The sequence below is a fragment of the Dendropsophus ebraccatus genome, chromosome 4, assembly GCF_027789765.1.
Source record: "Dendropsophus ebraccatus isolate aDenEbr1 chromosome 4, aDenEbr1.pat, whole genome shotgun sequence".
Classification (NCBI taxonomy): domain Eukaryota; kingdom Metazoa; phylum Chordata; class Amphibia; order Anura; family Hylidae; genus Dendropsophus; species Dendropsophus ebraccatus.
Window position 1 is genome coordinate 115,990,062 of NC_091457.1, and position 72,089 is coordinate 116,062,150.

Genomic DNA, 72,089 nt, shown 5'->3' on the forward strand with positions numbered 1-72,089 from the left:
TGAACTGTTATTATCTACACACCGTCACATACTGTCACTGCTGTGTCACTGTAATGCTATAGAGATCACTTTTGCTGTGATGCTATAGATATCACTTTCCAGCAGTCTCCACCTTTTTATTAGAGATACCACAGAAAGTCTCAGCTTAGTTTTAGGCTAAAGGCAGTATTCTATGGAACGATTACGGATAATTGTCCCGTGGAATAGAAGGCAACGATCAGCCGACAACCTTCATGTCAGCTGATGGTTGCATTGTTTGTCTTTCAAACATGTTGAAAAACATACGACTGTGATTGCAGCGATCTGCTGCCATTGCTCCGTGGAATAGAAGCGGCGGCAGCAGACCGCCACTATCCTCTATGGGCTGCCCGGACCATCTAGCGATACCCGGGCAGCCCCCCTGCAGCTCCCTGTGGCCCCTCCCGCACTCACCTGCTCGATGCAGTCGCGTGTAATAGCAGCGAGTGGGGAACGAGGAGCAATAGCTGATAGCGCTCGTTTGCTTCTAACTGTCGGCCCGTGGAATAGGGGCTTTAGTATGAAAACTGCAAGATTTCAAGATTATTTCAAAATATAGTAAAATGGAAAATTAGGAAAAACTCACCCAAAAATCTTAAAAATATGTTTAACATAAAAACATAAATAGGTAATTTTCTAATCCGACAATCACTTTAAAGGGTTTGTCTAGTACTTAAAAACATTGCTGCTTTCTTCCAAGAAGATCTGTCTCTGAATTAAAGTAAACTGGGCTGAGCTACAGTATGACCTATAGGTATGGGGCTGTTTTTTTCTATCTGCACATTATCTATAATGTTATAAATCACTCAGAAGAACAGAATTTTCTTCTAACTATTTTATTCAAAGAACTGAAATTCTGTATTTTTTTCTTATCTTTTTATAGAAAGTTTACCCTTCACAATCCAAAAAGATTTTACATAGAAACACTGTGCACAGCCTATATCTTACATGTTACAACATGGTAAAAAATAAGATATAGAAATATGGGAAAATTTTGGCCTCATTTGTCAAAACTGTCAGATCAATCAAAGCTCAATTTGTATTTTTCCAGAGAAACTGCACAAATGTAAGCTGAGCTCTGATTGGTCAAATTTGTCAGACATAAATGAAGCACGCCATCTTCAGGACTGCCTATACAAATGGCTGTTTTCACAGTTAGGATGTGGTCTTCATAAAAAATTATTTAAAAGGTTTTAAGAACTGTAACCTTATATACAGTCGTTGTCGTTATAATACATGATCTTATTTAAAACGTATAAAATCATAACATGAAAATGATTTAATTTGTACATAATTTATCCATTCTTAGCATCTACAAGCTTTGCTTCATACATACAACAATATATACAATTGTAGATCTTATATACCAATATCATCTATAGTAACCGATCAAAATCCACAAGTCATACTTCTAGACCAGGTCAGAAAATGAAAGGTGATCTTTGATTGGTTACTATCAGCAAGATGCTTTCTGGGTATTCTTGAAAATAGCTGAAGTCAAACAACTGCTATTGTTTTAAATTAAAGGGGCTTGCTAGGTTATTTCTACTTGTCCCCTATTCACAGCATAGGGGACAAGTATGAGATTGTGGGGGTCCAACCTCTGGGCCCTGACTACTTTGTTTTGAATGAAGCCAGGGGTCGGCACTTGAGCTGCAGCTCGATTCATTCTCTAAGTAGCCACCAGAGACATCCGAGTACAGCACAGTGTCGGACCCCCCACGATCTCACATTTATTCCCAATCCTGTGGACAGAGGACAAGTAAAAATAACTTGGCAAACCCCTTTAAAAGACTGCAGAATTCTGTGTTCTGTTTAAACAGAGAATAAACATCATATCACTCAAAAGCAGCACATGATAAACAAGCCAAAGAGTTTGTAAAGACATTCAAAATTTGGTGCATCTTTCTCAAGAATATTTCCACTAATGGCAAAACATTTTCTCAGCTCTTGACTACTATAACTTCCCCTGACTCCCACATTAGCATACATAATCGGCTTGGTTGAGTGGACATGTTGTTAGCATGGAGGGAGATACAGTTTTGGTGCTACATAAAGTAGAATTCCAGCGAAAATTTTTATTAAAGTTTTATATTGCCCCCCAAAAGTTATACAAATCACCAATATACACTTATTACGGGAAATGCTTATAAAGTGCTTTTTCCCTGCACTTACTACTGCATCAAGGCTTCACTTCCTGAATAAAATGGTGATGTCCCGACCCGACTCCCAGAGCTGTAACCCTCTCCAGCAGCCACAGACCGCACAGCTCTAGGAGTCAGGTCGTGACATCACCATATTCCTATGGGCTACGTGGAGGTTCTAAATCTCGTCCAGGGTGCCCCTTCTGCAGCCCCCCCCCCTGCTCCGACCCACCGGCAGCAAGCAAGGAATGAGGAGCAAGCGAGTGCTGATCTGACAGGTCGGCACTCACTTACTCCTCACCATCAGCCGTGTAATAGGGGCTTTATATTTAACATCGCACATATTAAACATCCCACCTGTCTTATTATTCTTACTGTGGGAGACATGGAGGGGCACACAGGTTACCCTCTTAGCAGAAGACTTTGGGGTGATTGCAATAAATTTGGTCTAAAGGGCCAATGTTAAAAAACTGAGGACAATGGGACCATAAAATTGCACTGTTTTAGTCTTATAGAGCCGCTACACCAGAATAGTCAGCACCACTTAGTACCATGTGTACAATGCTCAGACTCAGGCAGTCCTGATTTTAGTAAACAAGTAGTACATTTCTCCAGGGTTCCCATTTTATCCACCGGGTTAGTGTGTTCTCGACCAATATCAGCTTATATCTTCACCAAGCTTTTTACAGACTTCTATGTGGTGCAGAAGACCTTGTCTTTTTTCAGAGCTCACAAGCTTTTTCCTGAGGTATTTGGCCACTGCCTTTATCAAGCAGGGAGGAGATAGACAAGTAGTGTCTTGTAGATGGCTGACCAGTCTATAGATGTCCTTCAATAAGCGGTACCTGGAGATCTTCCTGAAGCATTTGGGGATATCCTTCTTCTCACACAGTCCTTCAAAGTACACCATTGTATAGTGCTCCAGATTTTCTTCTGGTTGAACCTCAAAGTCTTTCTCCAGACAAGACATAGCTGCCCCAAAGAGATTAGTTGAGTCTTTTAATCCAATGCTATTGATTTGATGGTTTTTCCATTGGTCATACATCGTCTTACTTCCTCTTGTCCATACAATCATAATTTTGCCTTTTCTTTGACTCACTAGATCTCTTTTTTGGTAAAACCAAGGTAACATTCCAATCTGGCTGATTGTGTTAATGTCCCATAAGTCCAAGATGACCTCACATCCCAGGATGCTGTGCAGGAAGTCAGCAAAGGCACAGATGAGGTTTTTGTATTCTGCCGAATCGGAGGAGTACACAAGTAGGATGGTCCTTCTCCAGAGTGAAGCTGTGTATGCAGAGAAACCAATGACATGATAATTAGAGAGTGGCGCTCCTTCCCATTTACAACCAGTCAAACCCCAAGATTAATCTTAGTTTATTTGGGTCAACTGTCCAGCTTTTCCTTTTAGAGGCCTGCCCTATCCACTTTTAGTTACACCCCTTATAGTGCCAACCACAGTTGGTTTTGTCTGGTTATGCTGGTTTGTTATGACAACTACTATACAGTATATAATAAATGTTAATTTCTTTTTGTTTAACAATAAGTGTTAATTCTTCTTCATGGAAAAATAGGACATCCCCTGAAAATAAGACATAGTGTCTTATATTAATTTTTGCTCTCAAAGATGCATTGTCTTATTCTCAGGGAAACAGGGTATTTGTCAAATACATTAGGAAGTGGAAAGTAATGTAATACTGCCAAACAGTAACCACATAATACCAACATATTGCCGGCATTATACTGCCATATAATACATGGTAAATACATAGAAGTGTCATAGTTTGCCAAAATATTACCATCATACAGTGTCAGACGTAATCAATTGCCTGCATACTACTACAAAATAATATTACAAAATAATACTGCAATATACTACTCAACAGATACCAAATAATGTGACTACGTTCAGCTTAGTGAAAATAATCATCGATTGATGGAAACATTTTATTTACCTGTAAATATCTTCCATATTCTCTTACAGATTACGCAGATGATCAAAATCAAAGTGAAAACCAGGAACGATGTGGCGAGAGCAAGAAGGCCTAGACGTCTGTGAGAAACTGGAGAGGAAAGAAACAGATGAAGGACATATTGTATCCATGCAGTAATGAATAGGCCAGTGCACATCCTATGTATGCAGTAGGTAATTGCTTATATAGCACTTCTGAGCGATATGTAAGAACATAGCGCCATTTGTATAGAGGTGTGGCTTAGCGATATTCGTGGGAGTGGCCTAGACAGTGAGGGAGCTTTGTATCTGCAGGATTCTGCTTGCTGGAGGTCAGCACAAGGATGTGGTATCTTTTCTTAGTGGCATGTATATGGTATGTGATGCAGTGTGTATATGATATGTGTCAAATGTACTAGTCTTATTTGTGATGTATATGCCCAATAATTGCCTGCTGGGTGTGTAGCGCTCACTGACTTTCAAAGGTTTTATTGTTTTACAAATGGTATAAAACATTTGAGTGCAATTATTTTGTGGTTATAACAGGAATGTCGCTAGATAACAGCGGTCATAAATATAAAAGGACAAAAAGGCAAAACAATCAGCACAGTTACCCTGATAATAAGGGGGGAACAAGAGGGTCTGACAGACAATACACAACAAGGGTAGGGAGTAACAAGACAAGGGAAGAGTGTTAGCTGGAAAGTATAGAAAGTCCCATGATAAAAGAGAGGTCATAAATAGTGCTTAAATAAGTTAGCAAGGCTGCCAGGTGGCATCAAATTTATCCTGGGAGTCCCAAAGAAGACTGGTGAGCTTATCATTAACCATAATCCATAAGCCATTCTGACAAATGTGAGTCTTCAGGCGCTGACCAATCAGCAGTATGAGCTGGGAGAGACATGCACTCATCTCCCACTCTGGGTCTAGGAGACCTGGAGAGCCCCATGGACTAGCATTGGGAGTCTGTCTAAGTCACGTTACACAGAGCCGGGATACAACACACTAAGAGCTTACTTCCCCTGACTGATTCTCTTGATCGGACTGTCTTTAAGCTGTTATAGAGAGGGCTCCCATCGTGAACTCTCTCTATACTGGGCAGCTCCCGTCTGCTATTAGCAGCCAGGGACTGTTGCTAATAGCCGGCATGGAGTGATCATCTGTGTCGCTATTTTACCATTTACATACTGCTGTCAAAACTGAGGGTGGCATTTAAATGCCCTTAAAATATCTTCCTTGATTGTCCAGTGGGGGGGGGGGATCAGATCCCTTCAGCAAGATTGTGTCAGCCACAAGGCCCCCTCAACCTGTACAAAATGAGCACAGAATGATGGCTCAATGCAGTACATGTACTACATTGATCCCTATAAGAAGAGTTGAGCAAAGCGGGCTTCGCTAAGGTTCGTACAAAGCTGAACCATAGGATTTTGAATCCTACTGTCTGCCCACTCGTGGAGAAGGTGGAGACAGCCTGAGGACAGCTTGAAAACATGGATACAGCCTATGAGGTATGGCTGTACCTATATTTTCAAGATGGTCCATGGGATATACAGTATGCACCTTCTCCACAGAGCAGGCAGACAGTGGGATTCAAAAGCCAAGGGTTCGTGTAAACCTTATCGAAGATCATCTTTACCTATGAGCAATTATGGTATTGCTCATAGATGTCCCCTAGGGAAAATATAATTTAAATACCCCCTCCCTTATCCTATTTTTTTCAATAAGATATTCTAAACAAAAAAATAAACATATTTGCTATCGCCGCATGTGGAACTGCCCAAACTATTATATTATCACATTCCTGATCTTGCATGGTAAACGGCAAAAGTGCAAAAGTTGCAGATTTTTTGTTACATCACATCAAAGAAAAGATTAAATAAAAAGTGATCACATCTGTACAAATGTGGCACTGATTAAAAAAAAATACAAAATACAGAAAAATGAAAACAGAAAAAAAATACAGAAAAATAAAAGCAATTTTAAGCACATTTTATAAAAAAAAAAATTATATATACATATATATATATATATATATATATATATATATTTTAGATTGTAAAATAAAAGAAAAGTTATATAAATTGGTTATTGTTGTAATCGTACTGAGGAAGATGCATAATGCATGTCCGTTTTTTTTTTTCAGTTTCACCTCCTAAATCATTTTCTTTGGATTCGCAACATATTTTAAAAATTAAACATGTCATTACCAAGTACAATTGGTGTTGTATAAAATAGGAGATCATATTGGTCTGTAGGTGAAAACATGCAAGCGTTATGGCCTTTTAAAAGGAGGAATAAACAAAAGGGCAAAAAATGAAAAACCGGAAATTGTAGACGGGGTCTTTTGTTGTCAATCTCTGCAAAGGTGTCTTCCATTACTGATACCAGACACATACTTTTTCATTAAATATAGTTTTGCAAACTTATTATTTTATGTCATTTATATAGTTATAAACCAAAGCAGTAAAATGGATACAAAAGTACAATTTCCAGAAAGGTGGGAAGCAACATTGCAAATACTTACAGTCAAACGAACAGAAGAGATACTCATGGGAAAACTGGACATCAGAACGCCATAACTGTGTGTAAAATGTAAGAGTTAGTCAGTTACAGCAGAATATCAATGCACAAAGCCAGAAATACTGTAACCATAACTATGCAATACCTTAAAGGGATAGACCACTGGATAGGTGATCACTAGAGTTTGCAAAGCAGGTATCCTGGACTGCTCCCCCATTAAAACTCCCTTCTGCAGATGTTTTGTGGCCAGGGAGGACCGGGGTCCCCCATATTAGCAAATAGTGGGTTAGGGCCACCACTGTCCTTACATGTATTACTAATACAGTGAATAGGTGATAGGTATTTATGGCTATAATATCCCTCTCTGTAATCTGCAATACATTATCTGAGCCCTGATCCCTCTAAGGATATAAAAGAAAATGAATCAGAAATCTGGATTAATCTTCCCTTTTTGAAATAACCAAAGTATTTTATGTACACTTATGGCCCAAGGTATCCAAACTAATATTTCATGTCATTTGTTCCAACCTAGGAAAGCAATAGGCTAAGGAACACATGGTGGTACTAAGTGTGCCGCCTGGTGATAATGATGCCATGCAGATACATAGAGCCACACTCCAGCACTTAAATATGTACAGGTACTGCCGGTGCTCATCACACAGTCTTTATTACGCTTTATTGCAACATTTGAGCATTATTTATGTCCTGTATTTGTCAACCATTCGTCTTAGTCTTATAACATAAGGAAGTTCCTGTTTGCTTAAATATTACTGCTAAGATATTCAACACCTAGGAAGAACAGGACAGAGGGGGGCTGGGTTCACACTATGTATATTTGAGGCTGTATTTGTGAGGCTGTATAGCAACCAAAACCAGGAGTGGATTGAAAACACAGAAAGGCTCTGTTCACATAATGTTGTAATTGAGTGGATGGCCGTCATTTAATGGCAAATTTTTGCTGTTATTTTAAAACAACGGCTGTTATATTGAAATAATGGCAGTTATTTACCGTTATATGACGGCCATCCACTCAATTTCAACATTGTGTGAACAGAGCCTTTCTGTGTTTTCAATCCACTCCTGGTTTTGGTTGCTATGAGGACCTGACTTGAGGACCAAATACTGCCTGAAGTATACAGTGTGTGAACCCAGCCTAAAAGTGCAAATTAAAGGGGAACTCCACCCATAAACAATTCTATGAGATTCTTAGCTATGGAAATCTCCTAATGCACTGGAAGGCGTTCAGAGACTATAGAGCAGTGGTTCCTAACATTTTGCATGTTGCAGGCCACTCTCATACAGGGGCGTAGCGAGGGGGGGGGCAGAGGGGGCAGCTTCTCCAGGCGCAAGGCTGAAGGGGGGCACCAGCCTCCTTCATACACAGTGCCTTTCTGTCTACAGCTTCTAAGTGACTGTTTTGTGTATGTTCATATGTGTGTATGTATCTGTATATGTGCATGTGTGTATCTGTCATGTGTCTGTATATGTGCATATGTGTGTATGTATCTGTATATGTGCATGTGTGTCTGTCATGTGTCTGTATATGTGCATATGTGTGTATGTATCTGTATATGTGCATGTGTGTCTGTCATGTGTCTGTATATGTGCATATGTGTGTATGTATCTGTATATGTGCATGTGTGTATCTGTCATGTGTCTGTATATGTGCATATGTGTGTGTAGGTATCTGTATATGTGTCTGTATATGTGCATTTGTGTATCTGTCATGTGTATGTATATGTGTCCGTATATGTTCATATGTGTGTATGTTTCTGTATATGTGCATGTGTGTATCTGCCATGTGTCTGTATATGTGCTTATGTGTCTGTATATGTGTATGTGTCTGGATATGTGCATATGTGTATGTATATGTGTATTTGTCATGTGTCTGTATAGGTGCATATGTGTGTATGTCTGTATATGTGTATCTGTCATGTGTCTGTATATGTGCATATATATGTGTATGTCTGTATATGTGTATCTGTCATGTGTCTGTATACGTTCATATGTGTCTGTATATGTGCATTTGTGTGTATGTCTGTATACTGTATGTGTATCTGTCATGTGTCTATATATGTGCATATGTGTCTGTATATGTGCATATGTGTGTATGTCTGTATATGTGTATCTGTCATGTGTCTTATTACAAGAATCAGATCTGTGCATGATACTGAGCAGGTGTTTTAAGTCCAGTGTGGCGAGAAGTTTCTGTTTGAGGTGTCTGGGAGGAGGGGGGGCGCCAAAATGAATCTTTGCCCTGGGTGCAGGAAAAGCTAGCTACGCCTCTGCTCTCATATATGACCGGTGTCAGTGAACCACATTGAATATTTACAGTAAGGAATGAAAGTATCTAAGGCCTATTGAAATCGAGTTTGACCCGGGTCTCAGATATTTAGCATTATTAGAGCACGAAAGAAAATAATTATGGATCAAAACAAAAGTGAGAATTCATACCTTGATGCAATCTCCGATGCCGGGCCGAGGGAGTGATAGCTGCAGATTTTGAGATCCACCTGGATGTTGCTGAGTAAAAAAAATATTTTGCACTGAATATGATGAATATGTATCACCTAGCATTAGATTAATAAGTAAGGTTGTGTTCCCACAACGTTTTTTCTTGACCTTTTATAATTTTTTTGAATCCAAAATGGTGTCCGTTATTTTGAGGATTGGCTGCCCGTCAGTGCAATAACAGCTGCTGGTACATTATTCTAGTACAGGTGGACTGATTGGCCTTTGGGTGTGTCTTTAATTGAAAAGTCCATTGAATTTAATAGTAAAAGTAAAAAAATGACGGTAAAAAAAAAAAAGTGTGTGAACTAAAAAATAACGTCCGCTGTTTTCTAAAGACGTCCGAAAATAATTGACATGATCATTATTTTGACTTCCACACAGATAACATTCGTCATTTTTTACATTGTGTCATTCTAAGGACTTCAATGCATTGCATTACAGTCAGTTAAATCGCGGCAATAACGGACGTCTTTTCTCTTTTTTTGACGTTGTGTGAACATAGCCTTAGGCTGCATTCACAGGTGCACAGAGTATGACAGATGAAGACCCTGACACAACGAGGGTCTGGAAGCCTAAACTGAGAGCACCAAAGTGATCTTTTATCTGTGTTCCATTTTATTTTTGCTATATGGCTCATCACCCCTCCTTAAAGGGGTAGTGCGGCGCTAAGAAATTATTCAGAGTAACACACATTACAAAGTTATACAACTTTGTAATGTATGTTATGTCTGTGAATCGCCCCCTTCCCGTGTCCCACCACCCCCGCCCGTGTACCCGGAAGTGTTGGTGCATTATACATTACCTGATCCGTGTCGCGCATGTCCGCCATCTTGTGCCAAACGTCATCTTCGGACGGACGGGCGAATCGCTGCCGCCGTCCCTGATGCCGGCCCCCCTCTGCCGCGTCATAACTGTGCTCAGCCGCGATTGGCATAACTGTGCTCAGCCAATCGCGGTTGAGCACAGTTATGACGTGGCAGAGGGGGGCCGGCATCAGGGACGGCGGCAGCGATTCGCCCGTCCGTCCGAAGATGACGTTTGGCACAAGATGGCGGACATGCGCGACACGGATCAGGTAATGTATAATGCACCAACACTTCCGGGTACACGTGCGGGGGTGGTGGGACACGGGAAGGGGGCGATTCACCGATATAACATACGTTACAAAGTTGTATAACTTTGTAATGTGTGTTATTCTGTGAATAATTTCTTAGCGCCGCACTACCCCTTTAATGATACTAGGCAAGTAGACATCCAAGTCATGTGCTGTGTAATGGTGTACTGTGTACTATGCTGGTCATTGGTCCTGTGTAGTAGGCTGGTCATTGGTCCTGTGTAGTAGGCTGGTCATTGGTCCTGTGTAGTAGGCTGGCCATAAGTCCTGTGTACTATGCTGGTCATTGATCCTGTGTAGTAGGCTGGTCATTGATCCTGTGTACTATGCTGGTCATTGATCCTGTGTAGTAGGCTGGTCATTGATCCTGTGTACTATGCTGGTCATTAATCCTGTGTACTATGCTGGTCATTGATCTTGTGTAGTAGGCTGGCCATATGTCCTGTATACTATGCTGGTCATTGATCCTGTGTAGTAGGCTGGTCATTGATCCTGTGTACTATGCTGGTCATTGATCCTGTGCAGTAGGCTGGTCATTGATCCTGTGTAGTAGGCTGGCCACAAGTCCTGTGTACTATGCTGGTCATTGATCCTGTGTAGTAGGCTGGTCATTGATCCTGTGTAGTAGGCTGGCCACAAGTCCTGTGTACTATGCTGGTCATTGATCCTGTGTAGTAGGCTGGTCATTGATCCTGTGTACTATGCTGGTCATTGATCCTGTGTAGTAGGCTGGCCATAAGTCCTGTATACTATGCTGGTCATTGATCCTGTGTACTATGCTGGTCATTGATCCTGTGTACTATACTGGTCATTGATCCTGTGTAGTAGGCTGGTCATTGATCCTGTGTACTATGCTGGTCATTGATCCTGTGTAGTAGGCTGGTCATTGATCCTGTGTACTATGCTGGTCATTGATCCTGTGTAGTAGGCTGGCCATAAGTCCTGTGTAGTAGGCTGGTCATTGATCTTGTGTAGTAGGCTGGTCATTGATCCTGTGTAGTAGGCTGGCCATAAGTCCTGTGTAGAAGGCTGGCCACAAGTCCTGTGTACTATGCTGGTCATTGATCCTGTGTAGTAGGCTGGTCATTGATCCTGTGTAGTAGGCTGGTCATTGATCCTGTGTAGTAGGCTGGCCACAAGTCCTGTGTACTATGCTGGTCATTGATCCTGTGTACTATGCTGGTCATTGATCCTGTGTACTATGCTGGTCATTGATCATGTGTAGTAGGCTGGTCATTGGTCCTGTGTACTATGCTGGTCATTGATCCTGTGTAGTAGGCTGGTCATTGATCCTGTGTACTATGCTGGTCATTGATCCTGTGTAGTAGGCTGGCCATAAGTCCTGTGTACTATGCTGGTCATTGATCCTGTGTAGTAGGCTGGCCATAAGTCCTGTGTACTATGCTGGTCATTGATCCTCTGTAGTAGGCTGGCCTTAAGTCCTGTGTACTATGCTGGTCATTGATCCTGTGTAGTAGGCTGGCCTTAAGTCCTGTGTACTATGCTGGTCATTGATCCTGTGTAGTAGGCTGGTCATTGATCCTGTGTAGTAGGCTGGCCATAAGTCCTGTGTAGTAGGCTGGTCATTGATCTTGTGTAGTAGGCTGGTCATTGATCTTGTGTAGTAGGCTGGCCACAAGTCCTGTGTAGTAGGCTGGCCATACGTCCTGTGTAGTAGGCTGGCCATAAGTCCTGTGTAGGAGGCTGGCCACAAGTCCTGTGTACTATGCTGGTCATTGATCCTGTGTAGTAGGCTGGTCATTGATCCTGTGTACTATGCTGGTCATTGATCCTGTGTACTATGCTGGTCATTGATCCTGTGTACTATGCTGGTCATTGATCCTGTGTACTATGCTGGTCATTGATCCTGTGTACTATGCTGGTCATTGGTCCTGTGTAGTAGGCTGGTCATTGATCCTGTGTAGTAGGCTGGCCATAAGTCCTGTGTACTATGCTGGTCATTGATCCTGTGTACTATGCTGGTCATTGATCCTGTGTAGTAGGCTGGTCATTGATCCTGTGTACTATGCTGGTCATTGATCCTGTGTAGTAGGCTGGCCATAAGTCCTGTGTACTATGCTGGTCATTGATCCTGTGTAGTAGGCTGGTCATTGATCCTGTGTAGTAGGCTGGTCATTGATCCTGTGCAGTAGGCTGGTCATTGATCCTGTGTAGTAGGCTGGCCATAAGTCCTGTATACTATGCTGGTCATTGATCCTGTGTAGTAGGCCGGTCATTGATCCTGTGTAGTAGGCTGGTCATTGATCCTGTGCAGTAGGCTGGTCATTGATCCTGTGTAGTAGGCTGGCCATAAGTCCTGTATACTATGCTGGTCATTGATCCTGTGTAGTAGGCCGGTCATTGATCCTGTGTAGTAGGCTGGCCACAAGTCCTGTGTACTATGCTGGTCATTGATCCTGTGTAGTAGGCTGGTCATTGATCCTGTGTAGTAGGCTGGCCACAAGTCCTGTGTACTGTGCTGGTCATTGATCCTGTGTAGTAGGCTGGTCATTGATCCTGTGTACTATGCTGGTCATTGATCCTGTGTAGTAGGCTGGCCATAAGTCCTGTATACTATGCTGGTCATTGATCCTGTGTACTATGCTGGTCATTGATCCTGTGTACTATACTGGTCATTGATCCTGTGTAGTAGGCTGGTCATTGATCCTGTGTACTATGCTGGTCATTGATCCTGTGTAGTAGGCTGGTCATTGATCCTGTGTACTATGCTGGTCATTGATCCTGTGTAGTAGGCTGGCCATAAGTCCTGTGTAGTAGGCTGGTCATTGATCTTGTGTAGTAGGCTGGTCATTGATCCTGTGTAGAAGGCTGGCCACAAGTCCTGTGTACTATGCTGGTCATTGATCCTGTGTAGTAGGCTGGTCATTGATCCTGTGTAGTAGGCTGGTCATTGATCCTGTGTAGTAGGCTGGCCACAAGTCCTGTGTAGTATGCTGGTCATTGATCCTGTGTAGTAGAGTGGTCATTGATCCTGTGTAGTAGAGTGGTCATTGATCCTGTGTACTATGCTGGTCATTGATCCTGTGTACTATGCTGGTCATTGATCCTGTGTAGTAGGCTGGTCATTGGTCCTGTGTACTATGCTGGTCATTGATCCTGTGTAGTAGGCTGGTCATTGGTCCTGTGTACTATGCTGCTCATTGATCCTGTGTAGTAGGCTGGTCATTGATCCTGTGTACTATGCTGGTCATTGATCCTGTGTAGTAGGCTGGCCATAAGTCCTGTGTACTATGCTGGTCATTGATCCTGTGTAGTAGGCTGGCCATAAGTCCTGTGTACTATGCTGGTCATTGATCCTGTGTAGTAGGCTGGTCATTGGTCCTGTGTACTATGCTGCTCATTGATCCTGTGTAGTAGGCTGGTCATTGATCCTGTGTACTATGCTGGTCATTGATCCTGTGTAGTAGGCTGGCCATAAGTCCTGTGTACTATGCTGGTCATTGATCCTGTGTAGTAGGCTGGCCATAAGTCCTGTGTACTATGCTGGTCATTGATCCTGTGTAGTAGGCTGGCCTTAAGTCCTGTGTAGTAGGCTGGCCTTAAGTCCTGTGTACTATGCTGGTCATTGATCTTGTGTAGTAGGCTGGTCATTGATCTTGTGTAGTAGGCTGGCCACAAGTCCTGTGTAGTAGGCTGGCCATAAGTCCTGTGTAGTAGGCTGGCCATAAGTCCTGTGTAGGAGGCTGGCCACAAGTCCTGTGTACTATGCTGGTCATTGATCCTGTGTAGTAGGCTGGTCATTGATCCTGTGTAGTAGGCTGGTCATTGATCCTGTGTACTATGCTGGTCATTGATCCTGTGTACTATGCTGGTCATTGGTCCTGTGTAGTAGGCTGGTCATTGATCCTGTGTAGTAGGCTGGCCATAAGTCCTGTGTACTATGCTGGTCATTGATCCTGTGTACTATGCTGGTCATTGATCCTGTGTAGTAGGCTGGTTATGTGTCCTGTGTAGTTCTCACAGCATGCATATAGATTATGTATCAGTTCTTTTCATCATTATATTGCTGCTTACCGTGGACACATTATAGATGACTGACTGAAGGCTACAGTCCCCACTTTGCTGGTTTTGGTGACACACTGCTGCACTAAAAGATGAAGGGATTTTGGAGGATATCTTGAGCTGGACATAAGAAAGCTGAATCTTCAGATCCAAACTCCAGAGCCGATCTAAAACCAAGCAGATGGCAAAATAGTAGGTAGATATTAAACAAGTCAGTATGGAAGAAGCCATAATAGAATGGCCCAGACTTGTACAGACTCTGTGTGGCACTTTGCTGGGTCCATGCATGTGCCAATGGTCATGGAACCCTAGAGGGAAAACTCCCATATTGCTACATTGATTTAGTATGTCTAATATTACAGAAATTATTCCCTAGTTAACATTACACGCACTTTACTTACCTCTTCTATGAGGACATTTTATATGGGTGTGATTCATCAATGTGAACTATGAAAAAACAGGATAAAACAAGGCAAGATTAATAAAGTATAATAGATATCAGGGGGCTGGTGAACCCACAACCCCTGCACTTCCAGCCATATAGCTGAACCCTTCAATTCCAGTTCCTTGTCAAAACCCAAGTGTATTGTACAGATATTAATAAACCCACTCTGCTGCCATCTGCTGGACAGATTCTTTTAAATCACATGAGTATAGGCAATAAGCCAATGAGATGTTGAATTGTTGATGGCAAGACGCTTGGTACAATGTTATCTAGTTGAAAAACGTTTTATTGCTGTCAGTGAGAGACGCAACAACCACGACCATTTTATTGGCTAACAAGAATATAATAAAATGTCACACAGAAATCTTTGGCGACAACTTCAGTCTCTTCAGTGACAGCAACACTAAAATATTCAGTACTGCCATCTGGTGGTCACATTATAAATAGATCCAATTATACAGAAAGACTCATCTCTGCAGTGTAATATTGAAAGCAGGTGCAAAGCCAAGCAAAGAAGAATTTTGCACTGTCACCTGGTGGCCAAATTATTTTAAAGCACTTCATATAAATGTACAGTGGTACCTTGGTTTAAGAGTAACTTGGTTTAAGAGAGATTTGCAAGAAGAGCTCACAATTTTTCAAAATTGTGACTTGGTTTAAGAGCATTGCTTTGGTTTAAGAGCTCCCTGTACTGGGTGCGAGGGGGGGCGGGGGAGGGGAATGGTCTGCATAGCGGGGTCTACAGCACTGTACTCTGATCCAGGAAGTATCCCTTATCTTCCAAATCATACCAGAGCCATGTCAGGCTGGGGCTTGCATCAGGGGACAGGACTATAGAGGTAATTCTAGCCTGTTTTACTACACTACTGCATTATGGAGATCTGCAGTTCCATCCTGTATCTATAAACTGCTGCTGTATTTTCAGGTTTATGCCCTTACTATACATTATACACCACATGCTGATTGCTATACTGTACAGTAACTTATAATATCGCATATTCAGCTGTTTCTAAATGTTTGTTTCATTTGTTTTACATGTTATTCAGAATAAAAAAAATCATTATTTTGGGGATTTGGAACCAGTTGTCTGCATTCAATGATTTCTTATGGGAAAATTTGCTTTGGTTTAAGAGTATATTTGGATTACAAGCACGGCCCCGGAACCACGGCCACATATTGCTCCAAATCCCTTACAGATTCATAGATGTTACAGTTCCTTCTACAGCCACCACTAGAGGGAGTACTGCATACACTTATTATTGTATTCAGTAAATGAATAAACTGCAATAAACTCCTAAGCGCCATCTCATGGTGGAATTTTGTCAATGAACAACATATTTGTGGGGTATTTAGAGGTCTGTAAAGGGTTGTGGGTTAAAGGGGAACTCCAGATAGAGTTATTATTATTATTATTATTATTATTATTATTATTATTATTATTATTATTATTATTAATAATAATAATAATAATAATAATAATAATAATAAACTAGCTGCAGAAGCCTTTGTTCTGTATTTTGTGGCTCTACTTCCTGGTTGAGCAGTTGTACACAGTACTACAGGTTCCAGAATGCATTGCTTTCCCTCAGCTGTTCATCACAGTCCCCCAACCTGCCTATTCCCCACCCAAATCTGTTGCAGAACATCTAGGCTGTGTTCACACATTACAGTTTCATTGTGTTACTGAATTATTTGCAGTACTTTATCATTTCATTGTGGTCGCACCCGCACAGCACACTATTATTACCTGTAACACTGATATTGGAATAAAGTAAAGAACTTTTTTAATTTAATTTTTTTCTTTTTATTTCCACGCACGTATTATGATCAAGCATCTTTTATCTTTGAGGTTAAGCTCCACAATAAGGACTTATCTGATTATCTTACGTGGGATATACCGTGTATGCCTCGTTTTTTGTCCAGGTGGGATTGGCAGTGCGGGCTCTGATACTTTGTGCCATTGAGCATCATTTAATAGTGATACGGCATCATTTTTGTGAGACACTGCAATACTGCAATGAAACTCCAACATGTGTGAACATAGCCCTAATTTCACTGCAGAGTTTTGCACAATCAGTAAAGTTGAAGCAGCTACTTCTGGCCAGTCAGAGATCGTGAATCACTTATGGGATTAGGGGATCCAGCCAAGCCTCCTGTGACATTACGCCCTGCCCCCTTATTGCATCATCAGCCTGTGCTCAGCAAACACAACGTGAGACAGAGAATTGTTATCTTTGTCTCCTAAGGTGGGAGAGCAGTGGGAGCAGGAGACAATGTGGATTGGCACAGAGACCATTTTTCTTCACTTCCTGGTGTGGCAGAACCGTACAGATATGGTAATACATTATATAGACACATCTATATAACTTTTAATGTACTTTTAATAGAAAAACAGTTTTCCTTATATGGAGTTATCCTTGGAGTGACACCATTTGCCAGAATTCTGATAGTTGGTCTACACTGCGACCACATAGTTTAACATGTGAAACAGTCCTAGACTGTCTAGCCTGTGTTTACACTGTCTAAGAATTAGTCTGTTTTAGTAAATTAAAATGAATCAGAAAAGAATTTTAGAGATACATAGAACACAAGTGCATACACTGTTTACAGTTTATAGGCCTAAGTTTACCTTAAAACACAAGTGATGATCTCGGTCAATGCTCTTAACATAAAATTCCTGCAAAACACAGAAAGTCACAGATTATTACTGTACCCAATAACTGCAGTAGTGGTAGTAGCGCATGTTAGGTCTGGGCCAGGCACAGGACTTCTACGGGGCCCACTGCACACACTGCTTCTGCAATATACTGCCCTAACCCCCACCCCCACCCCCAATCTGCCATCATTTAGAGCACCCAGTGGCCACGCAGGCCTCCTGGCCATTGGCTCCCCACCCTGCCAGTCACTCTTGTGGCCACAGGCAGTACTGTGCTTCCGCCCACAAGAGGCCACCCACACCCTCCCTTGCCAATCGTACGCTCACACAGCAGGGAGAGAAGGCCCTGAAGAATTGCTGCAGAGCTCATGCCTACATGGGGAGGAGGTGGTGGGATGCCTACCAGGATCTATCTACTAGGGGTAATACTGGGGGAGATGCCTAACATATGCTATCTGCTGGGTGGAGGGCTAACAGGGGATTACCTACAGTGAGATGCCTTTAGCATTGGGGGATACTATATGCTGGGAGAGCACTAACTACAAGGGGGGATGACAAATTGTAAATGCTCACTCTAATAATCTATCTAGCTATCTATCTCATATATCCCATATCTATCTATATTTATTTATTACATATCATTCATAAACATTTAACATACAATTATAACTACACTTGACTGCTTTGTGGTTAGTCGGAGTTGGGGGGGGCATCAAAAATTTGCTGTTAGGGCCCAGCCATTCCTAGTTACGCCCCAGGGCTGGGCTATATAGTGACTTATAGGAATAACAAAGCTAAATTCTCAATGACATTACATTTGGGACCAGAATAATGGGGGGGGGGGGGGGAACCCGGTATAACAGGTAACTTATTGAGTGGTAATTTATACAGTACAGCATGCACCACTGTTCACTTCACATTCATGGGGCCAAGTATGAGAGCGTCCAGCTCAGCAAATAAACAGCACAGTAGAAAGTTCAAGATGAGAAAGGACTGTCTAGGCTGGACACAAGTGTAACAAACTCTCAGCTGTGAGAAGCATTAGGTGTCTTGGGGTTTTAAAGCCTCTGGATATAAATAATATCTCCATTTACTGACAGCAAGCAGAGGTCTTTATAATAGGGAGGAGCTGGGGTACAAAGTACAGGATATTAAAAAGTTGGAAAATGATCATTTCCACATGTAGCTCATGTAAGGACAGATGTGAGCGTTACCTTGTCATGTTCCAGAACAACGGCCTTGTTTTCTGTGATGCAGGTTCCGTTTTGCTTTCTACAAACTGTCACTGCCGGCACCAGAGGAGGCCCCCCAGGAGGCTCCAGAAGACAAGGGCTGGAGTAACTTACAGTCATCGTGTTTGAGTGGTGATGGATTTTTTGGACAGACACCTTTAGTAACTCTTCAATGTCTTTTGGACAGAAAATGAAACTGTTACATGCATGAAGTTCAGACTATGTACAATGAGTAATTGTATGTAAATACAATATATACAGGGTCTACAGCTAACAGTGCCTATACCTCTGCTATACCCAGGGGAGTTACTGATCTCTAATACAGTTTATCTCTTGGCAGCAAGTGCGCTCGTACAGCTGCCATTCACTTCAATATAACTGTATAGATATGTACGGAAGCTCCCCCTAGTGGTGGCTGCAAGCAGCCAGAATTTTATTTATTCTATCCTATAGCTGGAGCCATCACATTCTGTTCATAATTTCATCAGTCTTTATCAGTGGGACCAATCCAGTTGCACTTGCTCCTTATTAGGTTCTTCGCAACACATTACAATCTATTGCTAAAGAGCAACTGAATTGTTATGTCATTATACAATATTTAGCCAATTCTCAATGGAAGGCGTTACCATACCATCACTATATGTATAGATTAATAGATTTTGTATATTTCTTACAGGGCTGTGGATGCTCCTGGAATGGACATTCCTTCCCCCGTTTGCTGTCAGGGTAGGTGTAAAATGCCTGTGGAGGAAGCAACACATTTTATGTTACTATAAATGCATTTAGATACCAAAATGTCTCTAGTATGAAAGGCAAGGCCTCATTCAGTGATTTTTTTTCTGGCCTGTACATTGTCTGGCATGTCCGCAATTTTGTCCCCAATCTGCAAAATAAATATCTATAGTGCATTCGCAATCCGTATTTTTTTTGCGGATCTGCAAAAATGGTACAGTGCTTGTAAATAAAGTTGAACTGGTTAAAAAAAAAAAAAAAAAGATGCCCAACCCCTAAAGGATCACATTTTTTTGCGGACATTGCAGATGTCATATCTGTAACTTCCATAAAAAATTGGGGATCCCATAGACTTCTATTGGTTAACCTTTTCCACAATTATGTACTAGGACATGTCCTATTTTTTTGCGGTACGTAAAGCTACGGATAGTGTGAATAACTCTATAGAAATCAGTGGGCACTTTAATGGCAGATCTGCAATTATGGACAAAATTTTGGAATGAGTGAATAAGGCCTAAATGTTATTTTCAGCCTTAGCAGGTGAATGTCCCACCGGTGAATGGCATCCTAATAATGCATGGTAGCACTGCAGAGTACCCAACAAAGACCAGGGGTGCCAATTGCTCTCTATGGGCACTTTTATAACAGTACATGGGGGGGGGGGGGCGCAATTCCTTTTGCATAAGGTGTGAAGCTGAGAACAAAAACGTAAAAGTAAGTTTAGATATAAGATCAAAATCGTATAAATGACACTTACCTCAATACATAAACAAGGCAGTAAATGTTTGTATGACAAAGAAGCATTCTGGGAGGTATTGATCTGCAAAGAAAGTTTTAAGATAGTAAATACATTTCCCCATTTGTGGCAAAAATTCTCTAAAAGACGAAGAATAGGCCCAATCCACACATAGCAAATAAAAGCATTGTAGCATAAAAAGATTAAATCAAACAGAAAAAATAGATCCACAAAGGGATCACTAAAGAAATGCAGGACAGTCCAAGAAATATATTAATCAATTATACGTTATTAATGAAATTCTTAAAAATTTCACATAAAAAGGAAGGAGGCATGAAACAGAACTGTAAACACAAAATCAGTGAGGGGACAGATGTAAACAATTTATATGTTTATTTATTGCACATGCTAAATGAATATATATGTATAGCAATACATGCATCCACCACAAAATGGCACCAAATATCCACAAATAAATTATTAATATGAAAAATTGGCTGGGGAAGCAAGATAAAAAGATATATATGGAGTTTAATGACCAAAGGTCTAAAACAACTAAACAAATACCCCCAAATTAGAAAAAAATATTTACAGAAATGTAATATAACAGCGGTGGATGCATGTACTGAAAGTCCCACTCACCTACTCACCCTACGCACGTTTCGCTTTGCTTTGTCAAGGGATAATGACATAGGGACGTTATTTATACGCTTTTTGGGCATTCTTTAGGTTTGCACTATATAAAGATTAAAAACACAGTTCTCTAGAGCGTGCTGACATGGCACCATGGCGTTACACATTGGGGGACATTTTCTAAGATGCGACCCTGGAGCACACTATGAAAAAGGGGCAGTCTCGCCCCTTCTCAGTGGCTTGCCACCCGTATCCTCTGCTCGCCTAATAGGTGGAGGGGGGATGTGGAAAGGCTTCCACCCAGTGGCGTAGCGACTGCGGTCGCAGAGGTCACCGTCGCGCCTGGGCCGCTACCAAGGGGGGGCCCCGCGAGCCCCCCCCCCCCCAATTCCCCATTCCCCCTTGTGACCGCAAGCAGTTTTGCTTGCGATCACAAGAGGGAGGCTGGGACGGGCCCCCGTCTGACGCGCGGCTCCAGGCTCAGCACGGTCCCATCCCTGGCAGCACACGCACCAGTGAGGTCAGTGTGCGCTGGGGAAGTACTTCTGGCACACAGAGCATCTATAACAAGCACCCAGAGTGCCGGAAGTAACATCTCCAGCGCGCACGTAGCTCACTGATGCTTGTGCTGCCGGGGACAGGACCGTGCAGAGCCGGGAACCGCGCGTCAGATGACAGCCAGACCGGAGGACAGGAAGAGAGAAGAGCCACGGCGGGGGAGCGAGGTGTCAGGTGAGTTGTGTTGTTGTTTTTTCTTTTTTTACAGACTGGGGGTCATTATAAGGGGGATGCAGGGGGGACCATCTATAAGGGGGGATACAGGGGGACCATCTATAAGGGGGGATACAGGGGGGACCATCTATCAGGGCTGTGGCGTCGAAGTCGTAAAGTCTGAGTCAGAGCTAGTTTTGCCTGGAGTCGGAGTTGGAGTCGGAGCTAGCTTTGGCTGGAGTCGGAGTCGGAAAACAATGTACCGACTCCGACTCCAGCTTTAAAAAAAATGTAGAAGTGAATTTTGAAATGAATTTTACAAGTTTTGCTCATGAATATATATTATGAGCAACATTCTAATAGGACACTGGCCCTATTACATAAGGGTGGTCGGGAATATATCAGTAATAGGACACTGGCCCTATTACATAAGGGTAGTCGGGGAAAAGTTGTCGGTCACTATTTGGCAGTTTGTTTCTGAGCTGGAAGAGGGGGGAGATCTGTGCTGTTCTCTTCCTGGATGCTTGATGACTGTATATGAGCATCAGTGTAATATGAAGATATCTTGTGTAGGGATGGTCCGAACCTGCCAAGGTTTGGGTTCGTACGAACCTGAACTCTCGGCAATGATTCCCGCTGTCTGCCCGCTCCGTGCAGTGGGTGGATACAGCCGGAGGACCGCCTGGAAAACTGGGATACAGCTATAGCCATAGGCTGTATCCCAGTTTTCCAGGCGGTCCTCCGGCTGTACCCACCCTTTCCACAGAGCGGGCAAACAGCGGGAATCATTGCCGAGAGTTCAGGTTCGTACGAACCCAAACCTTGGCAGGTTCGGACCATCCCTAATGCTGTGTAATATAGAGGAGGATGAGGAGAAGACATAAGTAGTGTAGCTGTAACCTCTGTCCTCAGTGTGGCGTTTTCTCTCTGGGAGAAGATTGTGTGTTTTTCTTAAGTGTTCAATGGCTACAGCTGTGTGTGTGTGCTATGGCTGCAGAAAGCTGTAGGTGCAGCAGGCTGTGTGTACGTGTGCTATTGCCGCGGCAGGCTGTGTGTGTGTGTGTGTGTGTGTGTGTGTGTGGTGTGCGCTATGGCTGCAGCAAGCTGTGTGTGTGTGTGTGTGTGCGTGCTATGGCTGCAGCAGGCTGTGTGTGTGTGTCTGTGTGTGTGCTATGGCTGCAGCAGGCTGTGAGTGTGTGTGCTATGACTGCAGCAGGCTGTGTGTATGTGTGTGCGCTATGGCTGCAGCAGGCTGTGCGCGTGTGTGTGCTATGGCTGCAGCAGGCTGTGTGTGTGCTATAGCTGCAGCAGGCTGTGTGGGTGGGTGTGTGTATGCTATGGCTGCAGCAGGCTGTGAGTGTGTGTGTGTGTGCTATGGCTGCAGCATGCTGGGTGTGTGTGTGTGCGCGCTATGGCTGCAGCAGGCTGTGCGCGTGTGTGTGCTATGGCTGCAGCAGGCTGTGTGTGTGCTATAGCTGCAGCAGGCTGTGTGGGTGGGTGTGTGTATGCTATGGCTGCAGCAGGCTGTGTGTGTGTGTGTGTGTGTGCGCATGCTATTGCGTGCCCCCAGAGTGACCTTCTATATCACTGTGTGACCTCTATATCACTATGTGTGACCCCTCTCTATATCACTATGTGTGACCCCCTGTATATCACTATGTGTGACCTCTATATCACAGGGATCTGGCATTGTTAGCAGTGTTTCTTTAAGTATGGTGAATATTTAGTTAGAAACATAGAAGACTGTCAGCAGGAAAAGATCACCTGCTCCATCTAGTCTAGTTGTGAGTAGTTCAGGACATGGAGGCTGGAGACTGGCTGCATCCACTGCACACACAGGAGAAGCTGCTATATATGCTTCCTTATCCCCTCAGAAGTCGTCCCAGGATCATGTAGGACATTAGGGAGAAGCTGCTGAGCGAGTGGGATAAATAACTCCCCTGATATATGACTGGCCATTTATGAAGGAGCAGGAGTCAGAAGTCGGAGTCGGTCCTGATAAAATTCAGGAGTCGGAGTCTGAGTTGGAGTCGATCCTGATAAAAGTCAGGAGTCGGAGTTGGGAGTCGGAGCTGCGGCTTACCGACTCCACAGCCCTGCCATCTATAAGGGGGATACAGTGGGGGACCATCTATAAGGGGGATACAGGGGGGACCATCTATAAGGGGGCTACAGGGGGACCATCTATAAGGGGGACTACATGCAATGTGGCATGTACTATAGTGGACCACACAGAGGGGGGCATATATTATAAGGGGGGTCACATACAGTCAGCCTACCCACTAAATAAGGGCTTAAAGGGGCTAATACAGATGTGCAGTTTGTAGAGATATGAGGATGGTACCAGAGTGAGGAGCCCAATATGTTTCTCTGGCAGATTCTGTGGATTCGTGGCTCAGAGAATTTCTCATGATGGCCCAGGGCAGATGGAGAAAGAAGATAAAAATGGAAGAACTCTGATCAGAGAAGACGATCCCTGTGAGTCACCTGATATAACTGCACTGTAATGTATATGGTGTACAGAACCTGTGTGGAGCTGCGTCCACCTCTATATGACTGGCTGAGGTGATATTGGTCTGTGTACAGTGGATTATTCAGTAGCAGCGGTGGTGTTAGGCAGTATGTGGTGGTATTAGTCAGTAGCAGCGGTGGTGTTAGTCAATATGTGGTGGTTATATTTGTTACTTGTAATCTGGTACAGTGTTTTATTGGATTTAGTATACAGGATTTGGTCAGTAACAATATGGTGGCAATGGTAGTGGTTGTGGTGGTAATATTTGCCCCTTGTGTACTGGTAATATTGGCAATATTGGTCACAGTATACAGGCTTTGGTTAGTGACAGTATGGCGGTATATGTATGGTGATAATATTTCCTATATGCGGGTATTATTGGTAATATCAGTCTTGAGAATATATATATATATATATATATATATATATATATATATATATATATATATACATATATATATACACACACACACACACACACCAATAGCATCGCTTGGTCGAGAAAGGGGGGAGCCCAAGTTGACCTCTTGCACCAGGGCCCAGGAGACATTAGCTACGCCCCTGCCTCCACCCACGCTCGAAAGACTGAACTGGTGAGTGCTGAGAAATTTATGATTGTACAAATCTACTGAAAGCAGGTGGATTTGTTGCGCAAAGCCTTTATTTAAAACTGGTGTATGAGTATGCCAGTCTTGATAAATGTCCCTATTATCTCTTGATAAATGCCCCCCATCATTTTGACGTGTAGACATACTCTAAAGCTACGTGTTTCCAAAGCAGGAAAATGGCGTCCATCTATCAGCTATAATGGCTGAAAATAATATATGGTTTATAGTTAATGAACATTATTTGCGTCCATCATTACCAATAGCCGTCCGTCATTTGGCCCTGAAATGACGGCCGTCCAGAAAGACCACAGCCTTACTCAATTTTTATTCAATTTCATCCTTAGGAATGGCTGCAGCTGCTTGGAGTAAGTGTAAGTTATTGAGGGTGCAGAAGGTGTTTATATACATTTAATTGAATGGCCAGGTCTCTATGTTAAGTCCTTACCCGCCACTTGCTGCTACTAGTATCCAGGTCCTCACAGATATGGGCCTGATAACACAGCCGCACATCCACTTCTGAGCCTCTGGGTACAAAGATTTCAAATGTTTTCTCTTCTGCTATGTGCCGATAATGGAACTCTGGTTCTTTTATGGGACAAAGAAATATGGTGTTATTCTGCTAGGTAAAGGGAGATTTACAATATATGGCATAGAACATTTTCTTCTTTTATTCTACTGTGCAAAGTACCAAAGAGGCTCTCCCAAACTCTCAGGTTAGAATGCCTCCTCCCTCCGCCACTCAGCCTTTTCTCTGCTTGTCTGACAATTAGCTGGAAGCGGAGTCCCAGGTAGGGTCAGGTATGGAAGGGGGAGTGAGGAGGCATGCATGCTTCCAGGAATTTAGGACCTTGGAAACACCTCTTTGACACTTTGGATAGGAACCTAAAATATTTTTTCTATGTTATGAAAGCACAGACAGATAGATAAAAGGTACCATGAACCTCTTTTCCTTAAAGTGTCACTGACGTTTTCTTTTTTTTTTCTTTTTTTTGCAGAAATCAATAGTCCAGGCGATTTGAAGAAACTTTGTAATTGGGTTTATTAGGCAAATGTGCTATTATCTGCATTCAAAAAAGCCTTTCCTTAGGTCCCCCCCTTCCTCCTCTCTCTCATCCACTGCTCATTATCAGGAAATCTCGACTGTTTTACATCAGTCGGGCCCTGTCTGTTCTATGGAGAGAGGAGGGAGATTAGTCGTCAGCGGAAAGCAGAGAACAAAGGATTACACAGCGGGAACTGTGTGAAAGCCAGCATTCAGAGGTGTCACTTCAGAGGAGATGCAGCTGTAAATTAACTCTTTGTTGTCCTGTTTTGGTGCCTCATCTGCCTCCATCCCTACCCTCTCCATAGAGAACAATAAAGACAGACGGGAGAAGAGGGGAGAGCTTCAAACTGCTTTTTCATGATAAAAATGCATTTTTTGCCTAATAAACCCAATTAAAAAGTTTCTTAAAATCGCCTGTACTATTGATTTCTGCAAAAAAATAAAATTAAACGACAGTGACACGGTCACCAAGACAATGCTGTCTAATCTATCACAATCATGTTATAGAGCAGAAAGAACTGAGCGGATTCACATATAACTTTGTGGGAAAAGATTCAGTATAACTTGTAACTCGTTGATTGAAATCTCTGATCATTTTGTGATAAGGAGTCCAGTGGGTGGTGTCACTCAATGGACTGGACTCTTTAGCATGGAAACAATAGAGATTCCAATCAATAAATGACAAGTAATAATAAATACTTTCCCATAAAGATATACATCAATCTGCCCAGTTCTTCCTGCTCTATAACATGATGCTGATAGCTTAGGTGGCATTTTCATGGTGACAGGTTCCCTTTAACAGTGTCAGTAGTTTGGGACATGAATTGCAGCTGATAGATTCACTTTAAAGGTACATTCACAAGTACCGCATCACAGTAGATTTTTACACTGCGAGTTACATGCAGTGAAATCTGCTGCAATACTGATTACCAATAAAGTCTATGGCTCTCCATTTCACTGCAAAAATGGAGTGCCAAAGTGGCGCAAAACTTAAGTTATTGTGCTATATTACCTGTCCACGCTCCCCTGATGCCCTACAGCGTTGTCTCTGGATCTCCCGCTCAGCCAATCACTGGCCGCGATGGGACAACACAGTGATTGGCTGAGCAGGCTGTCACTGAGCCGGGGACACAGAGACACCACAGAGGTAAAAATGGTTTCTTTATTGTTTTTTAATATAACAGCAGCACAGTAACTCAATCTTTAACCCTGAAAGGGTTGTCCAACTTGCAGGAAGTGCCACTGCTAGGACCCTTGGGCATATACAATATATATATGCCCTGCAGTGCCACTGGATGGTAGGTGAAGCATTGCACATTTTCCATTTAAAGGGAACCTGTCTATAAAGCAGAAGGAGCTGAGCAAATTTATGTGTGTGTATATATATATATATATATATATATATATATATATATATATATATTTTTTTTTTTTTTTTTTTAAGTTCCAGAATATCTTAGCCCTTATTTATATAAATGTCTTCTCTGCAGTACATCAGCATGCCTGTATACTGAATAAATCCTCCAAACATAAAGACAGCAATAAAGAAAATGCCTTGGAAACAAATTACCAGATTTTCACTCTCAATACAAATCCACAAGTCCCTTAAAACTCTAATGTCAGTAAACAAAATGCACAAAATACATGGAACTTACTTGCATCATGGTCAGGGACGTGGTATGTTTTACTAACAGACAAGCCATAGTTGGGCACAGTAAACAGTGTGACATGTATAGCCTGTCCTGGTGCAATAGGCCAACAGTCATACGTCACTTCCCACTAGAAAGAAAAAATGCCAGATATGGGATATCCTCTAGGAAGAAGCAGCGGTCTATATCTGTGATATCTAACCTGTGGCCCTCCAGCTGCCCCAGCATGCTGGGAGATGTAGTTTTGCAGCAGCTGGAGAGACACATCTTGGATACCACCAGTCTGTATTATCACTTACCTGATCTCTGATCTTAATATGTTTTTCCTTTACAATCTGGAATGAATGAAATGTGTTTGAACTTAATACCAGCCCCCGAACCACAAATCCTCGCAGTTTGGTGAGTCCTAAAATAAAAGACAAAAGAGACCTTGAATGAAAGGCAAAGCTGGTATGCTGTGTTATGTCTGGAGCACGACCTGAATGATCAGGACCTTCCTCTATCCCCATCTGCACTCATACATGTGTATTGGGACCAGTGGCGTCGCTAGGCAGTTTTATTCGGGGCTCATGCCCCGAATAAAATGCCTGCTGCCCCGGATCTCTTCTGCCCCGCTCTTGCGAGCCAGATGCGGCTCTTTTGATGGCCGCATCTGGCTCGCAGATTGCCGCTGCTGCTGTCCTCCTTACCTACTGGCCGCCCGCAGCGCCCGGACACGCTCCTCCATCCAATCAGCGGAAACCGGGAGTGTGGGGCCGCTGCGGTGGGCCGTGGTGCACGCATCCAATTAACGCGTGCGCCACGGCCCACCGCAGCGGCCCCACGCTCCCGCTCTGAGCTGATTGAGTTGTAGGAGCACCTCCGGCCGCTACGGTGGGTGAGGCGGACAGCAGCAGCCGCGATCTAGAAGGAGGTGAGCAGGCACGGGGGGAGAAAAACGGGCGAGAAGCACAGGGGGAAAGAAGCAAGGGGGGAGAGAAACGGGAGAAAAGCATGGGGGAGAGAAAGAGGGGAGAAAAGCATGGAGGAGAGAAACAGGGGAGAAAAGCACAGGGGGAGAGAAGCAAGGGGGGAGAGAAAGAGGGGAGAAAAGCATGGGGGAGAGAAAGAGGGGAGAAAAGCATGGGGGAGAGAAAGAGGGGAGAAAAGCATGGGGGGAGAGAAAGAGGGGAGAAAAGCATGGGGGGAGAGAAAGAGGGGAGAAAAGCATGGGGGAGAGAAAGAGGGGAGAAAAGCATGGAGGAGAGAAAGAGGGGAGAAAAGCATGGGGGAGAGAAAGGGGAGAACAGCATGGGGGAGAGAAAGAGGGGAGAAAAGCATGGGGGAGAGAAAGAGGGGAGAAAAGCATGGAGGAGAGAAAGAGGGGAGAAAAGCATGGGGGAGAGAAAGAGGGGAGAAAAGCATGGAGGAGAGAAAGAGGGGAGAAAAGCATGGGGGAGAGAAAGAGGGGAGAAAAGCATGGAGGAGAGAAAGAGGGGAGAAAAGCATGGAGGAGAGAAAGAGGGGAGAAAAGCATGGGGGAGAGAAACAGGGGAGAAAAGCATGGGGGAGAGAAGGAGGGGAGAAAGCATGGAGGAGAGAAACAGGGGAGAAAAGCATGGGGGAGAGAAACAGAGGAGAGTAACAGGGGAGAAAGCATGGGGGAGAGAAACGGGAGAAAAGCATGGAGGAGAGAAACAGAGGAGAGTAACAGGGGAGAAAGCATGGGGGAGAGAAACGGGAGAAAAGCATGGGGGAGAGAAAGAGGGGAGAAAAGCATGGGGGAGAGAAACAGGGGAGAAAGCATGGGGGAGAGAAACAGGGGAGAAAAGCATGGGGGAGAGAAACAGGGGAGAAAAGCATGGGGGAGAGAAACAGGGGAGAAAAGCATGGGGGAGAGAAAGAGGGGAGAGAAAGAGGGGAGAAAGCATGGGGGAGAGAAACAGGGGAGAAAAGCATGGGGGAGAGAAACAGGGGAGAAAAGCATGGGGGAGAGAAACAGGGGAGAAAAGCATGGGGGAGAGAAACAGGGGAGAAAGCATGAGGGAGAGAAACAGGGGAGAAAGCATGGGGGAGAGAAAGAGGGGAGAAAAGCATGGGGGAGAGAAAGAGGGGAGAAAAGCATGGGGGAGAGAAAGAGGGGAGAAAAGCATGGGGGAGAGAAAGAGGGGAGAAAAGCATGGGGGAGAGAAAGAGGGGAGAAAAGCATGGGGGAGAGAAAGAGGGGAGAAAAGCATGGGGGAGAGAAACGGGAGAAAAGCATGGGGGAGAGAAACAGGGGAGAGAAATGGGGGAGAGAAACTCAGAGGGCCCGGGCCCCGGATGTTTTAGGACCCTAGCAACGCCCCTGATTGGGACAATCAGGTGACCGTGGAGTCGTCGTCAGCATTATCACCAGCAGGATGTGGCCGGGCCACTGTGACTGACAGTCCAAGAGGGCAGAGGGTAAGAATAACAGGTTTATTATATTTATAACATTTATAAAGCAACTTTTAAAGGGGAATTATCTGCGGGTATGTCCCTATTGCACAGGAGACGACAAGGAGGAAGGTATGTCCCTCACCTTCCTCCTTAGCGCCGTTCCAATGCAGTTAGTCATGTGCTCCACGGTCCGGTGAGACAGCTAGGAGCACTGGGACACCCATTAGGAGCACTGCCTGCCCCCATAGCGCTGATCAAGCCCACCCCATTTATTATCATTAGAAAGGGGCAGGCGCTCTGGCGGCGGGTAGGTCTCACCAGACCATTTTATTAATTTGGACAACAATCAGAGGAGCACCGCTCAGTCTGTATAAAATGAATAACTTGTCAATTATCAGTGTACTCTGGCACATGATGGTGCGTTTACACGTAACGATTATCGTACGAATTTGCACGATAACGATCGAATTTGAACGATAATCGTACGTGTAAACGCAGCAAACGACGAACGATACATCACTCTTTTGATCTTTCAACATGTTATCAAATCGTCGTTCGCAAAAAATTCACTGTTCCGTGTGAACAGTTGTTCGCCGATTTAACCAATGTTTGAGATAGGCTTTAGCGTTCGTAATACGATCGCAAAACGAATTTTCCGTACGATATATCGTACTGTCTAAACGCTGCTCGTTATGAAAAAAAAAAATGTTACTCCGACATCGTTAATCGTACAATCGGGCCAATTATCGTTACGAGTAAACGCACCATGAGGCTCTGCAGTTGATAACCTTGTTACTACGGCAGCTAGAAACCCTCAAAATGCTGACGATGACAGATCTGCTATTATTAGAGGTCTATAATGTTATCTGCTATGTTAGGCCATGTTCATACACGGCCTGCAGACTGGACTGTATGAGACCGGCCGTTCAGTGAGCCGGCCGGGTCACAGAATGGCCGGTCTCAGAAAAGATCATCCCAGCCGGCATCACAGTACCGGCCGGATGATCTTTAGCGCCGCAGAGTTCTGATGCGGGCGCTACCCTGCGCACCCGCATCAGAACTCCACACTGCACACAATGGAGCGAGCGGCCGGAGCCGCTCGCTCCATTGTGTGCACTGACAGGGTTTTCTGCTATTCAACTGCGGCGCTAGGGATCCCGGCCAGAGTGAATACTATGTGTATACACTCCGGCCAGGATTCCATAGACGGCAGTGTATATTTTCGTATTAATCACTGCCGTTGTTGCAATCAGCAACAACAGTCGTAGTTTTATGAAAATATACGTAGTGTGAACATAGCCTTATACTGCATTTAGTTATGTAGCTATGGCCATGTAGTGCATGTATGCTGTCAGTGTTGTAGGACACTGGAACTAGTTATCTGTATTATATGGCAGGTTGTCTTATTGGGGTACTGTGGTTGGCATTGTTGTGGGCACTGTTACTATCTGACTGTGTCATAAGAATTACTGTATTATGGGAGCTGGTGATGTAGGTATTGGGGCATTGTGCCTGCTATGTTGAGGGCTTCATGTTTATCCGTGCTGTGTTGGGGTCTTTGAATAAATGGGGATATGGGCTATATGGCTATTCAGAAATCATCACTTTTTTATTAATTTGGCAAGTGACCTATATAATCTACACAAACCAGTAATGCTGGTCCCTATGCAGAAACCTCATTACGCCACATATTGCATAAGCCAGTGATGTGCCTGTAAATATCAAGCTGCATGAAGAATTAATTATACCTGGATCCAACATGGGGAAATGCAAATGTACAAGGATATGATCTGATTGCCCTGCAGGTATTCTCTCCCAGAAATCCACATTTTATAGTACAGTGTTAAATTGTTTTTAAGCTGTATATATACCATAAAACCATATTAGATTTTTTTTTAACTACTATATAGATTACTTAAAAAGTGTACAGTGGAGAAAAACATGTTGGTTCCAAAAAGATATACAGATTTGTAAATTAATTCCAATAAAAAAAAAGTATTCCAGTACTTATGAGCTGCTGTATGTCCTGCAGGAAGTGGTGTATTCTTTCCAATCTGACAGTGCTCTCTGCTGACATCTCTGTCCAAGTCAGAGTCCAGAGCAGGAAAGGTTTTCTATGGGAATTTGCTACTCCTCTGGACAGTTTCTGTCATGGACAGAGGTGGCAGCAGAGAGCACTGTGTCAGACTGAAAAGAAAACATTTCCTGCAGGACATACAGCAGCTGATAAGTATGAGAAAACTTGAGATCTTTAAATATAAGTACATTACAAATCTATAGAACTTTCTGAAACCAGTTGATTTGAAAGATCAAATTTGTATAACTTTATTGCACTGATTGATCTGAAAACAATATTTTTCTCTGGAGTACCCCTTTAACACTTTACATTGTTCCTGTATTCATGTACATATCGGCTTCTGGTTGCCCTCGAAAACATACAATACAGCTCCACCATGCTCTCAGACAGGCAACCCTATAGCTTGTCCTGTGCCTGTAAAGGCCCATATACCTTCAGTAGGTGGAATGATCTTCTGCCAACAATGATTCTTCCCTATTCACGCTATACATATACAAGTGTGCATGTGTTCATAAAGAGGAGGGGAGAGACCTGATCCTTTCTTCCCCTGACATCATCGCTCAGGGAGTTGGGAGACCCCTATATACATTTAATAGTCATCCTGTCCATGTAAAATTGGTAGGTGAGCCCCACCCTATAATTGGTATGACAAACTTAAAGGGGTATTCCCATTTGAGCTTGTTATCCCCCATCCATACTAACTCGTAGTATAAGATCTTAAATTCAGAATCAGTAAAAACACCCCTCGGCAATACGTACTCTTTAGTTGGTTATTTATTAGACCTTTATATAGGAGCACAGGGACCACCCACAGTCCGTATACAACATTGACCTAAAGCTGCCAAGAAGGAATTCCTATTTTCCATTCTAATAAGTGGTTAAGAGGCAGTCATCCATAAAGATTACTCAGTAACAAAGGCTGTTAAATCCAACTATGTTAGGGCGATTCTGTCATGGTGCAAACATGCTCGCACCAAATTCCAAAAGCTATAAACATTACACAATTATGTGCATCGATGATTTATTGCAGCAGGGCCTATCCTATATGATCCCGTGTGAAGGAATTACACAACACAACGTTCCTCTACTACACGTGTATTGGATGAGATAGGAAAAAACGAGCAACAGGGAAACAGCCCATCTCTTGTTTACAGGCTGTGTCTGGTATTGCAGCTCAGTCGCATTCAAATGAAGGTAGCATGTAGTGCCAGTCTCTACCACATTGCCAATGTCATCTACAATGTAATAAGGAACAGTATGTTACCCACCTGTGGCATTCACCGAAATGTTAATTCGTATGCACAGTTTACAGTGAGGTCCTTCGCGCAGTGATACGGTGGATAGATTAAGAGATTCAGGAGGAAGGGTCCAGTTTGTGGTAAGATCTCTTATATTGGATAGAAATATAAGGGACTCTGGTAAGGAAAAATAGAAAGGTTGTATTAGTCTATTAACTGTCTGAGCAGTGGTTATCTATGTCTGCATATACTGCGGAATTATGACTATATTACAGATTAGAGTGCAGATAGGGAGAATGCTGACATAGCTAGGCTTTCCTAAACTATAAATAGAGGCTATCATTTCCTATACTCTGGCTAATGGCTATGCCATCTTTCCTATACTGTATATCGGGGATGGGGAACCTTCAGCCCTCCAGCTGTGCAGAACTACAGTTCTCATTATGCCTGGGCAGGGAATCTTTGGCTGTATAGGCATGATGGAAATTGTAGTTTTGCAACAGCTTGAGGGCCAAAGTTTCCCCCTTCTCCACTATGCAGATAATGGCTAAATGGCAGATAATAACCATGCTTCCCTATGCTATACATAATGGTTGTACTCTCAAAAAATATACATACTAGCTATACTTCTACATAATATTCAATCATATACTATATCAGATGATCAGGTTTCTATATATACTGGATACATAAGTTCATCATAAATACAAGGTAAGTTACATACAGTAAGGGATAAAAATTAATAATTACCTTTTAGTTTATATTTCTGAAACATAAAGAAAAAAATATATATTATAATCACAGAAAACATTGTAAAAAAAATAAAAATAGCAAATGAAAAGTGATTTTTATAAAATGACATAAAATAAACCTATTATCATTCAAATAAATGGAGTACAATAATAATCTAATGTAATATTCCATAGGTCCACAAATGCCACTACTGTGTGAATACTTTCAGCCGGAGGACGCAATGTTTGACACGCAAATGTGCAATCTTCCATATAATTATAGTGTTTAAGGGATCATTAAAGCAATTTGTTTAAAGGCAATACACCCTGGCACATAATGGTATCATTAGGCTGATATCACAACAAGTCACAATTCATGTTTTCTACAGTTAAACTCCTACAGAACCAACAGGAGTGTGCATTGTGTCTGTTTGCATGACACAGTTGTTACCATCTCTGCTACTTATTGCGGACGTTCAAGGGGTGAAGCTATGTGTATATGCTGGATACTTCCCTGTGATACCAAACTGTTGATGCCCAGGGAATCCCACCAAGATTTTCAGTTCAGTAGGGTGTAAGCTGGTGCTCAGCCCCCAAAAGCAGTCTGTGTGTGTTCTTATTAGCCACCATGCCAACCATACAGTAGTATTTATTGGATTTCCCTGTTAAAAGTCCATCTATCGAATTAGATTTCAATATCCCCTGTACAGCCACAAATCAATTAGAAAATTCTGGCTATATAGAGTCACCACTAGGGGGAGCTACAATAAAGCTTCATCCATTTTAAAGATACTATATGAAATTAACAGACACATAATTTTGAGTTTAAGTTTTAGGTTTTCTGGGTGACAATAAAAGTGAACATACATATTAGATAAGTGTCAGGCCTACAGATATCGGACTACAGACTACTGTGTATGGGAAATTAAGATGGTCCATGTTCCTTATGTCCTCAGCAATACAAGGAGTCTGGCAAAACAGGTGCATTATACAATGTCTCACAATTTTACAAATATTAACAGGAAGTCACTATTATGTTTACTTGTGCCCATGCAGGTGTTAAAAAAGGAAAAACTACCTCCCTCGCTTCCCCACACCTCCACCGAGTCAAACCAGGCAACACTTCCAGGATCGGCACATGAAATTGCCTTCTCAGTCAGTAGCTGAAGCAGAACACCAGGGAATTCCTTGTGCCCACCCTGACCCTGGATGTGCTGCACAGGGGTGACCCATCTCCCAGAGATGTGCAGCACAGGGAGAGCAAAGCTAGATGTCTTGACCTCAGAAACAACCCATCACCATGTTTAGTAAGGTGGCACACGGTTTGTTTTCTGTACCCAGATCATTGGCAGAGGAACCAGGGCATAGGAAGGAACTGTTTGTTTTGGAATTAAGCGCCACATTCATTGAGTATCAATTCGTTTTTGTTAGCTTTTGCACACGATGTTCTACTTAAGCAATAAGTAAACTGACCGACTTGTCCAGATGTTCTGAAATAACTGGTGAAGTTATCTACGTGTACTTACATTATAGGCAGTCATTTAGAGGGGTTATCTATTTCTCACAACCTTTTTGGTTAGAATGCCCCCCCCCCCCAACCCGATAGATTGTAAAAGAGGACTCTACAAAGAGGTACATGGTACTTTCACTATGCTTCAGTGTGTAGTTTATATGTAACAAACATCTAATATGCTAAGAATGCACAGGGGGAAATCACTTACTCCTCAGTGCACCTAAATAGCTAACAGCCCGCTCCTTTAGCAATGCCCCTAATCAATACAGAGCTGTCCCTCCTCAGTAATGGCCGTTGCAGAGGGGCAGCCTCAGTAAGGGGCATTGCTAGAGGTGCGATGGGCGTCTTTTTTGTACACTGAGGGGTAGTTAGCATACCTATAAAACTTGAATACCTGTTTTTGTGATTGAGGGGGCCCCCAGAAGTCAGGCCTCCCACAATCGGCTGTTATCCCTTATCCTGAGGATAGAGAATAACTTTGTCAGATGGAAATACCCATCCAATAAAAACAGCAATTCCATAATTCCCATATCGATGAAGGTCTGTGGTTCCTCTTACCAACATATACTGCAATATTTTTTTTCTTCGTCAGTGAGACTACTTTATTTCCACTTTTCTAGTAATGTCCCCCCTCTTAATAAGCCATGAGGTGCTCTGAGCATTGTGATATTGTGGGCATTCACACGATCTCCACAATCTGTCTATAGTGTGTCTGTGCCAGTACACTAGCATAAACATTTAAACCGTATCATGATGCGGGGAGCCCCGGGGTCCAGTCCGCAGGACACCATCTATGCTACCAGGAAAGTGAAGAGCTATTGTCTATTCCAGAGCTAACAAAGCTCTGCAAATACATTTATATCTCCAAGGTGTGAGCCCTTAAAGGGCCTTGGCCTCGAGTCACCCTACCCATATGCTTGGAATATGCTCTGGGCCTCATAGGCCGCCTGGTTGTCCAACCTTATTTTTTATTAAATGACGGCTATCCATTTAATTTTTAACAGTGTATGGATATAGCCTTCATGTGTTTTTAATCCACTTCTGGTTTTGGTTGCAAAATACTGTGCAAAAATACTATTGGGGGACATAGCCTTAGTATTTTGGTCAGTATTTCTGTCAGTATTTTGGTCAGTATTTGTAGCCAAAATCAGAAGTGGAACTGACAGGACAAAATTATAATGGAAAGATTTGCACAGTTTCTGTGTTTTCAAGCCACTCCTATATTTGGTTAAAAAATAGACTGACAGAAGTACTATGTGTGTACACAGTTGTTACATTATTGTAGTAAGTGGCAGTATTAGGCTATGTTCACACAAAGTATTTCACTCAATATTTTGGTCAGTATTTTTTTTAACCAAAATCAGGGTGGACTAGGCTCACGTGTAGGTGCTTAGGCAATGCATCGACATATACGAACCAACTGAGATAATAGTCGGGGTGCAACGGGGAAGAGGAAGATTGTATATAAGACACTCCTACCCCGATAGTGACGTACTCTGAACTTGACAAAGCACTGCGGCGTGAAAATGTTGTGATTGCAGAGACGGTCCCACACCTATTCCACTCTTCCCCCTCCTCGGTATGATTTGCTACCAATAAACCACTGAAGATTCCAGCAGATCGGTGAGTGCATTGGATTTTTGTTTCTCCTCGCTTATGCCATTATAGTAGTTATATTCTTGTACACAGGATGCAGTATTATAGTAGGTATATTCTTGTACAAAGGAAAAATATCATAGTAGTTATATTGTTGTACAAAGTAGAAATATTGTAGTGATTATATTCTTGTACATGGGGAGTATTGAAACAGTACTGGGTCCAATGATTTAGCAAAAGACAACCTCATTTGGAGCTGACTTTTAGCTAATTACGTGTTACTTGAATCTGTTTCTTCTGAAATTATCCATAAATAACCATTTAACCTTACTAATGTTGTGGTCAATGTGCACAATGATCACAGAATAGATTGCTTGAAAGTGTAAGTAACGTTCTGTATAGACGGGACCCTCAGTATCATCACCCCTGGTGGTCCCAAGAAACTCCAGTCCAGCATTGTACATAGTGGGCACTATGATAATATATAAAATAATTATAAAATGACATTTTATAAATTGCCCCAGAATGTAACCAATAATTGCTATAGGCATAAAAATCCTTGAAGTAATATTCCATACAGAAGATATTAAGCATGAATGTTCTTTATGCATGAAAAATAGGATTTATGTGGCAAAGAGGTTTAGAATGTCTCTTATTTTCAATGACAGCAGTTAATAGGTTGTGTGTGGTATTACAGCTTAGTCCCATTCACTTCGATATAACTGAGATGCAATACCTGATACACCCACAGACAAGTGGTAAAAAAGCCACCTGGTTCCTGGAAGAAAGCCGCAATGTTTTTCTAACCCTGTACAATCCCTTCACTGTGAGGAGCTGCAATACCTGGTATCTGGTACTCATTGTATAGCAGTGGGATCAGGTGTGAAGAGACCACAACCCTTCTGCAAGCTCAGCGGTTTTTTATACAGCCTATCTGCAGGGGCACCAGGAGTCAGACCCCCATTAATCTGATACTGGTGGCCAATCCTAAGGATAGGAATAAATGTGAACAGCGCTCCAATGTGTGAGGTCTGCAAAAGCATAGACAAAAAGCAGGGGAGTAAAGGAAGACTCTCACCTGGCAGGGTTGTGCAAATGCAAGGCACAACTCTCAACGATAGCTTGTGTGTGGACCACAGCCGCTCCCAGAACCAAAACAGGTAACATATAGCAACTTTCCTCCACTCAAATCCCTGGGTAGATAGGGCGCAGGTCCAAGAACGTTAAGGATAGGTAAAAAGATTTTTATTTAAAAAACCCAACGCGTTTCGAAGTCGTGCTGACTTCTTTCTCAAGTGTATAATACCAAAAGGTTTTCAGCGTCTATAAAAAGGTCAAAGGTCAAAGTCTTTTTATAGACGCTGAAAACCATTTGGTATTATACACTTGAGAAAGAAGTCAGCACGACTTCGAAACGCGTTGCGTTTTTTAAATAAAAATCTTTTTACCTATCCTTAACGTTCTTGGACCTGCGCCCTATCTACCCAGGGATTTGAGTGGAGGAAAGTTGCTATATGAATCCTAAGGATAGACCATCCATAAAAATCCTGGAAAACCTTCATCGCTCACTTTCCCTCTATTCTGTTCATTAACACAACCTACAGTTAAAACCACTAGTGACATTGTTCCAGCCAAAAAGCCTGGTGCCCTATGACTTACATTACTCAAGTGTTCTCTCTGTCTTGTCTCCTGTTTACCCCTATGTAACCACAACAAAGATCTTTACTAGAATTGTCTTCTATTATTTTCAAGCCATTAGTGTACATAAAGGCAGAAGAAATTCATAGCAAATATAATCAGGCTCTGTTCGAGAGCAGCTTGACAGCGCCCCCGAACCGTCCCTACGTGAGCCCCTACCTATACCTTTTTATTACTGAAGTACATTTCCCACTTTCTCGCTTGTTAATATTGCAGACATTATGAAGACCTCATCCATAAACAGGTTCATACCACCCAGTAAATAAAAGTCCTGGAGTGCTCCATCTTCCTCTAACTGGGAAATGATAGTATTTACAGTATATACTGTGCAGTTAAGGAAATAAACCAGGTTTTTATGGACCTTACCAACCATAAACTTTAATTTCCTGGTTCAAACTCCAATAAATTTATGGTCTTAAAATTCAAAGAATTCAAAGAAGACACTGCCTGATTATTATAACATCCTTTGTCTAGTCTCTGTACATTGTCCTGGTTTCTTGGTAAAGAGCATGCTGGATTAATGTGTGGAGTCTAGGCCCTGTTTTTTTTTTTACAGCGAATTTACCATCAGGTACATTCGCTTTGGGTTTTTTGAATAGATCGCCACCGGCCTGAGGATGTCGGTAACGCGGTACTTTTTTTGAACCACCATTCAGTTCCTGAGCATTGGCCCACTATGAAGCACTGCGAGCGGGCCCGCCTTGTGGCAATCTCCTCTCACCTCTGTTACACAGCTCCATTAGAATTAATGGAGCCGCGTCGCAGAGGGGAGGGGTTTCATTACAATGGGGACCGGCGGGACCGCCCCCAGTGTTCAGGAACTGGGTGGAAGTTCAAAAATAGGACCGCGTTACCGACATCCTTGCGCAGATGCAGATTTGTTCAGGTAAAAAACCCAAAGCAATGTACAGTATCCAATAGTACATTCACTTTAAGTAATAGTTCAGAAATTCTTAAATTTTAGATTTCTCAATATAATTTGGATTTTATATGAAATTTGCTGTGGACTCCGTGTCAAAATATACACGAAATTGAAAAACATCATGTGATCTCCATATTCTTGTAAAGATCCAGCATTGCTACAAGTGCCAGGTGTGACTGGTACCTCTGTATCCCCTGCAGGTACATTCCTGGACTTAGCACCTTTTTAAGTTGCCATATTATTGGAGTCCAGTAGGGGGTTCATGTAACCCTGCACAATGATTATTGTAGGAAGACGTCTTCCTCGCACTGTAATAAGACACAGGTGAATGCACATTTCCGGAAACTACTTTGCATCTTTTCACTTACAAGGAAAACATAAAAAAAAAAAGAAAGAAAGTCTTTGCATGCAGAATATTCAGGGACAGGTGAGTCATTACATAGAAACAGGTTCTGAACAGATCTTGTGTGACTACCTGGGAGGGAGCCATGCTTTATATCAGGATAGGCACTGTTCACACGCCATTAGTATTATACATTCATTCATATAAAAAATGGCACTCGCCAGTTCCAAGAATGCCTCACTGTAAGTATTTTTTTTTAAACACTGGGGTCCTATTGACAGCCTATACACATGTGAACAGAGTCTGAGGTACCCCTCCCTCAGTGAAACCCAGAGCAAATAAGTACTAAAAATTGTATATAATCATCACTGCTCCCCAGCTGCTATTCCTCTTCTGTCTGTCAATAAATATCACACATTGAAATACATGAAAACACCCTCAAATCCATGGGCAATCCTAGAAATAGAAAAGATTGTGGGCAGAAAAATACCACCTGGTCCATCTAGTCTGCCCTTATATTTTTTATTTTATTAATATTATCTAATAGATATATGTTTATCCCAGGCATGTTTATATTAAGTTACCAACCACATCTTCTGGAAATTTCAGTCTTCTACTACTCTTTCAGTAAAGTAATATTTTCTCATGTTGCTTCTAATTTTCCCCCCAACTATCCTCAGATTGTGTCCCCTACTTTTTGTGTTCAGTTTTTTTTTTTTTTATTAAAAACACTTCCCTCCTGAACCTTATTTAGGTGTTTAACATCCTTAAAGGTTTTGATCATGTCCCCTCCCTTACTTTTGTTTCCTCCAGGCTAATACAAATCTTAAAGGAAATGTGTCATCAGAAAATGACTCATTGTTTTTATGTTAAACATATTTTTAAAGAATTTTTGGTGACCTTTTTTCTAATTTTCCATTTTTCTCTATATTATAAAATAATTTTGATATCTTGCAGTTTTCATTCTCACCACTGGGGCTAAAACTAAGCTGAGACTTCCTGTTCTGTCTGTGGTGATAAGAGGAGGCTGCTGTAAAGTGATCTGAACAGCATTGCACCTACACGTGACACCAATAGATAGAGGAGACCAGCATCGGACTGGTCCACCAGAGGACCGTAGGATCCTCTGGTGTGCCCTCAGCCTGGAACTTGCAACATGAGTGGTTTGGCAAACACTACAACTCCCAGCATTTACTGACAGTCTGCCGCCCTCAGGATATATTGGGAGTTGTAGTAAATATAATTCTCTGATAATATAGTTCTCAGCTAATTCTCTGATAACTGTAGAAAGGTTTATAGATGGACCTTCAGGGTTGATGGTTGATGGACTGCAGTCACCAGGAGCCTCTACACATATGTATAGTCCATTCTGAGAGTTTTAGGACACAGATACAGCTGAATCTAGGAGAGAGTGGAGTCAGCATGTCGTTTCTCACCGGTACTTCAACTGGTTGATCATTTTCTCTTGTGGGCCCCAGGTATCCCAGTCCAACACTGGAGGAGACAATTGCAGCTCCTGTGGAATGACCTCTTCAAAGGTCGCAGAGTACACTCACTGATGTTTTACATTTATCTCAAGGGGACAGTCTGTCTATTTTCATCTATGTTCACGAGTCTTGCTGTAAAGCATGTCACTAAATGCTGTTAAGAGCAGCCAAGGCAAGATGGCAGCACCCATAACAATGAACAAAAAGTAAAATAAAAAAATTACAGCCAGAAAATAGAAACAGATTAGAATAAAAGAACAAGTTTTAGTATCTGACTCTAATCAAAGAAAATTTAGATGATACATTCCCTTTAAAGGGGTACTCCAGGCTGGGGTCTTTTTTATTGTACGGCCAGGGAGGGAGTGGATATAGAAGGCGCCGGTCACTTAGCTCCCCGTTCCAGCGCCTGGTTCCGGATCACGCCGCCCCGTTCTCCTGTCCGGCTGCCGCTTCCTGGTCTGAGTTGCGGCTTGAGACCTGACGTCTCAAGGCAGCCCAGCCATTTAGCGGCCGAGGCGGGACTCCGGGGAGGTAAGTGACTGGCGCCTTCTATATCCACCCCCTCCCTTGCCGTACAATAAAAATGACCCCAGCCCGGAGTACCCCTTTAAGGAAATAAAAGTTCTTCATCTATGTGGATAAAGCTGCCAAATTGTAGTGAATTTATAAAAAGTAAATGAGTAAATGCAGTATAAGTGCAGTATAATGTATAGGTGATAGCATTCTATTAGCTCCAACATGTAAAAGCTGTTTCATTTTTAATGGGAATATACCCTTATTTACATCTCATCGAAATCATAGTAATCTTTGTGACGTATCTTAGTTGCCGTCAGATATTTTTCACGCTACTCTTTGTAGTATAGAAAAAATGTGCTATTTCCTGAAAACTATCAGAAAGCAGGGAAACGGCAGACTGATGGTATCTATAGAATTTGATGTATTCCCTGTGACGCTCAAGGCAATCCAGTTCATTACAATATGAATGCATTATTCCTAGTGGCTAATATGCTACAGACTTGTCAACACCAGCTTGGTGATGGCTTCGGTCAGGGACAATTCTATCCTTTCTGCTGTCTGAGGCAAAACCTAAAAATGGTTCCCGTCCCACCTGACCCTATAGAACATCAAAAAGTAAGAAAGAAGTGAGGGCAAGAAAATCAGCAGCATATAACAATTAGTCCACAGACACAATACAGCTTACACATAAATTGCCATGCTCAAGCAGGACCTTCCATCCTTGGTGAGGACAAGACAGAAAAAGTTTTAGGCCACATTTACACAGTGTATTTCTTCACTAACGGCTGATGTTGCAGGATGTTGCAGGCCGCTATTTAAAGTGTCACTGTCGTTTTAAATTTCAAAATCTAAAATCAACAGTATATGTGATATAAAGCAAGTTCGCAATTTACATTCTTTTTTTTTTTTTTTTTTTTTTTTTTTTTAGTTATCATGGAAAACACGGCACTTCCTGTTTTCTGACTTTTTTTTCTCATGAAACAGGAAACAGTCAGAAAACAGGAAGTCCTGTGTTTCCCAGGCCATCTGAGCGCTCACAGAGAGAAGGCAGTCGTCATGTGACTGATGGACACATTAAGCTGTGACTCTCTGTACTGTCTGGAATTCCTGTGTTTAGTCTGTTTTTTTTTCAACCAGCACAAGTCAGAAAATCTGCCTTCAGGAGACTGGACCTCGATTTCTGGTTCAGCTTTGTTTTACAGCATGATAACAAAAATGATGAATTTATATGACAAACTTGCTTTATTTCACCTCTACTGTTGATTTAGATTTTAAAAGTTATAATGACAGTGACACTTTAATGAAAAATCAAATAACATTATTTTCTATTGAATCCGGGCTGGTGTGTATACACACAGTATACACTCCGGCCAGGATTCCATCCGGTCACACTCAAAACTAACATGTCAATTTTGTGCAGTCGATATTCATTGAAAAGCGTCCACACAAAATTGACAGTGCAGACAATGTTAAGTCCAGCTCCCGCCGCACTTTACATTGTCTGCAATGGTTGACTGGAACGCGTACACACCTGAATGTGCCCGCATTCCAATTCAAAAGAAATGAGGTTTATCCAGCAGTACCGCCAAGTCATAGAACGGCTGCTGTCTTATAGCATGTGAACGTGGCCTTAAAGTGTTCAGGTCCACAAGTATAGAATTCTTCAGTCTTTATTGGTTCTCTGAACTTGAATGAAAGCAAATATGGGACTGTAGCTTGAAGAACTGCATAAACAACACACTATATCCACCAACTTCTAACCAAGCCCACATTGTAACAGTGTTAGTGTGGGTATATAGATTATGGAGAATCACAGATGCTGATGTAAGGCACAGGAGAAGCTGCAGACTCTGCCTTGCACAGTAGCATCACACAAACTCCATCCCACTTTATAGAGAAGGTCATCATTTAAAGCAAATAGAAAGCGGCGTGATGACATTTCAGTGAAAATAGGACACAAAGGACAGGGCTACTCAGTTCTGAGAGAGTCATGCAGTGGCCCAGATATATCCCATGGCCCATGTTAAACCTGAAAACTAGACCTTTATAAATCAGCTGATCTCTGGGCCAGAAATAATCCATTTAAAGCAATTTTGGGGCTAGATAGCATGTACTAGAAGTTAGGTATGTGGCCTCAACAGCCAGGTGGCAACCTCCTTATCCACATATTGTAAAGCACAAATTCCCAGAGTTAGGGTCTATTCACACGTCAGTATATTTTTCCAATCCGCAAATTTCAGTCAGTATACAATCCGCAAATTCAGTCCGTATTGCATCCGTATTGCATCCGTATTGCATCCGTATTGCTTCAGTAAAATACAGACCCCATAGAGTTGTATTGGATGTGTCAGTTACTGTCCGTACTAGGGTCTGTCCTTTTTTTTTTGCGGAACGGATTGCAGCCCAGTACACAACACGGATGTGTGTATAGGTCCATTGAAATACATTGGTCCTATATTATTGCGGATCCGCAATTAAGGACATGAACAGGACGTATGAATAGAGCCTTAAAGGGGTTGTTTACCAAAATGTTTTTCTTTCAAATCAACCAGTGCCAGAAATTTGTAATTTACTTTGATTAAAAAATCTCCACTCTTCTAGCTGCTGTATGTCCTGCAGGAAGTGGTGTATTCTCTCCAGGCTTACACAGTGGTCTCTGCTGCCACCTCTGTCTGTGATAGAAACTGTCCAGAGCAGTAGCAAATCCAGACTGGAAAAAAATACACCACTTCCTGCAGGACATACAGCAGCTGATAAGTTAAAGAAGACTTGAGATTTTTTTTTTATAGAAGTAAATTACAAATCTCTGGCACCAGTTCATTTGAAAGAATTTTTTTTTTTTTTTTTTTTTTTACAAACAACCCCAAAACTGAGTGAAATGCAAGCATTTAATGTATTCCTCTGTGTCCTTTACAGAAAATATATGGTGATCAAAATAGTGTTTTCAGCAATTTCTTATAACAGAATAACATTTTGGGCTGTCACTACCAGCGCCTGTCAATGAGGTGGAGCACATCTTGCGAGTGATTGACAGGGGCCAGAAGTGTTACCATGAGTCTCCATTGCACCATCCAGGACCTCCGGCATTTCCTTTATGCCACTTGTTACAGTCAAAAGGCATATTCAGATCAGAACCTGGGAAAGGGCGACAGTCTGAAACATTCTGGTATTAGAAACTGCGAGACCTGATGAATATCAATATGAGCAATGGCTGTTTTTTGTAACCAACAGATGGAGACTTGGTCTCGCTGTTTTGCTGTGCCGACTCTTACTCCCTTTACAGATCACGTATCCAGTGCATAGGTTACAAATGTTATTGGACATAAAATTTTTAATAAACATTGTGACAGCATGACAGCTGTTGTTATGTATTTTTACCATTTAGCACAAGTACCTCCATAAAGATTGTTTGTATGGCAGAGTAAACCACTACGTGGAGCGTACAGTGCTCCTTGCTGTTACCCGTAGATCCCCTTCTATGCTAAATTAATATTAAATGGCCAAAGGACAGTCTACCAATACAACAAATACAGCTCGGGCCACATTCAAATACAGCTCTGACGCATTCTTAGATTGTATTGCTGAAGTTCACAGTATGAGGCTATTTTCACACAACGTAAGAGACTGGCCTTTCCGTGACCCGGCCGGTCTCTGAAAAAATCATGTTTTCTTTTGGCCGCAGGGTTCTGATGGGGGCGCATCTGTGCGCGACAGCATCAGAACTCTCCACAGCAAACTATGAAGCAAGCGGCTGCAGCCACTCGCGTCACAGTGTGCACTGACATGGTTTTCTATGGCCGCTATTCACTGAATAGCGGCCGCAGAAAACTGACATGTCAGTTGTTTGTGGCGCCGCTAGGGATCCAGGCCAGAGCATATACTACATGTATACGCTCTGGATGGGATCCCATAAACAGCAATGCAACGTATATTCTCATAATAATATTTACGAGATTTTACGAAAATATACGTTGTGTGAACATAGCCTTAGACAGTTGTAGTAAATCTGGGCCTAAGTGTGCATTACACCAAACCAACCAATGCATCAATATATCGACATCCTACATGGACTGAATAGCTATAATTTAGTGAGAACATCAATGTATTTTGTAGTTTGAATCTGTGCGAGGTCTCCATGACAACACGGCATTGACTGAAAGTAGGACAGGAAATTTCTTCACGTCTCTTTTCACCCTTCAGCCTGTTACATCATATGTCAGCTCGGGTGTATGGTAATATTGAACAGTTTTACAATCTGCGCGTACATTAATAGATCTGTGACCTACCTATCTGTGATGCAGTTAGAAACATTGCTAGGAAAATGTATCTTTCTACAGCTATCCTTCCTTAGGGCCAGTTCTCTCCATCGCTGAATCCTGCCTGCTGTATCATATGGACGGCTCGCTCGCCTCCGCTCAAAGAATTGACATGTCAATTCTTTGAGCTGAGACGTGAAAGCCCTCCCATAGAGACACTGTTTGACACTGAAGCAGGCGGGATTCAATTCTGCTGTTTTGCTCAGTGTGAACAGGCCCTTAGTTCTAGGAGTCTAGTGTCCCTTTTTAGATCGTAGCAATGGTCCTGGGTCTAAAGCTGGCCATACACCTTCAATAACTGCCGAACAAATGATTGTTCCAATAACAGTGATCTCTCCTATCCTCACCATACACTGGAACATTCAGCACGGCCAAGCATTCCTGTATTTTTTGTGGGAAGGGGAGGGTAAAACCACAGCCAGAGAGCTCCCCTTAACCCTCTATATCCTAAGGGCTAGAAACAACCATTGTAAGGGGCCTATTCCACGGGAGCGATAATCGGTCGAATCGGCCCCATTCGGCCGATTATGGCTAGTGGAATAGAGAAAACGATCAGCCGATGATCGTGTCATCGGCTGATCGTTTATTTAGGGCCAGACCTAAAATCATCGGTCCCCCACTGCGCATCGCTACGGTGGAATAGCGGTGCGTGGCTGGCAACCGACGATTTGAGAAGCGCAGCATACATTACCTGTCCGGACTTCTCCTTCTTCCTCCCCGGGTCCCGCTCGCAGTATCGGCAGCTCCGGAGCAGCCTGACTGAGCAGTCAGACCGCTCAGCCAATCACAGGTCAGGACCGCCGCGGCCAGTGATTGGCTGAGCAGTCTGACAGCTCAGTCAGGCCGCTCCAGAGCTGCTGATGCGCCGCGGGACCCCGGGAGGAATACAGATCGCAGGAGAAGCCCGGACAGGTAATGTATTGCTGCAAGGGCTGCAAGGACATCGGTAACGATGTCCCTGCAGCCCTCGCTTAACGATCGGGGCCGTGGAATAGGCCCAGTAAACGAGCGCCGATCTAGCAGATCGGCGCTCGTTTACATCGTTGCTCGGCCTGTGGAATAGGGCCCTAAGTCTGTAGTTAGTCTATTTAGGTAGTTAGGTAGGGTTAGTATTACACAGGCGGAGCTTTACCTGGTGCAGGTACCGATCAAGTAGGTCAGCAGTTGTTTAACCAGCCTATTAGGACTTTTAGTGCAGTAACGCAATGAAGGACGACTGGACGAATATGAAATTATTAATTTATGCTATGAAGTGTTGTATTAATGCAGTGAAATGATTCAGCACTGTAGTGAAATGATCAATTACTGCAATTAAATTATGCTTTCACACTGCGGTACTGCATGTGTGAACATAGTCTTACACGTCTAAATTATTGTGGCCCTACAAATGAACACTTGATCATTAGTGCAGCTCTTTGTTTCTAACTCCATCAGTTTTGGAGATGTATGGATGATGAATGGTTTGTAAACTAATGAACAAGCGTCTCTGTATTATGCTCAGGTTAGACTGGTCTAACTTCTGAACCAGTCATCAAACTATTACATTTGGTTACACACAGGTGACAGTTCTCTTACTGCTGTGTTCTCTTACTGCTGTGTTCTCTTACTGCTATGTTCTCTTTTCTCTTCTTCCCCATTTGTCTCTGACTGATATAATGATATCTATTGATGGCTGCTGAGTTTTCTGCCCAGACATCACTAGTCTCTCGCTTCTGGAGACATCCAAACCCTGTATAGCGGCACAAACCCCATATATTTTATGGTAAGACCACACAGAACAGAAATGCTAAATTGTTACACTTTTTCGCATCCCTTTAGGAAACATTTTTACAGTTGTAGATTTGCAGATTTTGGTAAAAATAATAAATAATTTAATAATAAATACACAGTTTTTCCCACAGCAAAAACACATACTGCACTGCAGGTGAATTCCTATGTGGATTTTATGCAGATGTGGATGAGATTTCTACAAATGCATCCACTGTGCTCCTACTGTAATGTGTTGCAGATTTTCCATAAGTCAATCTGCCTCAGAAAGCACATGGTGTATCCAGCCTGAGTGAATGTTCTCTTAATATTGCTATGTCTTGTTACCACCAAAACTCTGCCTACTATTTAACCCACCAGACTTAAAACTGCAAATGTAATTCAGACCCTATGCCAGACTCTTAGATTAAAGGGGTTATCCAGCGCTACAAAAACATGGACACTTTCTTCCAGAGACAGCCCCACTCTCGTCTCCATTGAAGTGAATGGAGCTTAATTGCAAACCACACCTGAACTGGAGACAAGAGTCGTGTTGTCTCTGAAAGAAAGTGGCCATGTTTTTGTAGCACTGGATAACCCCTTTAAGATCCCATACTAGACTCCTAACTTAGTCCACATCCCCAATCGGACACCTAAGTACATTAAGAGAAAAAGCCCCACCATAAATTCAGACCCCTACATATAAACATCAGACCCCAAAATGAATTCAGACCTCTGACCACATCTCATAAATAAACTGAAGGGATGCCAGCATCCCCCCCCCCCCCCCCCCATATTCCACAAACACACTTACTCTCGTTTCATTCAATGAGTTAACAGTGTCACCAAGGCGGTGCTTCATGGCAGTTGGGCTGGGGAGAGGGCACGACTGCTGTGAAACCCCACCCAAGTGACAATGTCCACAGATGAAGTGAAAGAAGACACTTTGAGAACCTAAACAAGACCTATGGGATGCTTTCATTGAAAAGAAAGGCCCATATCCTGGTTCTGGCCTGCTGGCTCCCTGGTGGGAATCATTATGCCAGTATTCACACAAAATGCCCATCATAGTACCACTCATGTTTGATGCAGTAGATATGTGGATAGTCCCTTTGATACAGACAGGTTACTACAAATTTTCAAAATGACTTTTTATAGTTTACCTAAATTTACTCGGAAACATTGTAGACAGTTTCCAGGCACAAAAACCCAAAGATCATCAAAGAATACAAGTGGCGCTGAAATCTAGGGCACGAACTAAACAATCTTATCTTTAAAACCACAAAGATCTGTCAGTAATTTGTTGTCACATGTGGGGTTTCTAAGAAACCCCATTTCATGGCTATCCAGTCTTCTATGTAATGCAACACAGTATGAAACCCATTCCTGTGAGGGAGGGGGTAAAGTATAGTCCTAATCATCCAGAAATTTCCAGAGTGCGTGAATATAATGCTGGGACTTCAGTAAAGACTGACACGAAGGCAGATTAATAGGACTGTGTGAGTAGGTGATCTGTGTGATAGGCACTACCCATGGGCTTTGTTGTGATGGATAGAGAAGAAGATATGAAGCAGCACAACAGGCTGTATCCCTGTTTTCCAGGCGAACCCTGGGATGTCTCCACCTTCTCCATGGACATCCAGATTCAAAAGCCAAGCAAGCTGGTGGACATATTAGCCAAGAGAGACACAATACTGGAGATTCATGTAACCGCCTAGACAAGTGATATTTAATCATACAAAAGTGAAAAAAAAAGAAATTGCCCACGGTGACAAAGTTCCCAGCCGCAGTTATGATATGAGTCTACAGAATGAGATGCAAGCAAACCGATACCACTTGTTATATAACAGGAGTCAGTGACAAATATCAAACATGCATCTGATATTAAACCATCACACGGGGTCGTGTTTTAACCACAATCTCATGTAACATCCTTTGCTGGGAAAAGATATAAGGGGCTAGGTTCACATTCTGTTTACTCATACTGTCGGTATACATCGACACCTTGCCAAAAACAATGGCTAACATACCACAACACCCTGGCAGCTTGCCCATTCACTATACTGACCTAAACGCAGTCAGCTATTGAGCATGCCCAGACCATTTTCTTCAGGTATAAGTTTGTTTTGCTTGGAAAGAGGAGGCCAGGTGACTTGCAAATATATTGGCGTCCCCATCTTTTTAGGTCAAAACTGTTTATGGCAGCAGCCTGTACTCTGTTAATGTCATCCTCCACTGTCCTGGGAGAAGATACCCTAGAGGCAGACCATGTGGCTGCTTTTTCCAAAGGGCCATAAAAAGGACATAGAGGAGGGACATACATACACCAGTTGCTGGGTTGCAAAACCTGGCATCATATTGGGGGTAACCAGTTTGTTAATGGACATTCTCCATTTATGGCTTTGTCATTGGAAGCAAGTCAATGCATTATCTCTGTTATGTCTACAGGCAAACCTACTGCACCAGCTTAGCTGGGAGCATTCTGAATACTATGTTGGTATTTCAATGAACTAGAGACCAAACACAAGGTGACATCATTAGGTCACTTTCAAGGTATGGCTACTATATAAACATCAGCATGAACAAATAGATAAGGCTGGAATGCCATGTATATACCATTATCGCTGGGAGGTCCTATAGATAGGTAATCCAATCCTGCTATCTAATATTCTGTGTTTCACATTTAAAGTAGCTCAAGTGGTAACACAATAGACAGCAGGAATGTAACACACCACCAGGCGACAAAAGCCCAAGCTCTTCCGCAGACAAAGCTCTGTACGAGAAAAATGAAAACAACCTCCAGTGACGCAAAAACAAGAAATACAAGATGTTTTCTTCACTTACTAATGAAATGTCAAATATTTGAGGGTAAAAAAATGAACATTCCATTAACTGCGAAAATAGATATTTGTTGCCCAGAAGAAAGATGTAAAAAATGTATAGGTAATTATATAATACTTTTAATGACGTCATATGTTGCCAAAGATTGCATTTTCCCCCTGAAGTCACCACTGCAGAAATCGCATAATGTTATAGTAGCTGTCAATATAAAGTTCTAACTAGAGATGAGCAAATTTACAGAAAGTTTGGGTTTGTGAGAACCTGAACAGTCAGTTGTTATTACGGTAACAGTCATATTTATTACGGCGGCTGGAGAAGAAGGATGCAACCACTGCATCCATCTTCTTCAGCCACCGGGAATTAAATAGTGAGCATTCAGGTTCACACAAACAGAAACTTGGCGTATGTGCACACTACAGAATTTCCGTGAAGACTTCAAAAGGATTCTGCCAGGCAGCCTCCGCTTAAGGTTCCACTTCAATTAATTTAAATTCTTTGAGCGTATGGCAAAATTCAATGGTAAATATAACTGAGTCTATGGAACGGGGAAAACTTCAAGCAGAGGCCACCAGTCGGAATCCGCTTGAAGTCTTAGCGACAATTCTGTGGTGTGCACATAACCTTAGGCCCCGTTCCCACTGAGCAAAACTAGCGGAATTCCGCGGCGGAATTGTCCGCCGCTGAATGCCGTTAGCCTCCCTCTCATAATGGGAGTCTATGGGAGGCGCGCGCTCCTTCCCTGTCCGCGCTGAAGAATGAACATGTTCATTCTTCAGCGCGGACAAAGCAGGAGCGCGCGCCTCCCATAGACTCCCATTATGAGAGGGAGGCTAACGGCATTCTGCGGCGGAATTGTCCTAGTTTTGCTCAGTGGGAACGGGCCCTTACTGGAACTTTGCTCATCTCTCTTGTGAGTTTTATCAGTGACCACTAAAATCCTCATCTAAATGTATGAATATGTAGACAATGGGGGAGTTTTATCAAACATGGTGTAAAGTGAAACTGGCTCAGTTGCCCCTAGCAACCAATCAGATTTCACTTTTCATTCCTCCCAGACTCTTTGGAAAATGAAAGGTGGAATCTGACTGGTTGCTAGGGGCAACTGCGCCAGTTTCACTTTACACCATGTTTGATAAATCTCCCCCCTTACGTAGACAACCTGATGTAACCATTCTCCTTGTCAATGGGGATTGTCCCTAGACACGTTTACACCATTCAGTCATTGCTGACAGTATCCTACTGTGTAGGAACACACCACACTCATAAGGGAAAAGGTAACAATACATTTTTACATTACCCAGAGGAAGAAAAGATGCTCCAGAATTGTTACTTCATGGCCTGTGCCTAAACTTGTGTCAGGATGAAAAATACACCCTACAATGAGCTTCTCACTAGGTAAAGAGGGTTTCTCACAACTAGTCATATACATGGAGGGGAATTCCTCCAACCATTGTCTGCATTTTCTTTATTACACTTCAATAGATTTTACATACAACTATAAAGCATCATGCAAGTAGAGAATTACTCAGCTCTTTCAGGAAATGTTTGCACATATGTCCCTATAAATGTCACCGATCTGAAGAACAAGTATGGAGAAGTGTCCATCACTGTCCATCACCCAATAGACATATAATGAAGCCACTGTACGAACATCTCTTCATCTACCTGACCTGACCGAGTGAAACCTTTGATGTGTTTTGAAGTTTTAGTAACTAACTTAAAGGGGTTGATCACCAAAAATATCAACTGGTGCCCAGGGACGCTTTAACCAGAGGGCAAAAGGTGCACGTGCATCGGGCCCAATGATTAAAGGCCCCCCAAGAGCAGGCCGGCCGTTGCTATGTTAGACCAGTGCGGTCGCACAGGGCTCCAGCCACCAGCCTGTCAGGGGGAGCGCCATGACAGGCTGTACATTGTAGCTATGAGCACTCGTAACGAGCGCTCATAGCTACCTTCAGCAGCACTGACAGAGAGAGAGCCATTGGCTCCCTCCCTGTCAGTCACGCTTGTGGCACTTCCTGTGGTCACAAGAGGCTGCACTTTCCCTCTGGTGTCGGCGTCCGACGTCACTGGAGCGCCGGCGTCAGGGTAAGGGGAGTGCGGCCTCTTGTGACCGCTGCAGTGCTATATACTATTGAGGGAGCACACAGGAGGGCTATATACTACTGAGGGAGCACACAGGGGGGCTATATACTACTGAGGGAGCACACAGGGGGGCTATATACTACTGAGGGAGCACACAGGGGGGCTATATACTACTGAGGGAGTGCACAGGGGTGCTATATACTACTGAGGGAGCGCACAGGGGTGCTATATACTACTGAGGGAGCACACAGAGGGGCTATATACTACTGAGGGAGTGCACAGGGGGGGCTATATACTAGTGAGCGAGCACACAGGGGGGCTATATACTACTGAGGGAGCACACAGGGGGGCTATATACTACTGAGGGAGCACACAGGGGGCTATATTCTACTGAGGTAGCGCACAGGGGAGCTATATACTACTGAGGGAGCGCACAGGGGTGCTATATACTACTGAGGGAGCACACAGAGGGGCTATATACTACTGAGGGAGTGCACAGGGGGGGCTATATACTAGTGAGCGAGCACACAGGGGGCTATATACTACTGAGGGAGCACACAGGGGGGCTATATACTACTGAGGGAGCACACAGGGGGCTATATTCTACTGAGGTAGCGCACAGGGGAGCTATATACTACTGAGGGAGCGCACAGGGGCGCTATATACTACTGAGGGAGCGCACAGGGGCGCTATATACTACTGAGGGAGCGCACAGGGGGGCTATATACTACTGAGGGAGCACACATGGGGGCTATATACTACTGAGGGAGCGCACAGGGGGGCTATATACCACAGGGACACCTTAAAACTATGGGGGCACAGAGTGGTGTAACTACTATATAGGGGTACAGAGGGGTGTAACTACTATATAGGGGTACAAGGGACCTAACTACTGTATGTGTTGGAGCCTGAAATATTTGTCTGGCAGATTCTGGAGAGAAGATTCACAGCTGGGGGAGACATCATGGTAGCCCACACTGGATGGAGCGAAAAAGAAAAGGTGACTGATTCTGAGAAGACGCCCCCTGTGAGTCACTGGATGTAACTGCACTCTGTTATAGGGTTGTAGTGATAGGGGTCATGGTGTGGCGGTATTATGTAATGGTATTATTGGTGATATCTTTCTGTTTTGTTCAGTGCAGTTTTCATGTAATATATAATCACTGTATGGTGGAAATAGTATTATAAAGGTAAGTATTGTATGTATTGGGGCTCTTAATACAGTGTGGGGGCACTTTCAGTACATTATATTGTGTGTGGAGCTCCTATTCTGATAACGTGTGTGTGTGTGTGTGGGGGGGGGGGGTTCGGGGCGCCAAAAGGGAAAAGGGGGGGGCCACTCTTGAGGGCTGTGCATCGGGCCCATCAATGTATTAAAACGGCCCTGCTGGTGCCAGAAAGTGTCAGAGATTTGTAATTTACCTCTAGTAAAAAGGTTTGAGTCTTTCGGTGCTTGTCAGCTGCTGAATGTCCTGCAGGAAGTGGTGTATCATTCCAGTCTGACACAGTGTTCTCTGCTGCCATCTCTGCCCATGTCAGGAACTGTCCAGAGCAGTAGCAAATTCCCATAGAAAACATCTCCTGCTCTCCAGACTGAAAAGAACTCAACTTCCTGCAGGACATACAGCAGCTAATAAGTACTGCAAGATTTGAGATTTTTTAATAGAAGTAAATTACAAATCTCTGGCACCAGTTGATTTGAAAGAAAAAAAAATTGATGAACAACCCCTTTAATACATATTATACATACTGTAGAAGATGGCCAAAGCTTGGACAGCACTGAAGCTTCCACTTTTAAAGGGTTGCCCTGGATTAAAAAAAAAAATGGCCTCGGAGCTATGCCACAGGGCGACTGTAATGGCTGCCATATTGACTACTTTGGAATTAGGTCACTTTGACATTTTAGTGTTTTGGTTAGCATTTTGGAACAATACTTGTAAGGAATGTTTTTGTAAAAACAGAGGGACAAATCTTTTTATATGTGTTTCCTTTGTATTTATTCCACTGCTGGTTTTGGTTTTGAAATACTAACCATAATACTGTCATGAGAATGTTGCCTTTACATTGTGCTATAAGTGAGTGTACCACCTTAACGAGAATAATAAGTCTTATATACCACCTTATCGATGCCACTTTCTTTATCTATCTTTGCCAGTTTTCAAAAATGCAAATGAGGCCCACAGTGCACTGGAGATGGGCCCGACACCACCAGCGCGAAAAATTTTCCTCACTCCAGGTGACGCGTGTGTTCTCTTCTTAATAAGACCCGCCTTCAGTATCCTGCCTGGCGCTGCGGCCTGTTCTGGAGCATTGAACTGCTTTTCACGGTCCATCTCCATCAGTGCATAGAGCGGGGAACGAACCTAGGTAGTAGGACCCATACTCCGCTCTGATGATGGCATTCGAGAACAGGCCGCAGAGCTGAGCCAGGCTGGGCAGGAAACTGAAGGTGGGGGGAGGAGAGCACCTGTCACCTGAGGGGAGAGATATCTTTGTACTGGGGGCACTGGGCCCGCCTCCAGTGCACAACGGACCTCATTAACATAATTTTTGCATACTGGCAAAGATCGCAGGAATCGTCTGACTGATTCAAAAAAGGATCAGCTGTTACAGAGCAGTGGCGCCGATAAGGTGGAATATAAAACTTATTATTGTCATAAGGTGGTACATTCGCTTTTAGCTGGGCTCCAGATAAGGATGTCATTATCGGCACTTATTTGCTAAGGCTTCACCGGTGCCAACCATCGTAATGATTTACGTGACTGCACAAAAGATCAAGTCAAGCGATTAATGACCGATTGCTGATTTATCAGCTGATCACTGTCCCTTTTACACGGGCTGATTATGGAGAACAAGCGTTTCCAGGAACACTTATTTGCTTGCTAATCACCTGTGTAATGGGGCATGTACATCTCACCCCTCTGGTGACATTTTTATCATAGTAATATGCTGCTAGATGCGGCGGCTCATTGTCTTTATGTAGATGTGATTATTTTGTATCTGAGGGAGCCGTCCTACTATAATGAATGTGTCCGTATAATTATAATCACAGGCGATTTATTGGACCCGGCTCACCTACTCTCTATTTAGATTGTCAGCTCTTGTACTCCATGTCCTGAGTCCTATAATTAATTGTGTTCTTCCCGTACAATGTAATCACAAACAAATAGACAACAATACTGAATAGTTACACAATATAAAACAAACATAAAAAATATATATGACCCCCCCCAATGTCAATACTGATCAGCCGCCATTGCTGCAGGCTCCAATGTACATTCCCTATTGAAAACCTTCCAGAAAGTAGACATAGCTGTCAATGATTTCTAAGCAATAACAATTATTCGTATTATTATCATTACTACAATCATATCATTATAAGTACAGATCATGTAGTCATACCACAGATAACACTTTACCACCAGTTAAGCAATGATGGAGTGAAAAGTACAAAGCCACATCTATCAATCTGTCTCATATCAATCAATTCTATATTTATCTAGTGGTCAATATATGCTCAAAAGAAGAAAATAAAGTTCTTACAAAGTTGGCGTAGACGTTTTCCTTTAAAATCTCAACTCCAATTTTCTCCTCGAAGCAGGAATCCTGCCCTTGGCTGATGTTTGGCAGGAGTAGTAGTTGCAAGGTGAGGAAGACCAGCAGAGAACAATTCATAAATCCCAGACTCCCCATGGATTCCAAAGTTTAGTTCATTGCAGCTTGTAGCTATCCCACCTGGATGCAGCACTCAGACCCCATGCTGCTGGAGGACACTCTCAGTATCCCATGAGTTGTCTGTCCTCCCTATAGGCAGCCTCAGTCAGTGGCATTGCTGCAGCCGGCCTGGCAACATTTTTTAGTTTGTCACCTTTCCACATCCCTGTCACCACCCTGCTTTGCTGTAGATTATTTTCATGTGTTTGCTCCTCCTTAGGGCTTCTACACCTCCCCTCTCCTGTGTGCTGATCTCTTCCACCCACTTCTGTCTCTGCTGTGTGTTTTGCACAATGATTTTTCTGGCAGGCAGCCACTCCCAGAGATGACTCTTACCTGCCTGTGGCAGCCCTACACCCATGGCTCCTGATAATGCCCTGTATCAGACCCTCCGGAGTCATCTGACATTTAACTATCGGAGACATAGCTAACTGTGCTAAATAAGTAAAAAGAAATGGAATTTAACTCTTTAAAGAGAATATTGCATTTCTACAGAGAATACTTTAGCAGCCTTGCTTCTAGTTCAGTTTTGAGTTTCGCAGCACCACTTGTCTATGGACTGTGCCTGCTGGTGCAATACCAGACACAGCCTATGGTCATGTGTGGCGCTATTTCTTTTGCTGCACAAGCAGCACAAGCCGAGCACTTTGTAAAAAGACGGTGTGACCATGTCGGCCTTTCAGATTTATTTTTATTTGCCTTAGTGCTCTGATGTAAATCATAGCAGACATCTACGCCAGCTTGCATGTGGCATAGATTTCTATGTGCGTCACACATCCCACCTATGCACAGGGCCGGCACTTCGTAATAAATCTGTTGACGTCAACAGCAGCGGGAATTTGCCTAAAGGAGAAGTTCAGCAAAAATTTATATTAAAGTATTGTATTGCCCCCCAAAATTTATACAAATTCCCAATATACTCTTATTAATGGAAATGCTTATAAAGTGTTTTTTTCCCTGCACTTACTACTGCATCAAGGCTTCACTTCCTGGATAACATGGTGATGTCACTTCCTGGATAACATGGTGATGTCACGACCTGACTCCCAGAGCTGTGCGGGCTGTGGCTGCTGGAGAGGATGATGGCAGAGGGATGCTCAGTGTCCTGTGTCCCTCAGTGTCCTCCTGCCATCATCCTCTCCAGCAGCCACAGCACGCACAGCTCTGGGAGTCGGGGCGTGACATCACCATGTTATCCAGGAAGTGACATCACCATGTTATCCAGGAAGTGAAGCCTTGATGCAGTAGTAAGTGCAGGGAAAAAAGCACTTTATAAGCATTTCCCATAATAAGTGTATATTGGTGATTTGTGTAACTTTTGGAGGGGATAATACAATACTTTAATAAAAATTTTCCGTGGACTTCTCCTTTAAGACTGGCATGTGATACACTAGCCTTAGTAATTTGGTAAGGCTGGGTCCACACTACGTTTTTCCTATCCGTTTAACGTATAGGTTTTATGGAAAAAACGGATGCAATTGTGTGTCACCTGTTTGGATCCGTTTTTCCATTGACCTCCATTTAAAAAAAACAAACTTTTTTTTAACGTACACAAAAATAGTGTTGACCGCGTTTCTCTGTACGTTTAAAGTAACCAATTAAAAACAGATAGTGTGAACCCAGCCTAACCAAGCGTTTAATTCCCCTGCAGCACCACCATCATGAAATGCAGCATTACACAGTTTACTGTACATTGAAATCAGTGCTCAGTGTACATGGACATATCGGGTCCTATAGTAAGAGAGACACTCTTTGTTGCTACTGATATAGGAAGCCTTCTCACTGCCAGTAGATTCTAGTGAAGCATTCCACCATTTATGGTCAGTTAACAGGACTTTTCCATGAATGCTCCTATACTGGTGGACATACCCTAAGTTGAGCATGTTAAGGGACGCATCAGAGGTTGTTTAGCACCCTGCCTTCACCCTGAATATAGGATCTTTCTTACTGTCTGTAAGTCACTGGGGTGATGAACAGAACAAAACACTCCTAGAAAGGATATTTCAGCAATGTTTGCTTGCGATGTAAGGAACTGACCCTAAAGCTAGTAATACCAGGGCTCCAGGGTTAACCGTGAACTACAGGTGACATTCTGTGAGAATGTACCTGCCATAATGTACATCACGTTGTAAATTAGGGTTGGGATGTGTGCCAGATATATATGTGTGGCATGGGTGCCCCTTATCAGCAGTGACATTAAATCCAGAATCACAAAGCAGATATATGTAGAGAGTTGACTAACCCTGGACTGTGTAAGGGTGCCTTACCCTGGACTGTGTAAGCGTGCCTAACCCTTGGCTGTGAAAGGGTGCCTAACCCTGGACTGTGTAAGTGTGCCTAACCCTTGATTGTGTAAGGGTGCCTAACCCTGGACTGTGTAAGTGTGCCTAACCCTTGACTGTGTAAGTGTGCCTAACCCTGAACTGTGTAGGTGTGCCTAACCGTGGACTGTGTAAGTGTGCCTAACCCTGAACTGTGTAGGTGTGCCTAACCCTGAACTGTGTAGGTGTGCCTAACCGTGGACTGTGTAAGTCAAGCGCAATGATTTTTGCAAAATTGGCTGTTTATCTCCTGATCCTAACTGATGATTCAGATGATAGATGGATGTGCCTGCTAAGTTCCAACTTCCCTATCTTCTTGTTCATGGTAAGTTAAGAAGTCTGGCAGTGGCTTATCCACCATTTAGAACAAATGAACACCTGGCTGAGACAGTGGTTTAGGAGCAGGGGCATAGCTAATGTCTTCTGGGCCCTGGTGCAAGAGGTGAGCTTTGCCCCCCCCCCCTTCTTTCATGACCAAATAATGCTATTGGTATATATATATATATATATATATATATATATATATATATATATATATATACACACACACCAAGACAGATATTACCAATAACACTAGCATACTGACTAATACCCCCACATACTAACACCACCGCTGCTACTGAATAAGATCCACTGTACACAGATCACTATCACCTCATACAGTCATATAAAAGCTGACCCAGCTGTACACAGGTTCTATTCTCCATATACATTACAGTGCAGTTACATCAGGTTACTCACAGGGGACGTCTTCTCTCAGAGTTCTTCCCTTTCCATCTTTTTATTCTTCTGCCCTGGGCCATTATGAGAGCTTCTCCGAGCCAGGAATCCACAGAATCTGCCAGAGAAACATATTAAACTCCTCACTCTGGCACCACCCCTATCTACAAACTGCACATCTGTATTGGCCCCTTTACACCCTCATTTAGTGGGTAGGCTGACTCTATGTGACCCCTAATAATATATACCACCGCCTCTATGTAGCCTCCTTATAGATGGCCCCCTGTGTTGTCCCCTTTATAGATGACCCCTCTCCCCCTATGTTGCCCCCTTATAGATGCCCCTCCTCTCTCCCCCCCTATAGATGGCCCCCACTCCCCCTAATAGATACGCCCCCTCTCTCTCCCCTTATAGATGGCCTCCCCCCCCTTGTAGATGGCCCCCTCTCCCCCCCCCTCCTTATAGATGGCCACCTCTCCCGCCCCTCCTTATATATGGCCCCCTCTCTCCCCCCTCCTTATAGATTGCCCCCTTTCCCCCGTGCAGGCAGATTAAAAAAACAACAACACACAACTCACCTCACAACGCACTCCCCCGTCGAGCCTTTTTCCTCCTGCAGCATCTGTCTGCCCCCGGCTGATGTGCGGCTGCCGGGGGTGTCCCATCCTATCCCCGGCAGTGCGCACATCAGAGAGCTCCCTGTGCGCCGGGGCTGGGACTTCCGGCACAGGGAGCGTCTCTAACAAGCGCTCTCTGTACCGGAAGTCAGGGCCCCAAGCACACAGGGAGTTCTCTGATGCACGCGCTGCCGGGGATAGGACAGGACACGAAGTCGGTCTCTTGTGACCGCAATCAAAACAATGCTTGCAGTCACAAGAGTGATTGATGGGGGGGGGGGCCTTGCGGGCCCTCCCTTGTGGCGGGCCGGGTCGCAGCGGCGACCGCTGTTGTGATCCTGGTATTTACGCCACTGTTTACGAGCATCAACAAACATCAAGGCTAAAGATGTGTGAACGAACAGTCATTGATGTCAGTGATAAAGGGTCCTTTCCCATGAACAGGTACCTGATAAGAGAGCCGATTGGAAATATTTAGATGAGTAATGAGAATTACTTGTTAATCACTTTATCCACTACATCCAATGTTATTTGTATGCTAGAATACTAAGAAAACATCAAGGTTACACTGCTGCTACTAGTTACTTGTTACTGGTTAATTCTCTTTTCTTTTTCGTTGATTGTTTTGTTATTTCTCCTCTACATATATGTCACCTAGTACGTACTTATATTACCGTGCAAGATCTCTGATAATAAGAGATCATACTGGCATAAAATGTTAAAAAACTGTTTTCACATGTTGGCCTTGAAGAATTGTATTAGTAATACTTGGACCTGCGTGTCCTACATTCATACTGCTGGACCGGTGATGTTATCATGAGATTTGTTTTCAAATAAAAATAGTTTGGAGACAGAAAAAAAAATATTTAGGCGTTCATTCTTTCTATGTAACTTATTGTAACCATGTAACCATGTTTAATTAAAGAGATTATCCCAATACTAAAAGTTATCACCTATCCACATGGCAGAGAATAACTAGCTGATCAGTTAGGGGTTAAACTTCCGGGCCCCCCATCAATCATGAGAATGGAGGTCCCTTGAATTACATAGCACTCATGCTTGCCCTCCAGTCCTCAATGGGACTTCTAGACATAGCCAGGCATGCTGCTGCTCCAGTCACCTGAGAGACAAAGGTCCTTCGTTCCCATGATCAGTGAGTGCTCCAGTGGTTGGAATCCCACCTGTCTGCTAGTTATGTGGCTAAGTATAAGGGTCCATTTACACAGGAAGATTATCTGACAGATTATCTGCCAAAGATTTGAAGCCAAAGCCAGGAATGGATTTGAAAGAGGAGAAATCTCAGTATTTCCTTTATGACCTGATCTCTGTTTATAGTCTGTTTCTGGCTTTGGCTTCAAATCTGTGGCAGATAATCTGTCATATTATCTTTCTGTGTAAATGGACCCTAATGCTAAGTTTACACGGAGCGATAATTGGCCCGATCGCACGATTAACGATTTCGAAGTAACAATATTTTTTTTTATAACGATCAGCATTTAGACGGTACGATATATCGTACGGAAAAATCGTTTTGCGATCGTTTTGCGATTGCGCGCCCGCAGCCTGGCCCCCCGCTCGCAGCCCTGCCCCCTGCTCATCCGCAGCCCGGCCCCACGGTCAACCGTAGCCCCCTGCGCCGCTTCGATCGCCCCCTGCGCTGCCGCACCGATTGCCACCCCCACCGCTCCGATCGCCCCCCGCTGACGCTCCGATGGCCCCCCCCCCCCGCTGGCTCTCCGATCACCACCCCCACCGCCGCCGCTCAGATCGTCCCCCCGCTGTCGCTCCTATCGCCACCCCGCTGCCGCTCCGATCGCCACCACCGCCGCCGCCGGTCCGATCGCCACCCCCGCCGCCGCCGGTCCGATCGCCACCCCCGCCGCTGCCGGTCCGATCGCCGCCGCGAGCATACGTTACCTGCTCCGCTTAGGCAGCACTGATTGGCTAAAGAGGGGAGCCGGGAAATTCAAACGGCTCCTCTTCAGCCAATCAGGGCTGCCTTGCATTGATTGGCTGAAGAGGTGAGCCGGGAAATTCAAACGGCTCCTCTTCAGCCAATCAGTGCTGAAGAGGAGCACTGATTGGCTGAAGAGGAGCCGTTTGAAATTCCCGACTCCCCTCTTCAGCCAATCAGTGCACTGAAGAGGGGAGCCGGGGATGCCGAAGACCTGCTACGCGGAGCAGGTAACGGCGGGGGTGATCGGAGCGGCGGTGATCAGAGCGGCGGCGGCGGGGGTGGCGATCAAGCCGGCGCAGAGGGGGCTGCAGATGAGCGGGGGGCCAGGCTACGAGCGGGAAGCCGGGCGGCGGGCGGCCGGACTATCGCGTGACGACTGTTTACACGGAACGATCGGCAAATTTTTTGCGAACGAAGAACGACGATTTAAGAACATGTTAAAAGATCAAAATGAACGATTTCTCACTCGTCGTTCGATCGTTCGCTGCGTTTACACGTACGATTATCGTTCAAATTTGATCGTTATAGCGAAAATTCGCTCGATAATCGTTCCGTGTAAACGTAGCATAACTTGTAATATTAAGACAACTGTGAACCTGTGATTTAAAAAGACTTTTGGCATGTCACGGACACATCATCAAAAAATTTTATCAAGATCTGGGTGTTTAGACCCCCATCAATCATTAGAATATGCAGGGAGAAGTTTGCAGCTGAGCGCTTCTCTCCCCAGTTTACTGCCCTCCATGTCTTGCAGCAGGAGAGAGATTTATAGTAATTCAATGGAGCTCATCTCTTTCAATGAGACGGAAAGAGCAACAAGGCAGGGAGAGAAGATAGATAGATAGATAGATAGATAGATAGATAGACAGACAGACACATAGATTCAGTTAGCATATGTAATGCATCACGTATTTGGCTCCCCCACATATAAACACTGCACTTTTACGAGAATAAGCCAGAGATTTGTGGTTTGCACTGGAACCTTTATGAGTATTTCTGTAAGAGTCTAGCTTCTGGAGTAAACATGGAATGGGATCTATTTACATAATTTTTCTTGTCATAAATTCAAAGAGTCTTTGTCAGAACAGGAAGCCTCAACTTTTGGGAGAAACATGGGAAATCAGATAACTTTGAAGGAGTATTCCACCCACAGCTTACAACTCGCCCACACATTACACCTAAGCTAAGCGTTCATCTTCATTCTGCTGGTTTAAACAGGATCATTCTGTCATGTTCAGTATGAAATACATGGTCTAATGTGGGTCTCCGCTGGCTGTCAGGGCATGCCAGGAATTATAGCTTTTCAAAAACCCTGCCTCATAGCGTGTCTATGGGAGGGCTCGCACGCTTCAGCTCCCCGTGCTTTCCATAAAAAAAATGACCTGTCAATACTTTAAGTGGAGAACGACAGAAGCGCAGGTGTGCGAGCCATCCCATAGACACACTATGGGACACGGGATTCCGTGGCGGAGAGTTCCGCTGCAGAATTCTACCAATTTAGTGTGAACATACCCTTAGAAATGTAAACTGTGCCATTCCTCTGTTATTTACCCTGGAAAAATATTAATAATTTGACAACTGAATGATACCAGTTGGGGGCATGTTTCTACACATTATGATACTGTCTAATCAGTTCTAACACAGACACAGCCCTTTGTCAGAGAGAATTGTAACACCCAGTTGCCAATTTATTCATACATTTGTATGAGAAATAATATAGAACAACACAAGACAAGGTTATAAGAAAAGATGCTCTGGAAGTCAGGTCCAGTCAATGTTTAATCCTTTTATTTATTTATATCCTAAGTTTGGAAAACCCCATTAGGACCATCAATTTCTACACATTGGGACCCCAGCATCTAGGGCAGGTCACTCCACTTGTTTACTACAGGTATGGAAATGACAGGGTCAGGGTCACATACTCTATACAGATATATGTTTTTCCTTTCCGTATTCTCTAAAAGCTGTTTTACAAGGAAATGTCAGCAGCATGTTTGAAGCTCTTTATGGAAAAAAATCTTATTTCATCTACTTGTTGTTTTTGGTGCAGTGATGTCACGTTCTTGCCTAAATAAATAGAAAATTAGTCATAACGTGTGGAACCTTAACTAGGAGGACATTATCAGGGCTTAAAAAAGCTATATTCCAAAGGTGGCCATGTTCCTTCAATAAATGACAACCAAACAATTGTTCAGATGTCAGTTATTTCTCCCGCCCTCCCCATATACAGGAACATTCAGCACAGCTTCTATGGGGAGGGGTAAGCCGCAGCCAGAGTGCTCTGGCTGTGGCTTATCTCTCCCAAAACAAAGGAGTCAAGTGGTGCCTTTTTCACACCCAACACCTTATCTCCACTGACATCATCTGTCAGTGGTTGTTCGTGAGAGCCCCATACACCTTATATTGATGGACGCCCATGGTTGGTACAGGCGTCAAAATCAAAAGTATATGGGAACCTAAATACTTAGGGGGACATTTATAAAGACCGGCTTACTTTAGGTCCCAATTCAGCTTTTATTGAATCCAGCCTGACTGTCCTAAGCAGGTGTAGATTTCTGCCATGATTTACACCTGCTCACAGGCCCCACCTCCTCCGCACCTTGCCACACTCCCCCTTCCCGCCCATCAGATCAGCGGGGGATATGGTAGGCATATGCCAGAGAGAAGGAGCGAATCTGCAACTTCTCCCTGGCATACACCAGGGGCGCAACATTTATAGCTAGAGCATTGCTAATACTCGCTAATACTACCTACCTAAAAAACCTAAAAAAACACCTGGTTTCCAGTCTTGGCCTGAAGCCTTGGGAAATCCTGGACTGGACATATGAAGCACAAGTAGGCCTTCTTCCCACTCATTGTATAATCCTCTTTTCCTCCCTTTCTCTTCCTTTTTATCTCTTTTACACAAGAGTGTCTAGATAAGATTACCAGCTTCTTCACGGGACCTTGCTTCTTTGTAACCACTTCCCCTTCTGGCCGAGAAATGAATATTTTAACTAGAGACCCCCCCCTATAAACTCAGAATTCTCTAATAAGGTATATGGAAATGAGTTTTCTACACTGGACAATTCCTTTAAGGTGTGGACCCTGTGTTCTCCAGGGCTCTCGTCAGTGGAGTTTCTGTGCACTTTTCTCTTCAGTACTGCAAATACTTTAGAGGTATATTATGTCAGGATATCACACTATCTTTATTTTACATTTATGATTCATTTGTAAAAATCTAAATTTTACGATCTTTAAGCCTTTGTTCTGGGACTTTATTTCCATTGCCAGTTATCTAAAGGTACCTATCTGATTGTTGTATAGACGCCCACAATGATTTATGTGGAGATGCAGCTTCACATGAAGAAAACCCACCTTAGCCACGGTTTCACCCACACACCAGACTTATGAGGTAGAGCAGTAGAAGTGTTTTCCACAAACCTCCCCAAATGAAATTATAAGAAAAACATTCACTCTCTGAAAGAGAAAGATAATGAAACAAAATCAAAGACCAAGCCCACGAAATCTTATGGTGCCCAAAACTATAGACAGATATACAGATATGTGCGATTTTCAAATTGACTGTCAAAAATAGATTGTTAGCTTGTTAATTCTCAATTAATATTGTGAGATTACATACTAAATCGCATCGGCATTACCAATCAACTATTCACTAACAATTTATTTTAAGCAGTCAATTTGAAAAGCCAATTGTTAGGACTCGGGCCGTGCGTTCAGCTTGGCGTCAATAGCAGCCAGAATGCTTCTCATGTATTTTCTATTCTCTGCTCTGCTATTCCTTGTTGTAGCAGTGGCAAGTATTCTCTCCCTGGCTGATTAGCATAAGGAGTAGTGTGTTTGCTGATGATTCAGCCCCAATCATGTCTAGTGCTGGGACTCCAGGCTCCATAAATATCCGCCATAGTGTTTAATACCTCGCCTGTGATAGTACCTGGTTTATCCTAGAGTTACTTGACCTAGCGTTTCTGTGCTCCAGCCTGCTTACTGTGGCTCCCGGCATCCTGGCATCCCTCTCAGCCAATCAGTTTGCTGTTGTGCTGCTGCCAGTGATTGGCTGACCAGGATGTCAGAATGCTGGGAGCCACAGGAGGAGGCTGGAGAGCGGACCAGGTAATGTATGCACTGGGCCGCCGTTTGTTAAAGGGGGCAGCATTTACATACTCCCAGCGGAATGAAAATGAGTATGTAACCCTATTCAGAATCACAGCAAATTTTGCTGCGAACTCGCAGAATGAAATCTGCTGCAGATCCGTTACATGTGAATCTAGCCTTAGGATAAATTTCCCATTTTGGAAACTATCTTAGGCTGCATTCATGTGTTCTGCGTTCCGCACGGAACACGAACGTGGAATGCCTGTAACGGACTTCTCCCCCCGCCCAGGCAGCGTCTGTAATTAGATGCTGGGAGTGGGGGAACTTTACAGATATGCGCCGCGCTGTAATGACAAAGCCACGCAGCTGATTCATTACAGTGTGGCGCATATCTATACAATTCCCCCGCTCCCAGCACCTCATCACAGATGCTGCCCGGGCGGGGGGAGAAGTCTGTTACAGGCATTTCACGTCCGTGTTTCGTGCGGAACACGGAACGCGTGAATGCAGCCTTAGACTATGTTCACACTACGCAAAAAACACAGCCGTATTTCATAACAACGGCCGTTATTTTACAAATAACAGCAGTTGTTTGTGCAAATACGGCCGTGTTTTTTACGTAGTGTGAACCCGGCCTTAAGGTCATTTTTCCAAATTTTCTTGCAGTTTCTCTAAATGTGGTGCTTTACCTTCAATTTTTGATATTTTGACATATGACCCACAACTACATCAGATTTTTCTCAAAACTAAAGAAAACCAAATAAAAAAAAAATTAGTCCAAAATATTAGCTGATCATTTGAAGGTGAAGTCAGTTAATGGGAATGACAATCCGGTGTGAGTGGGCGACCTGTTTTATGTAAAGAGCAGGGATCTAACAAAGTCTGATCTTTACAACACCTGTAAGTGTATCCTAGCATGGACAAAGGAGATTACAAAATAATTAAAGTCCTTCAGGCTGGAAAAGGTTACAAAACCATTTGTAAAGAGTTTAGGCCATATTACATGGCCTGAGTTGCCGATTTGCTAGATTTGATCTCGCTGATAGAGTCTATTACACAGCTCGCACAGTTAGCGATATCCATGCAGTCCTTGCCCTCAGTGTAAAATAAACTTACCATACCTGTCCATGCTCCCCGGTGTTCTAGCTTCTGCCCACTCCCTGCAGCCGCCGGCCAGACAGGCCACTCTGCCAGTCACTAGCCGCAGCACTGTCTCGTCTTGGTCATGGATTGGCTGAGTGGCCTGTCACTTCAGAGAATGGCTCAGAAGTTCCAGCGGCAGCTGCGGGGTGCGGGCAGAAGTGAGAAGAACACCAACGAGCGCAGACAGGCATGTATATAGTTTATAATTTTTTTTACTCATTCATCAGCCGGCAATTTGTCAACATGTTGAAAGACAACAATCAGCCGGTGATCATTTCTACGGTTGATTGTTGTCTTTATTACACAGAGCAATAATCTGCTGAATCGTCCTTGTTAGGTAGATTATCGCTTGGTGTAATAGGGCCTTTTGGATCCCACCAATCTAGTCAGATAGATTCTGTACAAATTAAGGAAATTAAAAGCCATTATTACTCTTCCCAGAAATGGTCGTCAAAAAGATCATGCCAAGATCAAGCTGTATAGTAGTCTAAGGGAACCTCTAAAGTAACTAAAAGCATTTCTCACAGTTTTTATTTATTACTTTTCAACTGTTAAAACAATGCACTACAATGCAAAAACCTGATGGAATGAAATCATTTACCACAACGCTTGGGAGCCGTGCCTCATCCCTCAAAGCCAAAGTTCTTTGGGCTGTTAACCATGCTAACCATATGTGATAGAAATGTTTTGGGGTATGACTTTTGAATGTACTCGACTGATTACCGATAATTTTTTGGTGTGATTGGTGTAAAATGCACAGTGTTGGCTATTTGTGGTCTTTCAACATGCTGAAAGATCCCGATTATGTCAGCTATGATCTGCTGCGCGCCAGTCTGTGCAAGACCGCCACTGACTTTAATGGTCAGCCTGGGTTATTTAAGAATTGTTCATTCAGGCCCTCCTACAGGTCCCTGCTCGCTGTCTGTGCGTGTAATAGCAGAGGAAGCAAGCAGGGAATTAGGGGGGAAGTGACCATGTGCCATGTAATACAGCCTTAAGTGACGTTGTACGTTTCCTGATCCTCATCAACCAGACACAGAGAGACATTAAGGGGATTTCCATATTAAGGAATTGAGCATTGTTTTGCAAGCATAATAGAGAAGCAGCCTGTACAGGATGCGACTATGCTGCATAACAATGATGTGCAAGGCAGGATTGCGTGGAGAAAGCCACAGTTCTGCATAAGGAACATTTCTGCCCATCGCCACTTTGCTAAAGCTCAACTAGACAAGCCACAAGGTTACTGGAACAATGTTTTGTGGACAGATGAGACCAAAATAGAGCTTTGTGGTGTGAATTAGAAGCGCTGTGCTTGGATAGCGGAAACACTCATCACGTATAAAAACCTTATCTTTGAAAAGTAGTAGTAGTATCAGGGTTTGGGCCTGTTTTGCAACCATTGCCTCTCAAGACTACGACCCTAAGTTTGGGATGGCCGAGTCAAAGTCCTAACCCTAATTTATCCAGGAGTGTAGTAAACTGTTTGACTCAACAATAGATAGTTTTAGCTCAGACCTTTTTTTATTAAGGGTTATAGGACATAAAGCACCACACACCTTTAATGTATGGCAATACCCCAATGTGAATTTAATTAGTCCTTAATAGCACGGTCATTGCATGGTCATTGCCACCATGTCCATTTGAGCAACACTGGTGAGAGCATGCGTTTGGGTGCAATAGACTTATATGTGATCAGTGATACTTTTATGTATGGTAACTAATGAGCACTAGAACTGGACAATGAAGAAATAGAATAAGGTGGTCTGGTCTGATATTTCTTTGTATATCCTGAGGATAGCCAGGTGCATGTGCTTCACTTACCAGGGAAACAGACAGCTGTTTGTCTTCACTGCAGTTCTAGCATTATGATCACAAGGAAGAGAAATGTTGCCGATAATGATAAAGGAACCAGCAGTGCAGTGCACCGAAATGTGGGCGGACTAAACTATACAAAAAACTACAGACTATGGAAAATTGCCAGTGTGCAATTCTTAACTGGGTCACCCCAAATAGGAGGAAATATCATCTCAATTATATATTTGTTTTAAATATCTATTTTTATAAAAATTGATGTAAGGGCTGAGGGGCAAATGAGCCGTGGGTAAATGGAGGAGGGAGAGGGGGGGGGAAGTGGTGTAGGAGATGTGAGATTGTGGAGGGTAGGAGGTTTTTGTTTTTTTTTTCCTTTTTTTTTTCTCCTTCTCTGCTGTGGGGTTTTATTACTGGGTTTTCTTTTTTTTCCTCCATTTTTGGAATGAGTTGAGAGATGAGTTGTTGTTGCCCCTCTTTTGCCCCTAAGTAGGGGTGGTGGGGGTTGTGGGAAGAGGGCTATGTGTGAGTGTAGAGCCCGGGAGAGTTGGAATATGGAAGAAATAATTAAAGATGTTTTGTTTGTTTTTTTGTTTATTTTTTTGTTTTTCTCCTCTTTTTTTTTTTTTATTGTATGGATGTATGGAGATATAATGTATGTTGAAGACATCAGCACCCTGGCAAGTCCCAGCCTTCCTCGTGGGTGATATACCCAAAAGGTGACTGAGGAAAATAGTTAAGGAGGAGACCAACTTAAGAACCAAGGGTTACCACTTGGTGAGTTGGGGGTAAGCTGTGGTGGTGTAACAGATTTATTTGTTTATTCATTTTATTATTATTTATTTGCTTGTTTATTTAATTATTATTTATTCAATTGTTTTTTGTTTTTGTTTATTCTCTCTCTCTCTCTCTCTCTCTCTCTCTCTCTCTCTCTCTCTCTCTCTCTCTCTCTCTCGCTCTTTTGGTTTATCTCTGTTAAGGGAGGGATATTGAATTTCTTTTAAAGGGGTTGGGGAAAACAGATTAGCTGCCTGAATGCCCAAGGTAAAGGGCAGGAGAAGACTTTACAAACTCCTTTACAGACTTTGAACATATAGATGGAGAGTAGTATGGAGCTGTTAAGTGAGATACAGTACTTAGGGATGGACCTACGGGGTGGAAACCTCAGCTCAAAGTTAATAATTGTTAAGGGCGGGGTGAAGGGGAGCGATGGGTGGGTAAAGGGGAAAAATTAAAAATTGTATAATAGATATATGTTATTTTTAAAATAAAAGTTTGTTTATTAAAAAAAAAAAAGTATCTATTTTTGTTGGATCATCAAAAATGATTTTCTTGTTCTCTTTCAGAATGGTCTTCTATAGAGTGACTTAAGGAAGGACACTGGACACTGGAGTCCAGTCCTCCATAACCCTATACAAAGAAAAATATGGGTAAAAATGGAAAGTTAACATAGTATTCTAAATGTGCAACTCACTTAGATGCTACATATCTGTGGTGGCAAACTTGCGACCCACAGCTGTTGCAAAACTATAATTCCCATCATGTCTGTGCAGCCGAAATTGTAGTTTTGCAATGGCCAGATCCGCAGGCTGGTGTCTATATGCAGTAAAACCACAGGTAGACTTTCCCATCCAAGTGTCTCTAGTAAATACTGAAAGTGAAAACATATCCTTGCCGTGCATTGAAATTTAAAGACAATCTCCCTACCAACCGTACTATAATATTTCATATTCTCCCAGCAGCTATATTACAGTAAAGCGGTTAGCCGTGCTTCTCCGGGCTCTATGAAGTGATTGGGGGTCTGAACACCAAGACCGCAAGTGATCAAAACGTTTGACAAGTCTGTGTTGTGGAGGGTATTGGGAGTGTGAAGCTCTTTTCCTTGCTATAACTCTTGATCATGATCAAGACAGAGACCTGGTGTGATCTTAACTTTTGACATGTCTAAGCATCATATTATAAGGTAATAAAAATTACAGTAATGGTTTACGGCACAAAATACCTACAAAATGAGGAACTCTTCTAATATGTTACGATCACATAGTACCCCTGCTCCCTCCCAATGAATGGGCACCCTAGTACTATGAGGCTTTCACACTGACTCTAGAAGGAAGTGGCTGGTGAGGGGTTTTCAAGATCAGTAGAGTGTCTAAATGTCAGTGATCGTTTTCTTTTTAGAGAACAATACACAAGACTATGTATTCTCTCTTATCTTTGTCAGTCTTTCATGGTATTTTACTATTGTTTGTCTTTGTAACAAGTAAAATGTCAAGTCTGAGAGTATATAGTAGGTGGTAGCATCACATTTCACAAACAATCCCGGGCTCACAATACCTTCTGGACTATATATATATACATACACTGACGAGGGGCAAATACCCCGAAACTGCAGTCTGTGGATCGATGCCTAGCCTTGGTAACCCTTGTCTTATGTCGTTATACTCGCCACAGAGTTAGACTTTGACTCACAGGGGCCACCCTGGTGTTTCCCTATTTAGGTCCTAAAGCTCGCAACAGAGTGAGGACCTGAGGGACTACGTATCAGGGTGGTTTGGTGCTCTCCCCACTAGGAGGCACCCCTTGGCAATGGGCTTCCTTCTCTGGAGAGAGGGATATCTGGCTATTCCCGTGTTTTGAGACTCGTAACTGAGGCTCCACGGACCCCTTTTCTGCATATACATATATGTACAGTGGTACCTTGGTTTAAGAGTAACTTGGATTGAGAGTGTTTTGGTTTAAGAGCTCAAAGTTTTTCAAAACTGTGACTTGGTTTAAGAGCATTGCTTTGGTTTAAGAGCTCCCTGTACTGGGTGGGAGGGGGATTGGGGGAGGTCACGGTCTGCATAGCGGGGTCTACAGCACTGTACTATCACCCAGGAAGTCTCCCTCACCTTCCAAATCATAGCAGATCCACTTCAGGCTGGGTCTTGAATCATGGGACTGTGGATGTAATCTCTACAT

The 72,089-nt window shown here is 43.2% G+C and overlaps 1 protein-coding gene across 1 annotated transcript; it reads right to left on the reverse strand.

Moving 5' to 3' along the window:
- Positions 1-2,423: 2,423 nt before the first annotated feature.
- Positions 2,424-56,647, reverse strand: IL17RE (interleukin 17 receptor E). The gene is made up of 16 exons (XM_069966820.1): positions 56,296-56,647; positions 33,709-33,724; positions 32,989-33,135; positions 27,543-27,649; positions 27,250-27,373; positions 24,995-25,134; positions 20,107-20,169; positions 19,292-19,358; positions 18,600-18,793; positions 17,359-17,406; positions 14,686-14,731; positions 14,297-14,451; positions 9,088-9,156; positions 6,638-6,692; positions 4,118-4,225; positions 2,424-3,449 (listed from the first exon to the last, which is right to left on the reverse strand). Exons 1-16 carry the CDS (start codon positions 56,443-56,445, stop codon positions 2,821-2,823), a joined length of 2,118 nt encoding a protein of 705 aa, XP_069822921.1. The 5' UTR covers positions 56,446-56,647; the 3' UTR covers positions 2,424-2,820.
- Between the last annotated feature and the right edge of the window lie 15,442 nt (positions 56,648-72,089).

Bases quoted from the DNA above. Each gene is read 5' to 3' on its own strand.
- IL17RE (XM_069966820.1), bottom strand. From the start codon at position 56,445: ATGGGGAGTCTGGGATTTATGAATTGTTCTCTGCTGGTCTTCCTCACC. The intron at 17,407-18,599 runs GTAACGCTCACA...TGTGTTTTGCAG, and splicing joins TTGTTCTGGAACATGACAAG to GAATTTTATGTTAAGAGCAT. The intron at 6,693-9,087 runs GTATGAATTCTC...TTTTACACACAG, and splicing joins GCATCGGAGATTGCATCAAG to TTATGGCGTTCTGATGTCCA.